The following is a 72,089-nucleotide window of genomic DNA, read 5'->3' on the forward strand; positions in this document are numbered from 1 at the left end:
GATTTTGCTGATCCTGTAATCAGTGAAATTCACCAGGATAGACTATGGAAATTTCACATTCGCTGGGATATGAGCAGGAACCCAGTGTACTTTCATTATTGGAAATATGGGAGAACATGCGACCTGATCAAGGATTGCACACATGACACAAGTTCCACATTATCCTCCCTTCTTTCAGGCACTCCATTAATCTGCAAATTTGATTGACTCAAATGTTTCTCCAACTGTTCCTATTTCACTCAAAGAATTGCAATCTGCTTCTCGTATTGACCAGAATGTACTGAAACACCTTATAATTTATCCTCTGAGCATGAGATAATCTTTTCCAACTCCTCATATCTCTCTATGAAATTAGTTATATGCTCCTCAATCACATCTCTCATCTCTCAAAACTAGCATTAGGGGACTTAATACCTCTTCATTAAAGTCCTCTGTAGGTGGTCCCAGAATAGGAGACTGGCCCTGTGTCACTGTAGCTAGGTTCTGGGTAGTCATGCTGTTGGCCTGCTTTGCCTGCCATATCCATAGGGGCTGCAGATGAACTTGACTGATGAAGCCGGGATGGTGAAGATGATGAATAGGCATCTAAACTGATAATTCCTTCAAATGACAAAACTATTTGGTAGCTTCCCACAGGAGGTGCAGTGCTGTCCATCAGATCTATAGGAAGAGTCCCCTCATTAGCGTGATTGACTGACACCATTAGCTCCCCTGTACACACACCCTACCTGTCTGTCTTGTGTGGCAAGCAGCACCAGAAGGAAGGTTGATAAGGTTACCATGCATTTCTGAAGATTCCTGCATAGAGTCAGCTAAAGAAATCACTTCCGCTGCTGGATCTTTGGGATCTTTAATAGAATGCCTCTTATCCAGAACTGACTCCCTTAGCACTTGGAGTGAATGGAGTCGACCTTGGCCCATATATTACATTGTGCCCCGGGGATGTAACTTGTGGTGGCGCACACCATGTGTTCCACCTGGACACAATGGTATTAGAGAAGGGGCAGCAGATGTTTGTGCCCCCCATTCTGTAATACTGATAGCACTGGCCCATATGTAGAGCCAGGGCTATCTTAGGAGAGAGGGGAACATCCAGAACAACGATTCCGGAACAATGACCGACGTTGTAAACGCAAGCCGGACCACACTTGCATTAACAACAACTCCCTTTTTCCCTGCCTTAACCACACATGTGCTGAACAACTCACATGCGTGGTTAAGGCAGAGAAAAAGGGAGTCAGCATCAGGAGAGGTCAGGTAAGTGGGACTGGGTACTGGTTGGGGTAGTTTTTACGGGTGGGGTAGATCAAGGGCTTGGGGGAGGTCAGCGTAGTTTGTTTTTTAAGGCAGGATGGGGAATCGGGGTAGTTCTGGTTTTTGGGGGTGGGGGAGATCTGGGCAGTTCTGTTTTTAGGGGTGGGAGATGGGGTAGTTTTGTTTTGGGGTGGAGGGGTCAGGGTACTTTTGTTTTTAGAGTGAGGGATCAGGGTTGTATGTTTTTTGGGTTGGGGTGGAGAATTGGTGTAGTTTGTTTTTTGGGGGTGGGAGGTCAGAGAATTGGGGTAGTTTGGTTTTAGGGGTGAGGAGTTGTTGGTTTTTGGGTGTGGAGGATCGCGGTAGTTTGGTTTTTCAGTGGGTGGGGGGTCAGGGTAGTTTGGTTTTTGGAGGTGAGGGATCGGGGTAGTTAGGTTTTTGGGGGTGGGTGGATCGGGGCAGTTTTAATTTTGGGTATGGGAGGGTCCGGTAGTTATTGTTTTTGGGGGTGGGGGACAGGGTAGTTTGTTATTTGGGAGTAGGGGGTGGGAAACTCAGGGTAGTTTGTTTTTTGGGGGTGGGTGGTCGTTGTTTTTTTGGGTGGGGGTCAGGGTAATTTTGTTTTTAGGTGCGGAATAGTTTTATTTTTGGGGATGGGGTTGGTTGTTTCATAGGGCAGGTGGGGGGTTGGAGTAGGATTTAGGGCTCAGGGTGGGTGGGGGTATCAGGGTAGTTGTATTTTTAGGGGGTGTGGGGTGATGGCATGCGAAAAACACACATGCCTTCCACACATGCTTTTACTAGGCATGCCTTTACAACAAAAAATCATTGTAAAGGCATGCGTGGTAAAGGCATTCATGGAAACAACATGGTTGTTGTTCCGACCGTGTTGTTCAGGCATGCGTGGTTGGTGCATGTGTTGTTCCATCATACATTCCTTCAGAGAGTGTTCCCTCATTTGCATGGGGGTATGGCCCCATGCAAATGAGGGAATAACTTTGTGTCTGAATCTGTGCTGTATAGCCAACGTGAGCACAGAGGCAAATATGCCTTTAAGAGGTGCAGTGAAAGTGCGCCACAAAAAAGCCGCCCGCTTTCAGAGCCCCTCCTAAAGGCAGCCCTCTGGAGGAAGAAAGGGGGTCACACGGAACCCCCAGGTATCCCACTGTAGGTTTTGAAGGCACTAACTGCACTTCCCTGCAAGAGGATCTCTATCCCATCTTGATAGTGCAGGTGGCATGCTGCCTGCACTGTGAAACACGGAATGGCTTTGAATCAGCTGCTCCTTGTTTCAATTGAATCTGCTGCCCCCAGACTAGCGTGAGTTTGCAGCTGCCCTGAGGCCTGCACATTCTTCATATTAGGGCCTACTTTCCCTGTTTGAACCTAGCACACCTGTTTGAAGGTGCGCTGTAGCGCATACAGGGAAAGTGCACCATAATGGCATTATGGGCTCTGGTGTGGAACTGGGAATGGTCTTACCCATGCACCTTCATTTTTGCAGAGGGTCACAAAAGGTTGAGGCTATTTTGAATACCACCTCCTGTTGCTCTTTCTTGAACTTTGTGGCTTTGATTTTAGGAGCTTTCACTGGCACAACCTGCATTTCAACGTTATGGAGTAGAGTCTGTGCAGAGGGTGATGTCATATATGGGCCCTCAGAACTGCTGCTCTAAGAGATATACCAGTGGCATCCCGTTCAGCCGCTCCTTCACTTAACGAGGCTGCCTACATCTCCACTTGAGAATATGGGTAAAAACTAGCCTTTAGATAACAGCATCTAAAGTCTTCTACGCCAGGGCCAGGAACAAATACAACACAAATGTGTCCAAATTGTACTTCCCAGAGTACACAAGACTGATGAGCGACCCCATAAAAGGAGCTTCAACTTTTACCTCTCTTTAAACTTTCTGATTGGGAACTGTTTTAGTCTTTTTACAGTTGGCATGGAATGTTTGTCTCAGCTCTGTGCAGAGGGATACTCAGTCGGGCAAGAGGAGCAGAGAGAAAAAGTTCAGGAGGCCAGTGGATCAGCTCAATGCAACAGATATCTATCACCAGTTTAACCAGGTCAGCCAAGCAGACTAGTGGGGACCCATTCCCTTAACGTCCCCTTTGGTTTAGCAGGCAACTGCTGGTAGGGATTCCATAGCCATCTCTCTGCCCTATTACGACCATTGGGAGTCTTCACTTAGGGTGTTACACAAACATGTACATGGGTGGTCTGAAACAATATGGTACACTTTGTCTGCTCAAGGCTTTCACAGCTCAGACTCCATCTGAAGTGATTCCCATAGGAGGGCTAAATGCTGAGGTGAGGGGCGAGTATTATCACAGGTTTGCGGTGCAGGACCTTGGACACACCATTGGCCACATGCTTTCGATAGGAAGCCTCACAACTAGGACCCTGAAGAAATGCTGCACTTGCTCGCACAGCGTAGCAATGTTCATCTTCCCATTGACCTGCAACTGTCATTTCTCATCAGGTCATTGCATAATCTATTTATATGGTATACAGCTGGAGTTAGAAATTACTTTTGCGTTTTCATAAAGCTAAATGTCTGAGCTGAAGGGTCATGATTCAGTTCTATTGGGTGACTGTTGTGTTGTGGGTCTCCATCCCCACACTTCTTCCCTGCAAAGTCTTGGACTTAATGCCTCGTTACCCCAAGTCATGTGCTGAAAGCAAATACTTGGTGATCAGTTTCTATTAGCCTGACTAGGCCAGATATAAATATCAGCGGTAAAGGGCTCAATCACATTTATTAAGGCTCAGTTATAACTGCCAAAAAACAGATCTGACAATTGGTGGCAAGCACTAGATTACAGTTCCAGTGTTCCGAATAGTACTTATCGAGTTCTGCTTTTTTATAAGACTAGCCGGAAAATAAGATAATGAGGTGGGAAAGAGTAGACTTCAACATCCTGACCATAAACCAATCATTGGATTGTAGCTGAACTTTCCACCAGTTTTGCTAATCTGAGAAATAGACTTCTCTAATTGTGGAGTAAGGATACAGAAAGGGTCTCCTGCAGGGTTTTGCTAGCAATGATCTTGAGTCCTTGTACATGTAAACATACTGAAGACCCAGAGCATTCCTTTAGATCATGAGGCCTTGTACATGCAAACATACTGAAGACCCAGAGCAGGGTTCCTTGGTCTGGAAGGATGCACCAAACATGCTTTCCTCTACATGGGAATCATTGAGGTCATTTAGGAGATACCAGGGGTTGCATCTGTGTCCCCTGGCTTGCCCTTTGTGATCCCTGGATGCGCCCCATGACCCCTGGTTTCAGTTCAGCAGCTAGGAACAGAAAGGCCTTGGTGATTAATATTTGCTGAAGAAGAAATGAATGGGATACTGTTTTAAAACGATTTAATAAAGACAGTGATGTTTTCATTTCTTTTTTGTAGTTTGCAGGAGTGTAGTTTTAGATGGAGCATGAGTAAGAGGTGAAACACCCTCTCAATTGACCTTTTCTATCAGGTCACATGCCCTATAAGGGTCGGCCTGGTAAAGTCACTGTTGTGTTTTATTATGGTGAATGTTGCAATGAGCCTGTGATGTGCCAATAAGGCCCAAGAAAGCTGGAACACTATCAAATGTTAAAGTACTTGTTGGTCTCCATTAAGTTAGTCAATAAATAGTTGCCAAATTTACCACAATGTCCTGGCGGGGGAACTGTTCACCTTGTTCCTGGACCAAGTTGGTGCTTGAGAATTAGAACAATTTACTCTGGCATGGTTAAGTTGAGTTCAGGATGTTTGTTGTCCAGCTGACTTCAGCCCACAGCATCCATCATATATTTGTAGTGGCTACATTGCTCAGGGCAGACAGTGAGGCACAGACTCCTTGTAGTTTGATCTTCGAGTCACTTTTAACATTTTTACCTCAGTTTCAGTCCATTGTGTCACCACCTGACTGTCCCGGCTGGTAGCATCAGGACCTTCGCTCTGAGTGCAGAATTCATCCTAAGTAACTTGAGACAGGGTCAGGAGTCCACATCATAAGGTAATTGTTAGACTTTTCATCCTTGGTGTGGTTTTCATTAACTTTTTTCCTCTGTTTCCCAGGTTGTTAATGTGTGATGGACTCTGTTTTTGCTGTTTTTGTTATTCTGGGCACTTTACCACTGTAACCAGTGCTAAAGTGCAAGTGCCCCTATAAAAAATGTGTATATAATTGGTTCATCCATGATTGGCATATTTGATTTACTAGTAAGTGCCTAGTACAGTGCACAAGAGGTGCCCAGGGCCTGTAAACCAAATGCTACTAGTGGGACTGCAGCACTGGTTGTGCCACCCCCATAAGTTGCTCTGTGATCATGTCTCAGACCTGCCACTGCAGTGTCTGTGTGTGCAGTTTTAAACTGTAAGTTCGACTTTGCCAGTGCACCCACTTGCCAGGCCTAAACCTTCCCTTTACATGCAAGACACCCCTAAGGTAGGCCCTAGGTAGCCCCAATGACAGGGTGCAGTGTATGGTTAAGGTAGGACATATAATAATGTGTTTTACATGCCCTGACAGTGAAATCCTGCTAAATTCGTTTTTCACTGTTGCAAGGTCTGTCCCTTTCGTAGGTTAACATGGGTCTACCTTTAAATATGATTAAAGTGGAGATTCCCTTTGGGAGTGGGCAGATATGTGGAGTTTGGGGTCTCTGAGCTCACAATTCAAAAATACATCTTTTAATAAAGGTGATTTTACGATTGTGTGTTTGAAAATGCCACTTTTAGAAATTGAGCATTTTCTTGCTTAAACCTTTTCTGTGACTCTACCTGTTTGTGGATTCCCTGTCTGGGTCAGTTTGACATTTGGGCTGGTTGCACCTCTCACTAGACAGTGACACAAAGGGAGCTGGTCTGCATTTCCTGATGAGCCATCTGTGCTAGGAGGGAGGGGAGGAGTGACTACTCACACCTGAAAGGGCTGTGCCTGCCCTCACACAATAGGCTCCAACCCCCTGGTGTGTGTCTGGGGCCTGGCCTGGGCAAGGCAGGATTTCACAAACAAGAGAGACTTTCCTTTGAAGTAGGCCTACTTCAAAGGGCAAAATGGGTATAAGAAGGGCACCCAAAACCACAGGCTTTAGAACACTTCTGGAAACCAAGAGGAACCTCTGCATGAAGAAGAGCTGAGGATTAAGAGGTGCCCTGCCTGTGACTGTGCTTTGTGGAGCTATCCTGCAGTAGCTGCATCTGCCTGTGCTAGAGGACAAAGACAAAGACTGGACTTTGTGTTGCCTTCCTTCTTGCGAAGAGTTCTCCAAGGGCTTGATTTAGAGCTCGCCTCCTGTTGTTTGAAGTCTCAGGGACAGCAAAGACTTCTCTCTGCCAGCACCTGGAGCCTCTGCTGAAACTCCTACTCTGCCAAGTGGTGCCCATCGAGTTACTGGGACCCTGAAAGGAGAAGCTGGCAGGACAAGTATAAGAAATCTACGCACGGAATGCTGTGTGGGGAAAAGATCGACAGAACTCCGATCTGCGGCTGAAAAATCGACGCGTTGCTGGCATCGTGGCTGAAAATCGACGCTCGCCTGCAACGCGGCCGGAAGATCGAGGCCTGTGGCTGGAAAAACAACACACAGCACCGCTGACGGAGGCTGGTGAGATCGCAACCCACGATGCGTGGTTTTCGGATCATCCTGTAGCAGAATTTCTGCCGCAAACATCGCTGTGCGTGCAAAAACAATGCAAGGCCTGCCCAGACCTGAGAGTGTAGTGCAAATCAACACATCGCTCTCCTATGGAGAGAAGAAACGACACGCGCTGACTCGACTAAAGGAGAAACGACGCACGGTCTCGCTTGTGAGTGATATCGACGCATCGCAAGCCCTTTTTGACGCACGTGAGGGGGTATTTTTGATGCACCTAGGTACATTTCCAAGCTAACAGTGTTAGCGTTGTGTTTAAAATTACATGAAGACTCTTTTTGCATTTTTGTAGATAACTTGAATTGTGTATTGTGGATTTTCGTCGTTTTGGTCTTGTTTTGTTTAGATCAATATTTTCTATTTTCCTAAACCTGTGTTGTGTCATTTTGTAGTGTTTTCAAATACTTTACACCTAGCACTCTGAAGTTAAGCCTACTGCTCGTGCCAAGCTACCAAGGGGGTAAGCAGGGGATACCTGAGGGTGATTCGCTTTTACCCTGACTAGAATGGGGGTCCTTGCTTGGACAGGGGATAACGTGACTGCCAACCAAGGACCCCATCTCTAACAGAAATGATGTGTTGTCTTTGTAGTATTCCTTCATGTCTCAGTATTGCTCTAAAGCTCTGTAAATAATAGGTGTTTATGATGCCCAGTGATGCATAGTTTGGAGAGTTAATGTGCCTAGTCTTGAGTTCTGCATGTTAAAATGGGTTTCAGATTTGTGTTGTTTTAAATTTATTTTTATTGCTCTAATAAACATGATGTTAATATAAATGCAAAGGAAGAGTTTAAAAGTCAGTGCCTCTCTTAATTTATTTAAACTTCTAACACAAACAATGTTTGTCCTCTATCTGTGATACTCTAGTTGATCCCCAATTCCAGGGGTAGTCTTGGAATGTGAGTTCCCCAGTTGTACAGCCATCCTTTCACTTCATTGTACTTGTACTCACTGGGGACGTCTTGACTTCAAAGGGGCATTCATGAACTAAAATGGAGAGAGGGTGGAGAAGAAGGAAAATGTGAAGAGTGGAAGGAAGGTTTAGCTAAGGAAAGGTATACAAGGGAGGATGAAGAAAGAGAATTCAGTGCTTATACTACCATCCTTTTTGGGGAAGTAAGGATGGGGAAGGTGTGGTGTGGGGTGAGTACACTAGAAGAAACCACAGCCCACAAAATATTTCCTTCCTGGAGACCACTCCTAGGTCCTTGAAAATCAGGTATATTGCCTCCTTCTTTGGCTCTTTTTATGTGTTAGGTGGTGTAAGTGTCAGAAATCAGTCCATATGATAAAGAACCCCAGTTAATTTACTATCAAACATGTAATTTAATGCTACTGGAAAAATACAACGTTGTGGTTGAATCCAACAGGCCGTATTTATGGAAGAAAATGGTTTATGTTTGTCTTCCTAATGTGTCTATGGCATGGAGTCCTGAATTCCTACATAGGACAGTTATACACTGCTTAATCACGTATGCCTATGAAAGTGCCAAAATAATCCATTATACTTTCTACAGTATTTTGGTGCTTATTTGTGAGCATACAGTTGTGAAAAAGTGAGGCTGGACAAACTTTTGAGCATACACATATACAAGGAAAAGCACAATTGGCATTTGAGGCAGTATCTGCACATAATGAAGATGTAAGAATTTGAGACTATCTGAGTCTAATGAAGGCATACCTCATATTGGGCTGGACTTGATTAGCAGGGGCTTCTGATGCCTTTGGATTGTTGCCTGAGCATTTTCTACTTTGCCTCGACTCATCTGGTCATCTGAATGTTTATTAGTCTACTTGAGCTAGGGCAGTCAAAGCTGTGTCTGCATACGTGAAGCTGTACTTTGGTACATGATGCCAGTGCTTTGGTGTTTGTACTGTATCATGGATAACTGAGCTAGTCTTGGGAAGTGCAGGCTGTGCCAGAGAATCTGATGGTTGCACCCTGGACCCTTATTTGGAATTATACATGTGAATCTAGTGCTGTGTCTGGGTATTTGGTACTTAACATTATATAACATAATATGCATTTGTAAGGCACAGGTTCACCTTTTGTGCATCTTGCATATTACCCTAATGAATGTTACTAATTTATTGTTCTCAAAGTATGAATCTGCCAAGATTCAGGGCTGTTCCTGAGAGTTGAAGATTGGTGCATGCATATGAGGGCTATCCCTTGGTAGCTGACAGCTGTACGTCTGGTAGTTCTTGCTATTTTTGTTAGCTTCAGGGATGTCACTTCCTGTGATGTGTTTGTGGGTCAGAGGTCCTGAGAAATCAATGTGACATCACTTTCTGTAATATTGTCAGAAGTCACATGACCTGTGATGTCACTTCTGTTACTCCTTTCATTTTGGTGAATGGATGTTCATGATGAAACTACTGTAGGCGTACTAGTTCATAGGCACTTTAAGTCCTATTCACAAAGATAAGCTAGCCTAGTGATGTTAGACGTAAAACTTTACTCATGTACTTTTGAGAAACTTTATAACTTTTGGCTAGCCACCATTTCTGAGTATAAAATTACTCTAAAGTGTAGACGTACATGTCCTCACCCCCTCAGTTTAAGGGTGGAGTTCAAATAATCAAAATTTGAAACCGTAAAGTTACTACAATTAACTTACAACTGTATTTTACATGTGGCGAGACCTCCGCGCTCATGGTGGAACCATCATATTTGTGGCAGTGACCTCTACATGGTAATGAATTGGAGACCTTCATGCTCAGGGCAGAACCTCTGCGCTCAAGGTGGAGATATCTGCATCGTAGTGAATAGGAGACTTCCACATTGAGGTGAATAGGAAAATTAAATATGCCTTAAAGAAATCAGACACATCTGACACACAGTCCTCTATAACCACATAAATACTACCCACACCATAGGGTCTGCTTTTTGTATCGTCATTGTCTGGAGCCTCCAACCTACATCTTCAAGTAGAACCATGCAGACTACTGCTCACTTCAAAAGGAAGAGCCATTTTATTAAGAAAGAGACATACCTTGTAGGATATTTATTTAGTTATTAAATACTACAAACAGCTGCATAGACTGATTCCATTTAACCCCCTCGAGAAAGCTGTCCTCTCCCCCCCATACAGCCCCACCAACTATATAGCCTGTATCTTCCAGTAAAAACCATTCCTGCAGGATCTTAACCATATCTTTCCTTCACTCGTGCTTGCTTTGTTTTTCGCACAACACATATATACCCTTCCTAAATTACCTTCTGCAAGTTGTTTAAAAGATAAAATTGAACAAAATGGAATTTGTCTGTGTACAAATGTGTCTTATTTCCCACTCTTTTCTTATATTTGTCAATAAGATTGATCAGTGTGTTAAATTTGTTACTGTATATCCCAAAGACTAAACATTTATTTCCAAATTAATTCCACTTTCAGCATTTTATGGTTTATAAAGTGGGTTTCATTGAAAAAGGCGTGGGTATATCAATATATAGTATTTGGGCCAAGATCGTAACTTCCATTGGTGCAGCGGGTGCAGTGGCACTTGGGCCTAGAAGCCTGAGAGGCTCACTGAACCCTTACTATTGCTGTACTTCACAGATCAACCATGGTGCGCATTTCCTTCTTTGCACTATGACCAATGACGCACTGGCTAGCATTGATTTTGGCGCCAAGCCAACTTACACTGTGGGCGCTATATAAATGGTCAATATTATTAATATTATTTAACTCCTGCTGCCAGATCGTGATTGGATGGGCAGAGCACAACCATGTCGTTATGGATGAAGTAAAGAGAATGCGAGGAAGGGAGATGTGCGTTTGACGGAAACCAATCTCTGGCTGCTTCTTTCTCTCTTTCTCTCCTAAAGCCTCCCGAAATTTCATAGAGAAGCGTACATTTAACCAATGTACCCGGTTGGACAGTCCTTGTTTCTTTCAGACTGCAGATGGTACAATCAAAATTAGGCCCTCAAACAGCGTTCATGATTCTGTCCTAATTCCAGAGACCATTCAGAGCCCCAAGTCTAAAACCAAATTTCAAAAATTCCCTTCACAAAATTTCTTTCTTAATTCGTGAGTGAGGTAAAAAGTTCACTTCCTTTTTAACTATGAATTCTTTCACGGCTTCTCATTACATTTATTTTTCCTTTAAATGTTTAAAACTTCTCATCTGCCCTCTTGGGTATTAACTTTAGCAAAACTGGCTAGCATTGAACTCCTTTCCAAGTTCTCTCCCACGCATTGCATGCGCTGCCTGTAGCTTCCAGCTGAATATCAACACAGCTCTGACTCTGTCAGCAATGATAAGGGTCTTGTGCGCTGTGTAATCGCTGCAGCCATAGAATGCTGTCTTTTCGCCTCGTGGCAGCTTCATTCCTGTTTATAATTAAAGCAGGATTTCTGTTTTTTGCAGTGCCCTGGGTCAGATGGAAGTAAGTTAATAAGAAATAAAAATATTGCTGCTATCCAAGAACTCCCTGCTATTGTGTGAATGCAGACATATTGATGATAGTTTCCATTTAACTACATAATGTCTTTTACAAACCAAATTAATCCAAATTACATGACTTTTTAAGGAAACGGGATGCAGGAGTGTGCATAGTATTATACATTAGCTGTAGAGATGCGTCTAAAAGTTGAAGCATTTCCATTGACAATATATGCCCCTTCTGATGAATCATTATGAGTTTGGCGATCTCAGGACCGCCATGCTGAGGGTGGCCGTCGAACTGCCAACAGGCTGGTGGAGAAGATCGCCAAATTATGATCATGGCAGTATTCCCAACAGAATACAGCCAAACCACAGCCGGCACAGCCAGTGCAGTCAGGCCGCTACAGTCAACGGTAGCCACCCCAGGCCAGCAGAGACCATGTTTTGTCAGACATATTACGAGACTGCACACCGCCAAGGTTTCAGTCGTGGTCGCACCACCACGGAAACTCTGGCGGAAACCAACAGTTTTAAAGGAGACACTCAAATTCAGGAATTCATACCCGTCCGGAGCCGCAATGGAACATGAGCTACACGTCTTCCCGCTGCTCCTGCTAGCTCAATGGCGATAGAACCAGCGACGACGACAACAGCCAAGAGTACACACACTTAACCGTCACTGTTGCAAAAAGCCAAAGAACCTACGCACACACAACAAACACATCGGGAACGGGTGCCAAGTGTGAAACACAGACGTAAAATGTCATTGACACTTGCACACACACAGCCACATACACACACGCACATTCATAGAACATACACTACAACCATCACACACATGCCTGGAACACACACCATTCCCCAGATACACAGCACCGGCACAGTCACACACAACACCACAAAACTACACAACTACACCACAACCGCAACTCCACAAAAGCACAACACCCACAATACACACCTCCAATTGGCAAATCAAACATACAACACAAAGTAGCAATACCAGAAGATGAACACAACCAATCACACATCCAAACAACGAGGCAGACCCCCATACCCGACAAACCAACATCACAACGGATCTGACATACCAATCCCCACACACACTCACTCACACAGTACAACCACACAAAGGCACACAACACTGCAAATAAGGCATATCTACACTAACACCACACACTACCAACACAATTACATATCCCCATTATACAGATGCCCATCACACAATACACACCCATCATTGCGGGACAAAAGCAAAGCACACAACCACACATTCTGCCCAGATGCAACTGGTAGCACAACCATCACTTACACAAAGTGTACTCACACACAAACAAAAGCAGTCAAGACCAAAAGAGCCCTAATGAAACAAAGGCAGGAAAAAGATGTAACCTTCAAACCAGCAACTGGTTGGCCCAGATATATATGTAATAATTGAATAAGAATACAAACATAAATATATATATACAAAAATAAAGGCCATTGGACAGTCCAAACAAATATGTGCAACATGCACTAATGACACTTTGAAGTGTCCCAACTTGACTCCTGACTGCGATATAACCTCCACAGGAAGGGGCATCAAGCGGGCATGCACCTCAGGGATTGGGGAGGTAGAGGGGGGTTTGGGCTGAGGCTTGGGAGGGGGACCATTGGGCTTGGGTTTGGGAGGGGGGCTTAGGTTGAGGCTTAGAGGAGGGCTGGGAACTCTTCAGAGGGGTCGACATCTTGGTAGGGGAGGGGAATGGGTACTTGCAGGTTGTGGATAGGGGAGGTCTTGGAGGTGGAAGGGCTGGACTTGGGGAGGAACACAGAACATTTGGGGGTCACCCAGGGTAGGATAGGAGTAGGGAAAAGGTTTGACTCAGAGATGAAAAATGTATTTGACACATGGGGACAGGCCTAAGGCCAGATCTCCATCTCTTAATCAGGCAAAATGAGTACTATGTAATTCCAGTAGTCAAATGCCCAACCACCTGGTTTGGCCACTGCCAATATGCGGGACAATGGGGGGGTTCAGGGTCTGTCGGGCACCCTCCCTTATTGGGAGGACATCACCAGCTGTGCCTCCGCAGTCTTCCAGGCCAGGCATCTCGGGTCTTCCCACTGCTTTCTGCAATGGGTGCTCTGCCAGCTGTGGACCCCCAGGGTCCACACTTGCTTGGTGACAGCATCCCAAATCCCCCCCTTCTGATGGGCGCTCACCTGCATGGATGACATGGACAAAAGGGGAAAGCCACAGTCGCAGTCACACACACCTTCACAATAAGCCATCTACATGCATCTATACCTGCACAAGTCCACATGCCAGCAGCAGCATCACACTCAACAGCTATCATACAGGGCTAGGCCATTGTACTCACCTGCTCCTCAGGTGGCCCATATAACTACCATATAGGGGTATGACCTCCTCCACCACCTATTCAAGTTCTTCTGGGTGAAGGCAGAGGCCCTATCACCTGCAGGGCATGGCATGATGGCTCCCAAAGGCAATACACAGCAGCTCATGTCATGGAGGTCTTTCTGGCAACAGTGTCAGGAGTCAAGTGAGCAATACTGCAGTAAATGGCGGTCACAACTGCAACGTACAGGACTGTCACCACCGGCAGTAATCGCCATTGGTCCAAGTCCGCCAAAGGCATCAGTGTTAACCAATGGCAAGTTGCACGTCGGCTGTGACTGTCTACCACCATGACAACTTACGCTGGCGGACTTAGATCACTTCCAACTGTCCACTACAATAGGTAAGCCGCCTGCCATTTTAGGGACATTTCATTGATAAATCTGTTTACTAATCTATGTCATTCACTTACTCCTCAAAAATGCTGTATATCCGTATGTACTACCATTATGTATGTACAACATATTGTCCAAATCATTACAAAGTGAAGGGTTAAGGGAATACACATGGTGTCAAGTATGTTATGCTACTCAGAGGTTCATATCCCTTGGGTAAATACTGTTTGATTACAAAACAAATGTATGAATGGTTGCAGTGTAGCAAAGTATTACACACATACACCCCAACGTTAGTTTCATATGCACAATCTCATTTACATGGTTGCCAATGTGCAGCTGTGAGGGTGAATTCGGAGCATAGCTATGGGCTGTACTGTACATGTCTGAAGTGCTAGGTATCCTCTACAGATGTTAGGTGTGAGGTAATATACAAAGTGTACATGATGTGTGCATACACCAAACCGAATTGTTTTTTCACTTCTCTCAACATAGTAATCCTGCCATGAGGAGAGTGAGCCTACGACCAGTTTATCGTTCAATAGTAGACCTGGACACCATGGAGGAAAGGCATGTCATCCAGACATATTGTCTGAATCATCAGACCAACATGGATCTTTGTACTCGGGTGGAGCCAGATCTGATGCTTGCAATTTACAATCCCCATGGCTTACCTCCCATTATTCAGATCCTGTCAGAGCTACATGTCCTGGCCACAGGCTCCTTTCAGAATACAGTCACCTTAACTTCAGGGATGTCTCAGCCCAGGTTCAGTCTGGTTTTGAAGGATGTACTGTCCGCATTGTTGAAACACCTGGACAGCTACGTCAGGTTTCCCCAATGAGCGGATTAGCCCTATGTGAAAGCAGACGTTTATGAGATGGGACACATTGCTCATGTGGTAGGAGCCATTCATGCCACCCATGTAGCCCTGGTTCCTCCCAGTGCCAATGAACAGTTGTATAGGAACCGGAAGAACTAACACTCAATCAATGTACAGGTGGCGTGTCTGGCAGACCAATACATCTCACAAGTCACAGCCAAGTATGCCGGATCTGTGCATGATTCATACATCATGTGGAACAGAAATGTCCCACATCTAATGGCACTGCTACAAAGAGATCGGGCCTGACTGGTTGGTAAGTTTCCATTGTAGTGCGTGTTTGTGTGTTATGTCTCCTTTCATCACAATCTAGCCAGTCCCAGATACAAAATTTAAGATGTACGACCATGGTGTTCACAGGTGACTCAGGCTATCCTAATCATCCTTGGCTGTTGATACCAGTGAGGTACTCAGCCATGGCAGGGGAATTCTGTTACAGTGAGGCCCACAGGAGGACAAGAAGTGTAATAGAGTGAACATTTGGGCTCCTGAAGGCAAGATTCAGGTGCCTGGACCTATCTGGAGGAGCCCTCCTCTACTCACCACACAAGGTATGCCAAATAATCATTGCCGGCTGCATGCTCCACAATCTAGCCCTCGGACATCATATCCTATTGATAGCAGATGAGGGGGAGGCAGCTGGTCCAGTGGCTGGAAATGCTGAAATGGCAAGTGATGAAGAGTCAGAGGATGAAGTAACAGGTGACTCTAGGGCAGATCTCATCTATCAGTACTATTATGCAGGTATATGAAGTGGACCTTTTGATTTAATGAATGTGCACAACTTGGGTCCTAGCTGTGTTTGTGTTCTGACTTTACTGTCCAAGGTGGAAGTAACTGTATACTGGCATAAGTGAGTGACACTCCAACAGGTATTGGGCCTTGTTGGTGTATGGTTGAAGCACTGGGTTCCTCTGTGATGTTCTTTGTGTGTTCCATGGGATATGAATATGTAGCTAAGGTATGGGTATGTGAAGAGCCAGTACCTGGTGATATTTAGGTCCAATCTGGATGCCCCTGCTTTGTTGGTAGCATACCGTGAGCCTCACTTATATTACCTATATCTGTGCATTGTATGACACCATGACTGACATCCTGATTGTAATCTCTGTCATGTTCTATTTGCAGATTGGAATACTGACTATACTGTTGTGTAGACCTGGATTTCTACCTCGTTGACATCTGTCCTGTGAAATTTCTGTAGTAATGTGTCTCCTTCTAAGGAAGCCACCGTCTGAGGACCATTACACTGGATGTTCAATTCAGGGGGTCATGATCAGGCCACAGTTGACCCTCATTACTATTGTTGATATATCATACAAGGCACATATACAGTAACTGAGTTTAATTGTAATTTATTGTGCATTCCAAAATACTGAAAGTCAAATCTGAAGTACATAAATAAAAAATAAGGTGATGAGTTAAGTCATGGTACATGGAATTCAGAGTAGCTGCTATACCAGTTGGTTACACAGGTCCAGTGCCCTTGTACCATGAGAAGGTGGAGTTTCAGTACAGTCAACAGGGTGACTCATTGACACACAAGGGTGACAAATCAGGAAAGGTTCACTTCCTGCCAGTGGGTTTTGGTCTTGGCATCTGCTCCAGCTGGATGTTTAGGTGGATATCCCTGTTTGCGGGGGGTGCCACAGATGTAGATGGGGCAGATGTTAATTTGCTACTAGAAGGGGACTGATGTTGTGAGGAGAAGGTCATCAGGGTGGAATTGATGTCCTCAGCACCCCTGCATATCCTATCCTTAGTATTTTCAGAGATAGGAGACCTGAGTGGCATTGTCAGCCCCTTGTAGGGGAGAAATGTCTTGCCCCCCTTTCCTTTTCCTCACTCTCCACGTCCCCTTCATTTGCCTTGTCCACTGCCTCAGCATCTGTCCCTTCTTCCACTTTAGCTGCCTCTTGACCTAGCCCTGGCATTACACCAGTAACTGTCTTTGGCCCTGCCTCCTCCAGTACTGTCCCATTGCCCGCTGCCACAGATTTGTACTTTACATGATGTGTGCCACTATGTGGTGCCTCCCATGTGGACCACCACTCCCCCTTACCTTTCAGACCATCCTCCAGTTCCTTTGCTCTATTTGGCCATTTCCTCTATCATCTTTCAGGTTCTTTTCTTTGGTTCCTTTGGCCATTCTTGATGTCTGTAATAGATCAACTGGAGAGGGTGATGCACTGCTGGTGCATCCCCTGCCCTGTTCTGGTGCCTTGCTTACCTCTGCATCACGCACCTCCATTTCTTCCCACTCATCGCTGTCATTATTGTAATCAAGCTCCACTGCATCCTCCTCCACTCTATCACGCATCACCTTCACAATCTCATCATCCAATACCCCAGGCTGTGGCTCCCTTCCATCCACCACATGGAGCCTGACATCCTGTGCATAAGAATACTCCCTCGCTGTAGAGAAGGCCGCCGCTGGCCCCCCTAGTTCTTCGGATCTGCCTCCAGGTGCCATTTTATGCCCTTCTTGCATTGTCACCTTTCTGCCAAACTCACCTATTGGTGTCACCACTCCTGGCCCTACCTGGCTGCACTGGCCATCTATGTTGCTTACACTGCAGGACCCATATGCCGCAGCAGCCTCCTGCTCCTCTCCTCCACCCTCTTGTGGCACCCAGACCCAACAGCCCCCTGTCCCTGCTCATCCCACTGTGTCCCCCTCGGCCCGTAGGCCCTCTATAGGCCCTCTACACTACTCTTCCTCTTCATTTTTCCTATCCAGACCGAAGAGCTGTCTCTGTCCCTACAGATCCTCTCCCATTGGTCTTCTGCTTCTGCCACCAACCTATGCTGCTCCTGTTTTCTTGCCTCAATGTACACCTTTGAACAATCCGTGCCTGTAGCCATTGTTTCCTTTGACACCGGTCTGCCTGAACCTGTCACCTGCATGTGACCTCCCTGCTCACCCAGGCCCCCCCAGATCGGTCAACGTACTCTTTTGGCCCTCTGCCCCCTCTCCTGTATTCCAGATTTCCCATGTGGGCCTACCACTTATGGCCTTTCTTTTGCCATCTGGGGCCTGGCCAGCAGCTGTTTCAGCTCCCCTGACTGACCCGGCGGACAGGCCTAGGGGATGAGCAGCTTCATCTAACAAACCCTGTCCCTGCCCCTCCTCCCATCCACCCACAGCCTCAACAACCTGCAGTCCTTCAAGCTCCCCCCTTCACCAGCCCCAGCTTCCCCAGGGCTGCCCTTTTACACCCCCTGGCAACCCCCGCTGCCTTGCCACTTCCCCGGGGCTTTGCTTGAGGCTGGCGGTGTGAATGCGTGCATCCCTGCCCCAGCCTTCTTTTGAAGCACATGTTTACCATGTGTTGAGAGGCACAAGGCAACCCAAGCCGCCACGCCACTTGCTGCCATTCGTGAAGGATGCATCATCCCCACCCAGGCCTGGTTGAGAACACCAGGGCAGAGAAGGTCTTCCCTGCCTACTTCGCCCAACATGCAGAGCACAGTGCACACCACCTCTGCTTGCGCATTGCCCTCTATAGCAGGGCAGCACCACTACACCTTGCCAAAATCGGCACAATTAGCACCAAAAATTCCTATCCCAAAAAAGTTGTTGCAGTGCAACAACGTCGCCCCAAGGAAGAAGGTGACGCCTCCCCACCTTCATTATTCTATATGAGTGAGGGAATCATTTTTTCTGATGGTTTCTCTTCTGGGTAATTTTCTATTTCCACCTAATCAGGCCCTTCTTTGGTTAATTGTAAAATAGAACCAAGCTTCTGCTTTATACATCAAAACTGAAAATAGATCTTTCAGAATTTCAAGGAACCTCTATCAAACCTGGGAGGAGCAAAGCCAATTTGTTCTTAAAATGGTCATTGATATTTCTGCACATTTGCAACCTTGTCCCTCAACATTCCCTTGCCAGATGGAGTGGCCTTGTGACTATCTGGCTTCATTGCTTCATATATGGCCTGAGCGATGTAGAGCTGCACTCTGTCACCATGACCTCCGGCACCCATCAACATTATGTATTCTGCATGGTAGGGATGAATCAAGATTTGTTTCTAATATAGCACAGATGTGTAACTGTATGTTATTGTCCCTCATCACACTCATCACTTCTGTGGTAAATCCCAGCTTCAAGCAACAAGCACCTGAAAATGCAGAGAATCAGAGAATGCAACTCCTGCTGCCCACCCTAAGTGCAATTAAGGGCATCATCCTCTTGTTTTTACTGTCTCTCATCAAGACATGGACTTCAGGAATACAGATGTCAACTCTAGGGTAGGCTCTAAATAGCCCAGAGGGCAAGGTGAACTGTTAAAAGTTTTGACATGTGATCTTGACTTTTACATGAGCTGATAGTGAACAACTCTTATGTTTTTCACAACTCTAAAGCCAATCCCATAGGATAACATTGGTTCACCTTATTACATGTAATAAGTGATAACTTTCAATTAGTAGTTAGGATTGTCGAGTTTGGTCTTTGAAGGATTGAAATTTAAAACTGGTCTATTAGTAAGGTTGGATTATAAGTCATAATTCTGTAAATACCATCTTATAAAGATTACATTTTCTTGTTGTAACCATTTGGAGCCTGCAGTCTGTTGCCTGGGTCACATGACTTAGTGTAGCTGAGAGTTAGTCTTTGTGTATTTGATCCCAGAGAGTGCTGGCAGAATGGGCAATCTCTGACTGATTAGGAGGGCAAAGATGTTACCTACCACACTTGCACATCATAAAGGTTCTGCCTCAGAAACACTCACAAAGAGTTTCACACTAGTCTTTTTTGCTCCCAGACAAGCTGGGATCAGGGCAGAGAGGCAGGAAACTCCAGACACCTCTGTAGGAGGAAAACTCTGAAAGCTTACCTCACTTCAAGTGGGAACCAGTTATGAGAGTGGATCCTTCAGATCACTTTGGACCTGTGGACTCTGCTAGAAAGAAGGATGCCCAGCTGTGAAGTCTGCTGTGCTGACCCACTTGCTGTCCAAAGACTGCTTTACTTCCCAAAGCCTGCTGTTGCTGCAGCTGGACTCTTCAGATGCTTTAATATGCCCTGATAAATCCAGCCTTCTTGTGTGAACCCAGAACTCCGGAAAATCTGGCCCCCGTTCAAGCCATAGGAACATGACAGGCTTATTTGAAGTCAACCCATCTAGACATAGTTCAGCATCAACTCAGGCCCAACGCAATACTGGTCCTCCTTGACCCCGCAGCATCCCAGGACAAGTCCTTGCAAGCATGAGTGGTACCTTTGATGCCAGTGCAGCTCCACTTTGACACCAGCACAGTGCAATGCATCTCATTCCCTGCACCAAATCATTGCAGCACAATTCTCTGAGAACCCTATTGGCTTTCTCAACGATGTTGCAGTATCCCACATTGCAGTTGACAGTAATCAACGGTCATCGACTCTGCTGCTGCATTACGCATCTCAATGTCCAGACCACAGGGTCTCTTATTAGGGGATTAAACTCAGTCTTGTACCTGGCTCCTGTTCCATCGTGGTCAGCCTGAACGTGGGGATGGACCTGGCTTACTGCAACAAGATAACTGTGGTTGTCACTTTTGATTCTTAGTGTTTGATTTTCACACAACTTTAAAATTGTATTTCTCTAGTTCCACTGATTGGATGTTTGTCAATTTGGTGTCAAATAATTTCTCAAATTGTAAATTGTTGTATATTGGTGCGTTTTTTTCATGTGTTATGTGTTCACTTTATTCCAGTTTGCATGCTGCATAAATACTTTACAAATCACCTTTAAGTTAAGCCTGACAGTTTTTCTACCAAGCTGCCAGAGGTTTGAGTTTGCTTGTGTATTTGGCGTTAGCTTGTGTTTCACTGCAACAACAATTGTGGTTGCTTATTGATTAGGTTTTCACTACCCTCAATCTCAACCGGTAGCCCAATTTCCTACAGTTATTCTTTTGTTTTTATGAGCGATAATGGATAAGGAATATCACTTTCTATTTTATACTGCTCTCCTTCTAGTAACTTGATGAGATAGGAAAAAGTGTATTGTTTATGATTTTCCTGTGTGAAGAGATGGGGAATCATGATAGGAAGATGAAGCACATAGAGTCTTCTTTTTCAGTTATATCTGATGCCAGTTCTCTTTTTCCAGATAAAAAGAGTAGGCATACAAGCAGCAAAAAATATAAGAGAAGATTATAAGGTGTTTGGTGAATGAGACATTTCCCACTTTATATAGAGCCTTTGTGCACAAAAATTATATTTCTCTTAGGATGTTTCTCGAGATAAAAATTCCTCCTATGATCCTAACTATTAGGATTGTAATGAAGAGGCAGCACCGGAATTGAAGAAGGAAAATAGATAGGAAAAGACCTACTTATGAATATTTTGACATAGATATGTGAGAAGATAAGTTATTTCTTTTTGAGAAGAACCTGGCACCTTTTCAGGGACTGTGTCAAAACAATTTTATCACTTGTTGAATTACATATTCATCCTCATGTTATGATTGCATTTTTTAGAGATTGGAAAGATGCAGACAATAAAAACAGCCTTTCTCAAATAATTCAGCACCTTTATCCATGTGTAGCCATGGACATGAAGATAATAGATTAAGTTCTGGCGGATTTTTAGGTGGTATGTTGGTGACGTCTGATAATGTCATTTTGGAAGACCTCAAGCAAAATGGTGGCTTCAAATCTGGCTCATATGTAGCTTTTTGGACTGACATGTATGGGACCAATTCATCCCAGTCTCTGACTTCTGACTTTAATAAATTATTCAAACTGATTTAGCACAGAATTACACATTCATCCTCATGTTTTTGATGTGTGATGTAGAGATTGGAAAGTCCCAGATAAAATCAATCTTCCTCAATTTATTCAGCACCTTTATCCTTTGGTAGACATGGACACAAGGTACTAGATTACTGTTAGAAATGGGGTCTCTGGTTGGCAGTCAGTTTGCACTTTGTCCAAGCAGGGACCCTCACTCTAGTCAGGGTAACGGAGAAACACATCAGGGTAGCCCCCGCTCACCCCCTTGGTAGCTTGGCAGGGGCAGAAAGGCTTAATCCAAGAAGCAATGTGTAAAGTATTTGTACCAACACACACAGTAATACAGTGAAAACACTACAAAGTGGACACTACACCGGTTTAGAAAAATAGGTAATATTTATCTAAACCAAACAACATCAGAATGACAAAAATCCAACATACACAAGTCAAGATATGAATTTTTAATAGAATAAGAGTCTTAATCCATAGAAAACAGTAAGAACACTGGTGTTACACAAAGTACCTGGTTTGCATCAAAAATAAAGCAGCACGGGAGAGCGTGCATCGGAAAAGTCAGTGATGCATCAATTCCTTACTTGCAAGTGAGGCCATGCTTCATTTCCTTCTCCGGTGGTGTAGGCGATGCGTCATTTTTCCCAATTTCCAGATGGGCACCTCAGTTCTGGGCAGGCTTTGTGTCGATTTTTCACGCCCAACGATATTGCATTTGAAATCTGGTTGCACAGTGTCAAGGAACCTCACTGCGTGGGGTGTACATCGTTATCAGCAGCCACTAGCGGATGTTGCGTGTCGTTTCTCTGGCCGTGATCTGTCGATCTTCCAGCCACGATGCAGGCAGAGCATTGATTTCAGTCCTTTTCCACCAGCTTCACCTTTCAGGTGCCAGAGACAGTCTAGGGCACCACTTAACAGGGCAGGAGTCCAGGTGATGGCATAGAGAAGTCTTTGATGTCCCTGAGACTCCAACATCAGGAGGCAAGCTCAGTTCATGCCCTTGGCGATTCTTCACTAGTAGGAAGCCACACAAAAGTCAGTCTTTGTCCTCTCTCATGCATAAGCAGCTACTGCAGGCCAACCCAGCAAAGCACAGTCACAGGCAAAGGGGCAGTACACCTCCTTCAGCTCTGTGGCTCTTCTCCTTGTCTGAAGTTCCTCTGGATCCCAGACATAATCTGATTTTCAGGGGTTTTGGGTCCAATACTTATACCTCTTTCTCCTTTTCAAGTTGGCAAACTTGAAAGGGAAGTTTCTCGTTTGCAAGATCCTGCCTTGCGCAGACCAGGCTCCAGACTCACACCAGGGAGGTGGAGACTGTATTGTGTAATGGCAGGCACAGCCTATTCAGGTGTAAGTGACCACTCCTCCCTTCCAGCCCAGAAGGCTCATCAGGATAGACAGGTTTCACCCCAGCTCCCTTTGTTTAAGCTGTCTAGAGGAGATTCACAAACAGCCCAACTGTCAGTCTGACCCAGACTGGCAAACACAACCAAGCAGAGTGGCAGAATGGTTTAAGCAAGAAAATGACTACTTTCTATAAGTGACATTTTCAAACGAACAATCTAAGAAACAACTTTACTAAAAGAAGCATCTTTAAATTGTGATTTCAGAGACCCCAAACTCCACATTTCTATCTGCTCCCAAAGGGAATATGTACTTTAATAATATTTAAAGGCAACCCTCAGGGTACCCTATGAGAAAGATAAGCCTTGCAACAGTGAAAACTGAATTAAGCAGTATTTCACTGTTAGGGCATGTAAAACACATCAGTTCATGTCACACCTCTACCATACACTGCACCCTGCCTATGGGGCTACATAGGCCCTAACGTTGGGGTGCCTTACATGTGTAAAAAGGGAAGATTTAGGCCTGGCAAGTGGGTACACTTGCTAGGTCAAAATGGCAATTTTAAAACTGCACACCCAAACACTACAGTGGCATGTCTAAGCCATGTTTACAGGGCTACTCTTGTTGGTGGCACAACCAGTGCTGCAGGCCTACTAGTAGCATTTGAGTTACAGGCCATAGGCACCTCTCGTGTACTTTACTAGGGACTTACTAGTAAATCAAATAGGCCAATCGTGGAAAGCCAATGACACATATAATTTACACAGGGAGCACCTACACTTTTGCAGTGCTAAGCATTGGTAAAATGTCCAGAGCGAACAAAACAGCAAAAGCAGAGTCTAGAACACAGAAACAAACTGGGAAGCAGAGGCAAAAAGTTAGGGGAGACCACGCCAAGGATGTCAAGTCTAACAGTTACTTTCTAGTGGATTCCCTTGGTAGTATCTTGGTGATGGCTGATAATGTAATTTCTAAATATCTCAAAGACAAAAGGGAGGCTTCATCATTTGAAAATACAAATATTGTATCCTGACTCACACATAGGTTTACGGACTGAAATTTATGGAGCCAATTCATCCCAATGCCAGATTATTCAAACCAGTGGTGTTTTGTGTCGGTGTTGTTTTTTGCTTGAAAGGATTGAGAGTCAGATTGAATAATTCATAGATGTCTCTTTTGGTGCGTAAATGCTTCACCCTTGGCATGTTGAACTTCCATAGCTATCCATAGTGATCTTTTTCTTAACCCTTTCACTGCTCGGCCTTTTCCCTCCCAGTGCTGAGCCCCTTTGGGGTATTTGGGGTAGTTTGTGCTTAAGCCTCCAAAACATTTTGTCCACATAAGCTTTCCACACCAAATTTCTGTCCTTCTTTTCCAACATTCCAGGGTATTTAACCATACACAGAGTTTGTGTAATCGCCTGGAGGGAACCGAGAAAATAGCCAAAATATAGCTGCATTTTAAAGTTTGTTTAGGAACAATAGAAAACAAGTGCACTGGATAAACATGTTAGCTTTTTATTTAATAAAAATGGCATCAGGAAACAGTTTGATGTGGTAAAGCCGCTATCTTCCCAGCTTTCAGAAAAAAGCAGCGCTGAATAAAAAAACTAATTTGTTTAAAACACAAAGGCAGCCCATTTTTCCCAGTTTTTTATGCTTTTCACCTACTTCCAGTTTGTTGTGCAAACCAGTGTAAAACCCATTGGTGAGTCAGGAAAGCTATATATTTCTGGAAAGTAGACAAAATTCCATATATAACAAGGGGTCATAAGTGTAGATCCTACAAGGTTTTCCCAACAAAATGAACTGTTCAAATAAAGAAATATTTAAAACGAGTAGGAAAAAACAGCCATTTGTGACAATGTTTTCATCTGTAACTTTTGTCACAATGGCTGAGTTACAAAAGCAATGTTGCATTACGTTTTCTAGACCCTTAGAAATGTGGGATACACAGGGTTTGTAGGTTCCCCAAGAACCCAAGGTACCCAGAGCCAACAACTGAGGTACACCATGCAATGGTTTTTCATTGTATACTGAGTAAAAAATAATTCATATGGTGAAATATGTAGAGTGAAAATGGGTATCAAGGTAACCCATGTATTTCTGAAATTGGCACAAGATTTGGAGATTAGGAGCCATGGTTATTTCTACTGAATTTGTGGGTACCCATACAAGCATATCATTTGGAGTTTTTTTTTCAAGATGTCTTCTTTCTAACATGCTGTCTTACATTTGGAAATCACAAATGCAGCAAAATCCAATGTATAATAATAAATATCCTGCTATTTATTCCACCCATGGCACCTCACTTGTGCAGGTAGACCTAGTTCCTGTGACAGGAAATGCCCTAAAGCGCAACATGAACACATCACGTTTCCACTCAAAACTGACTTGCTTTTTTCAAAATGGGTAGCTTTGGATTTTGGGCCCTAGCAAAGCTGACATCTAGGGAAACCTAGCCTACTGGTATATTTTTTAAAAACTAGACACTTAATGGAATGCAGGATGGTGTGGCTTGTGTGGCTCTCACCAGGTTGTCTTGCCCAGAATCCCTTACAAACCCCAAACCTTGACAAAAAAACACACTGTCCTCACATATCTGTGATGGAAAGTTCTGGAATCTGTAAAGAGGCCAAACTTTCTTCCCCCCAGCATTCCCCTAAGTCATCTGCTAAAAATGGTACCTCACTTGCGTGGGTAAGCCTAGTGTCTACAACAGGAAATGGCCCGAGACGCAACATGGTTAAATCACATTTGTCCACTCAAAACTGACCCATGTTTTGCAAAGAGGGTGGCTGTGGATTTTGGGCCCTAGCTCGGCTAACACCAAGGGAAACCCTGCAAATATGATCAAGTTTGGAAAACAAACACCTGGGGAATCCAGGATGGTGTGACTTGTGGGCTCTCACAATCTTGTTTTACCCAGAATTCCTTGCAAACCTACATTTTGACTAAAAACATATTTTCCTCACATTTCTGTGATGGAAAGTTCTGGAATCTGTGAGGATCCATAGCATTCAACTAAGTCTTCTGATAAAATGATACTTCACTTCTGTAGTTAGGCCTAGTGCCCGCAGCAGGAACGGACCCAAAATACAATCTGGAGACATCAACATTTCCTGTCACAAAAGTGATCGGATTTGACAATGGGGATAGCAGCGTTCTATTGGTTGGGGATCAACAGCCATGCAGGGAAACCTACCAAACCCAGACACTTTTGGAAACTAGACACACAAGATAGTCCACAAACTTTTCTTACCCAAAATGGCATTCAAACCCCACACTTTGCCTAACGTTGCACATCTGCCATGCATTGCTGTGATGTAGACCTCTGGAATTAACAGGAATCACACAAATCCTACAACCCAACGTTTTCCTAATTGCCCTAATAAAAATGTTACCTCACTGTGTGCCTGGGCCTAGTGCATGTGACAGGCAAGCATCAAACAAAGGTCAATGTGTCTCTTGCAGAACAACTTTCATTTACCCTGGTTTGTTTTGTGTCTGTGAGGGGGTAGTAGGACAAGTCACACATGTAGGGTAGCATTTTTATCAGGACAAGTGGGAGTATACACAATAGAAATATTCCACTAACAGACTGGAACAGCGTAGACTACTAACACACATTTAATAAATATTAACACTAAAAGGCTTACTTTTCAAACAATTGGAGATTTTGAAATATTCTGTGTATTGCTAGATGTGACAAACCTTTCAGATTAGTGCATTATTATTATTTTATATTATTATGACTATTATGATTATTTGTTAGAAGTGGTATTGTTGGCACTGGGTTGTATTTAGTTATTATTCCAACTGCTATTAACAGACTTTGTCCACAAATGTTTATATCTGAGTATAGATGACTAAAAAGCACTGTGTGCCTTAGTTTGTGGTATGCTAGAATTTGGTCTTGATGTTGCAAACTTTGATGGTAAATTTTCTCTTGTAGCTTCAAACATGCAGAGTTAGTATATTGAATGCTTCTGATTCAAATATTGAGGGGGAGGCTTGGGTTGATGATTTTTCACAGTTGTGTGCTGAGATAGTCGTAGAAGAATTGTTTATTCCAATTACAATCACACCCACCCAGAATGTGGAGTGTAGGGCACATGAGGTGGCACCAAAAAGAATGATGTCCCCGCCCTTGTTTGCCATCTGGCTGACCCTGTGACAGCTGCTGATGTTCTTTCTGTTCTGGATACAATTGCCCCTAATAAAGCCGATGGTTTAGACAAAGGGGGTCATTCTGACCTCGGCGGTAAAAGGCGCTTATCGCCGGTCAGAAGACCGCCATAACACCGCCGCGGCCGCGGAAAGCCGCCACGGTCATTCTGACCCACAACGGCCAAACCTCCAAAAATCCGACCTCCACTGCAGCCCGCCACATCAGCGGGCAGCGATAAACTGGAGATGACCAAACCTCCACCGTCACGCCAACAGAAAAACGCCCATGCCATTAAGACCCACGAATCAACGCGGCGGGCTTTCCAACGCGGTATTCCATTGGCGGTACACACCGCCGCGGTCAAAATACACACACAGCACCAAAACACAGGCACATTGGACAATTACAAATACACACACCTGATACACATACACAACCCACTCCCACACAATCAATCAACTATAAAACACACCCCCACATCACCCACAAACCCCTACGACCACAATTACTGAGAGAAGGAGAGAGAGACACAGCAGACAATCCATAGCAATACACACTGAGGCACACTACACCATCACACACATCACATAGTAGCACAAAGCACCACACACCAACATACTCATCATCACATACACCATCCCACACCTCACCCACACCACCCCATGGCACCCCAAAGGCACCCACGCTTTTCGGACCAAGAACTCCGGGTCATGGTGGAGGAAATCCTAAGAGTGGAACCCCAGCTCTTCGGCTCACAGGTGCAGCACACCAGTATAGCTAGGAAGGCGGAGCTATGGCAGCGGATCGTGGACAGGGTCAACGCGGTGGGACAGCATCCCAGGAATAGGGAGGACATCTGCAAACGATGGAACGACCTACGGGGGAAGGTCCGATCGATGGTCTCCAGGCACAACATCGCGGTCCAGAAGACTGGCGGCGGACCCCCACCCACCCCTCCCGAATTTACATCATGGGAGCAAGAGGTCTTCAACATCCTGCATCCTCAGGGCCTCGCAGGAGTAGCCGGAGGAATGGACTCTGGTAAGTCCAATCTCAACTACTAGATCCCCCCCACCCCACCAGCATGCCAACCCACACCCCCACCCTCACCCCCAACCCCCCAGCACACATCCTCCATGACAATGTCTCACCAGCACAACCCACCCATCCCAACACCAACTCCTGCATGCCAACACAATCCATGGACACCCATCACCCAAGCATGACCACTGCACTTACCCCCCCCCCCACTAACTACCCTCACAACACCTCCCTCAAGGGAATGCCTGCACTGGGGGATGAGGGCACCCATAACACGCACGCTATTGCACACACAGAAACAATAACCAAACTCTCTTACCCCATGCAGGACCCGAACGCCAAAACACCAGCCAGGAGGGTCCAGAAATGTCCATCCCACCCCCGGAACAGGCCCACAGTGAGGACAGCAGCTCTGTCGACACTGAATCTGATGACCAGCCCGGACCATCGGGGACCTCTGGGCAGTCGGTTCCCCTCACCCAGACACAGGCCACACCAGACCCGACCCCCTCTGCCAACACCAGCACAGCTCCCACCCAGCGGGCCCATGCCTCTGTCTCTAGGACACGTCAATCAGCGGTGTGTCTGCCACTACAGGGCACCAAGGCTAACCCAACACCCCAACAACAACAGGGACCTGGGGGCAGTGGGAGCGGGCACACCGTCCAGGAGACAGAGGCCGGGGGAAACCGGGCAGCTCGGAGGGCTGCTGTGCGACAGGGGGGGGAGGAGAGGCCCAGGGAACCCACTCTCCAAGAGGCCCTCACCACCATCATGGGGGCCTACCACCACTCCCAAGAGACGATGGCGACGGTACTGGCCAGGTTCACGGAGATCCAGGCACAGCAGGAGGAACGCTACATGGGGTTCAGGGAGGAGCTGAGAATCATCGGGACCGCAATGGGGACCATCGTCCTGGCCCTCAACAGGATAGAAGACGCGTTGCGGGACCATGTGGCACCACACAGGGCCCCTGTCACTAGCCCGTACCAGGAACAGCCTACCACCTCCGCCGGCGCTAGTGGACAGGAGGCCCCAACACCACGGCAGGCCACCAGAACCCCACCTCCTGCTGAAGAACAACCACCCCGTAAGAGGAGCCTGAGATCCAAAAAAAAGACAGAGTAGGATGTCAAGACCCCCGCCAGCAGGACATACCCCCTGAACTCTTCCCACTGTCCCACATTGCCACCCTGTCCAACCATGAACTGCCTCTGCTCCATCCTTCCACAGGCAAAAGGACAATGCACCTGTGAGACTGAGAACTGGACTCTGCCATGGACATTACTCCACCCCCACCCATCACCCTTATAATCACATGTACCAATATCTAGCCCTGTAAATAAATCACATATTGCACACAAATCAGTTTGGAGTCATGCTGTATTATTAGCAAATGTATTACATATTACATTTCAATATCTGTTCTGTCAATTAGTGATGACAACATACCAATGTCAATACGCTGTAGTTCATGGGCAAACCAAGCAGAAGTCAGGCACTGAGTCATACAGCACTGAGAAGGGAAGGGAAAAACAAAAATTACCCAAAAAGATCTGGTGGGAACTACAGAAAGTACAGATGCAGGAGGCTAGAACCAATTGTGAAATGGCGTGGGTGATTCTTACCTGGGTGTTACTGGAAATACTGTTGTATCACTCTGTCCCTATTGTCTGTGTCGTCCTCTGAGTCTTCCTCCTCTTCACTCTCCACAGGCTCCACGGCTTCTACAACACCACCATCTGGACCATCCTCCTGCAGGAAAGGCACCTGGCGTCGCAAAGCCAGGTTGTAAAGCATACAGCACGCCACGATGATATGGCACACCTTCTTTGGTGACTACATTAGGGATCCACCTGTCATATGCAGGCACCTAAACCTGGCCTTCAGGAAGCCAAAGGTTCGCTCAATCACTCTCCTAGTACTCCCATGGGCCTCATTGTACTGTTCCTCTGCCCTTGTCCGGGGATTCCTCACTGGGGTCAGTAGCCACGGCAGGTTGGGGTAACCAGAGTCACCTATTAGCCACACACGTTGTCTCTGTAGCTGCTCCATCACATAGGGGATGCTGCTATTTCGCATCACATACGCGTCATGCACTGACCCTGGGAACTTGGCATTTACATGGGAGATGTACTGGTCAGCCAAACAGACCACCTGGACATTCATCGAATGATAACTTTTTCTGTTTCGGTACACCTGCTCATCGTCTTTTGGGGGTACCAAAGCCACATGGGTCCCATCAATGGCACCAATGATGTTGGGGATATGTCCAAGGGCATAGAAATCACCCTTCACTGTAGGCAAGTCACCCTCCTCTGGGAAAATGATGTAGCTCCGCATGAGTTTCATCAGGGCAGACAACACTCTGCTCAAAATCTTAGAAAACATAGGCTGAGACATTCCAGATGACATGGCCACTGTGGTCTAGAATGACCCACTGGCCAAAAAATGGAGGACTGACAAAACCTGCACCAGAGGGGGAATCCCTGTGGGTTGGCGGATGGGGGACATCAGGGCTGGCTCCAGCTGGGCACACAGTTCATGGATAGTGGCACGGTCAAGTCTGTATCGAAGTAATATATGGCGTTCTTCCATTGTCGACAGGTCCGCCAGCGGTCGGTACACGCGAGGATTCCTCCTTCTCATCGCAAGTCCCAGCGGACGGTGCCTAGGAAGGACAACATGGAGCACAGAGTCAGCCAAACCACAGGTACGTACAGACAGCTTGCACAGTTAAAGAATGGCAATGGGTTGAAAGGCGTGTATGTGTGGCAATGCAAGGCCTAGGCCTGTGTGTCGCAGTCAAAATTAAGCCATGTAGGCCCTTGAAATGGCGGCTGCCTGACCTGTGAAGTGGGACAATGGGATGTGAGGTCAATGCGCTGGCGGGGCACACCGTGGCGGTAGGCGGTCGAAGACCGCGGCGCAAAGCCGCATTGGTTAACATTGAAGCCTATGGGTTTCAGGAGCCAATGACGAAGTGCGCCGGCGGTCGCGGTACGCACCGCCGCGGTACGCACCGCCGCGGGCGTGACCGCCATTTTCTATCTGCTTAATCACTCGAGACCTGATCATCCACAGGAGAGGACCTATACTGCAAGTGCTGCTGTGACCTCGGTCTGGAAGATACAATGGCTGCTGCGACTGGGGAAAGGGCCCCTGCCTTCACGTCTGAAGAGTTGGAGAAGCTCGTGGATGGGGTCCTCCCCCAGTATGCGCTACTCTACGGTCCTCCAGACCAACAAGTGAGTACACTGGGTGCACATGGAATGGGCTATGCCTGTGTGGATTGGGGTGGATGTAAGTTGGTGGGGTGGGGGGCGAATGAGGAGTGCAACGCCCGACAGATGAGAGCATGTGCCATATGGCAAAGTTGGTGGGGGGGGCCAATCACATCTAACATGCAGGTCATTCATGATTTCCTCCTTTCCACCCTGTACATGTCAAATAGGTCAGCGCCCATCAGAAGATCGAGATTTGGCGTGCCATGGCCAAGGAAGTCCGGAACTTGGGGGTCCACAACAGACGGGGCACCCACTGCCGCAAGAGGTGGGAGGACATCCGCCGCGGAACAAGGAAGACCGCAGAAACACTGCTGGGGATGGCCTCCCAACCTAGGAGGGGTGCCAGTCGCACCATGACCCCCCTGATGTCCCGGATCCTGGCAGTGGCCTACCCTGAATTGGATGGGCGCTTTAAGACATCACAGCAGACACAAGGGGGTGAGTATCAGCACATTCTCCTATCTTTCTGCGCAGTGGAGGCATCTGGGTGGGGGAGGAGGTCTGTGGGTGACATTAGGCCAGGGCGCTTTCTGTAGTGTAGTCCTCTCCCTTAGGCATGGCCCTGTGCCCCCGGCCCCCACCTCGGTAGGGTGACAAGTACAGCCATTGAAGGTCCAGCATCTCCCATGTGCGCGTTTGACGTCTCTTGGCCTGTTGTCTTAGTCAGTAGTACTGAGTAGTGTACCCCGAATGCGCGGCTTAGTGCATTAGGCACCTGTGTCTGTCCTCTCCGCCAACGGTGTTGACATTGCATGCACTCAACCTGGTCTTCTTTTTTCTCCCCCCACCCTTTCTCTTCATCTTCTTGTGCATGTGTGCATTAGCATCATCAGGCGGAGGAGATTTGGCATCGGAGCACGAGGGAGCTGCAGGACACAAGGCCCCGGTGGGCCCAGGAACAGACACCGAGGGCACCAGTGATCCGGAGGGCGAGGGGAGCACCACGACGGGGACCGCTGGTGAGAGCAGCGAAAGCAACACGTCCTCGGATGGGAGCTCCCTAGGGGTGGCGGCAACATCCGTGCCCCCCGCCTCTACAGGTACAGCCGCCACCCAGCGCACCAGCCCCGCCCTCCCAGCAGCCCCTCAGTCTTCGCTCCGTGCCGGTTCGCCCAGGAAGGCGCGCGTCTCCTTCGCCCCAGGCACCTCAGCCCCTGCCCCTGTTGCCCCTGCTGCCCTCAGTGCGGAGCTCATTGACCTGGTAAGGACGCTCATTGTTGGGCAGACGACCCTTTTGAATGCCATCCAGGGTGTGCAAAGGGAGGTGCAACAGAGCAATGCGTACCTGGAGGGCATTCATTCGGGTCAGGCTGCCCATCAACGAGCGTTCACTGCTCTGGCCTCAGCACTGACGGCAGCCATTGTCCCTGTTTCCAGCCTCCCTCTTCTTACTGCCTCCAGCCTTTCTCTGTCTCCTGTTCCTCAGCCTATCCCATCCACACCATCAGACCAGCCTGCACACACCTCAACACCCAAGAGCAGCTCATCCAAACACAAGCACCACAGATCCCACAAACACTCACCCAAGCAACACCCAGATGCAGACATGCCAACAGCCACTGCCACCCCTGTGTCCCCCTCTTCCTCGTCTCCCTCCTCCCTCCCTGTGACGTCTACACTCACACCTGCATGCACCCCAACATCAGCCAGTGCTTCCATCACCACCTCACCCTCCAGTACAGTCCACACTCGTGCAGTCACCACCCCCACTGCCATTTACACGTCCCCTGTGTCCTCTCCCACTGTGTCTGTCACCCCCTCTTCCAAGACACACAAACGCAGGCAGACACCCACCCAACAGCCATCCACCTCACGACAGCCTACAGCACCAGCACCTTCACCCAATGACAGCACACCTGACTCTCCTACAACCACCTCCTCTACCTCCACTTCCATCTCCACTTCTCCTACCCTTTACCTTGGCCCTAAAAAACTTTTCCTGGCTAACCTTAACCTCTTTCCCCCCGATGAGCTCCCCCATCCATCTTCAAAGAGTCCCAAGAGCACCGCAGCCACCACCAGCCCAGCTTCGGGTGTCACTGTTGTGCCTGGGTTCTGGAGCCCACCCTTTCCCAGCAGTGACACATCGATCAGCAGCAAGGACACGTCCAGCCCCCCCCCCGGCAAGAGGACACGCAAAAACAAGGGCCGCCGTGCGAGGACCGACAGGGCTGCCCCCAAGGAGCAATGTGCGGCCACTTCACCACCCACACCATCTAGGGGAGGCAAGGGCCCGAGAGCCCCATCAAAGGAGCGGAAGGGCAGCAGGAGCGCGGAGAAGGTGGACCCCACATGCCACATCCCAGCTGGGAAGGAGGACACTAAGGAGGCCAGGAGTCCGTCCCCGAAGGGTCCAGAAACGTCACGGTCCGAGGGCGACTGAGCAGGGAGTCCAGGCCAGGTCTGGCTCCCTTGACCTGCTGGATGAGCACCGCTGAACAGGGCCCGCGGTGCAGAAGAGCACCGCTGAACAGGGCCCGCCGTGGAGTAGAGCACCGCTGAACAGGGCCCGCGGTGCAGAAGAGCACCGCTGAACAGGGCCCGCCGTGGAGTAGAGCACCGCTGAACAGGGCCCGCGGTGCAGAAGAGCACCGCTGAACAGGGCCCGCCGTGGAGTGGAGCACCTCTGAACAGGGCCCGCGGTGCAGAAGAGCACCGCTGAACAGGGCCCGCCGTGGAGTAGAGCACCGCTGAACAGGGCCCGCGGTGCAGAAGAGCACCGCTGAACAGGGCCCGCCGTGGAGAAGAGCACCGCTGAACAGGGCCCCGCCGTGGAGAAGAGCACCGCTGAACAGGGCCCCGCCATCTCAAGCACCGCTCCGCTGGGCCCCGCCATCTCAAGCACCGCTCCGCTGGGCCCTTCATCTCAAGCACCGCTCCGCTGGGCCCTTCCTCTCAAGCACCGCTCCGCTGGGCCCTTCATCTCAAGCACCGCTCCGCTGGGCCCTTCCTCTCAAGCACCGCTACGCTGGGCCCTTCATCTCAAGCACCGCTCCGCTGGGCCCTTCATCTCAAGCACCGCTCCGCTGGGCCCTTCCTCTCAAGCACCGCTCCGCTGGGCCCTTCATCTCAAGCACCGCTCCACTGGGCACTGCCATCTCAAGCACCGCTCCGCTGGGCCCTTCCTCTCAAGCACCGCTCCGCTGGGCCCTTCCTCTCAAGCACCGCTCCGCTGGGCCCTTCATCTCAAGCACCGCTCCGCTGGGCCCTTCCTCTCAAGCACCGCTGAACAGGGCCCCACCGTGGAGATAGGCACCGCTGAACAGGGCCTGCGGTGCAGAAGAGCACCGCTGAACAGGGCCCCGCCGTGGAGATAGGCACCGCTGAACAGGGCCCGCGGTGAAGAAGAGCACCGCTGAACAGGGCCCGCCGTGGAGAAGAGCACCGCTGAACAGGGCCCGCGGTGCAGAAGAGCACCGCTGAACAGGGCCCGCCGTGGAGAAGAGCACCGCTGAACAGGGCCCCGCCATCTCAAGCACCGCTCCGCTGGGCCCCGCCATCTCAAGCACCGCTCCGCTGGGCCCTTCATCTCAAGCACCGCTCCGCTGGGCCCTTCCTCTCAAGCACCGCTCCGCTGGGCCCTTCATCTCAAGCACCGCTCCGCTGGGCCCTTCCTCTCAAGCACCGCTACGCTGGGCCCTTCATCTCAAGCACCGATCCGCTGGGCCCCGCCATCTCAAGCACCGCTACGCTGGGCCCTTCATCTCAAGCACCGCTCCGCTGGGCCCTTCCTCTCAAGCACCGCTGAACAGGGCTCCGCCGTGGAGATAGGCACCGCTGAACAGGGCCCGCGGTGCAGAAGAGCACCGCTGAACAGGGCCCCGCCGTGGAGATAGGCACCGCTGAACAGGGCCCGCGGTGAAGAAGAGCACCGCTGAACAGGGCCCGCCGTGGAGAAGAGCACCGCTGAACAGGGCCCGCCGTGGAGAAGAGCACCGCTGAACAGGGCCCCGCCGTGGAGAAGAGCACCGCTGAACAGGGCCCCGCCATCTCAAGCACCGCTCCGCTGGGCCCCGCCATCTCAAGCACCGCTCCGCTGGGCCCTTCATCTCAAGCACCGCTCCGCTGGGCCCTTCCTCTCAAGCACCGCTCCGCTGGGCCCTTCATCTCAAGCACCGTTCCGCTGGGCCCTTCCTCTCAAGCACCGCTACGCTGGGTCCTTCATCTCAAGCACCGCTCCGCTGGGCCCCGCCATCTCAAGCACCGCTCCGCTGGGCCCTTCATCTCAAGCACCGCTCCGCTGGGCACCGCCATCTCAAGCACCGCTCCGCTGGGCCCTTCCTCTCAAGCACCGCTACGCTGGGCCCTTCATCTCAAGCACCGCTACGCTGGGCCCTTCATCTCAAGCACCGCTCCGCTGGGCCCTTCCTCTCAAGCACCGCTCCGCTGGGCACCGCCGTCTCAAGCACCGCTCCGCTGGGCCCTTCATCTCAAGCACTGCTCCGCTGGGCTCTTCATCTCAAGCACCGCTCCGCTGGGCCCTTCCTCTCAAGCACTGCTCCGCTGGGCACCGCCGTCTCAAGCACCGCTCCGCTGGGCCCTTCATCTCAAGCACCGCTCCGCTGGGCCCTTCATCTCAAGCACCGCTCCGCTGGGCACCGCCATCTCAAGCACCGCTCCGCTGGGCCCTTCCTCTCAAGCACCGCTCCGCTGGGCACCGCTGTCTCAAGCACCGCTCCGCTGGGCCCTTCATCTCAAGCACCGCTCCGCTGGGCACAGCCATCTCAAGCACCGCTCCGCTGGGCCCTTCATCTCAAGCACCGCTCCGCTGGGCCCTTCCTCTCAAGCACCGCTACACTGGGCACCGCCGTCTCAAGCACCGCTCCGCTGGGCCCTTCATCTCAAGCACCGCTCCGCTGGGCCCTTCCTCTCAAGCACCGCTCCGCTGGGCCCTTCATCTCAAGCACCGCTCCGCTGGGCCCTTCCTCTCAAGCACAGCTACGCTGGGCCCTTCATCTCAAGCACCTGAACAGGGCCCGCGGTGCAGAAGAGCACCGCTGAACAGGGCCCGCCGTGGAGTAGAGCACCGCTGAACAGGGCCCGCGGTGCAGAAGAGCACCGCTGAACAGGGCCCGCCGTGGAGTAGAGCACTGCTGAACAGGGCCCGCGGTGCAGAAGAGCAGCGCTGAACAGGGCCCGCCGTGGAGTAGAGCACCGCTGAACAGGGCCCGCGGTGCAGAAGAGCACCGCTGAACAGGGCCCGCCGTGGAGTAGAGCACCGCTGAACAGGGCCCGCGGTGCAGAAGAGCACGCTGAACAGGGCCCGCCGTGGAGAAGAGCACCGCTGAACAGGGCCACGCCGTGGAGAAGAGCACCGCTGAACAGGGCCCCGCCATCTCAAGCACCGCTCCGCTGGGCCCCGCAATCTCAAGCACCGCTCCGCTGGGCCCTTCAACTCAAGCACCGCTCCGCTGGGCCCTTCCTCTCAAGCACCGCTCCGCTGGGCCCTTCATCTCAAGCACCGCTCCGCTGGGCCCTTCTCTCAAACACCGCTACGCTGGGCCCTTCATCTCAAGCACCGCTCCGCTGGGCCCTTCATCTCAAGCACCGCTCCGCTGGGCCCTTCCTCTCAAGCACCGCTCCGCTGGGCCCTTCATCTCAAGCACCGCTCCGCTGGGCACCGCCATCTCAAGCACCGCTCCGCTGGGCCCTTCCTCTCAAGCACCGCTCCGCTGGGCCTTTCCTCTCAAGCACCGCTCCGCTGGGCCCTTCATCTCAAGCACCGCTCCGCTGGGCACCACCATCTCAAGCACCGCTCCGCTGGGCCCTTCATCTCAAGCACCGCTCCGCTGGGCCCTTCCTCTCAAGCACCGCTCCGCTGGGCCCTTCATCTCAAGCACCGCTCCGCTGGGCCCTTCCTCTCAAGCACCGCTGAACAGGGCCCCACCGTGGAGATAGGCACCGCTGAACAGGGCCCGCGGTGCAGAAGAGCACCGCTGAACAGGGCCCTGCCGTGGAGATAGGCACCGCTGAACAGGGCCCGCGGTGAAGAAGAGCACCGCTGAACAGGGCCCCACCGTGGAGATAGGCACCGCTGAACAGGGCCCGCGGTGCAGAAGAGCACCGCTGAACAGGGCCCCGCCGTGGAGATAGGCACCGCTGAACAGGGCCCGCGGTGAAGAAGAGCACCGCTGAACAGGGCCCGCCGTGGAGAAGAGCACCGCTGAACAGGGCCCGCGGTGCAGAAGAGCACCGCTGAACAGGGCCCGCCGTGGAGAAGAGCACCGCTGAACAGGCCCCGCCATCTCAAGCACCGCTCCGCTGGGCCCCGCCATCTCAAGCACCGCTCCGCTGGGCCCTTCATCTCAAGCACCGCTCCGCTGGGACCTTCCTCTCAAGCACCGCTCCGCTGGGCCCTTCATCTCAAGCACCGCTCCGCTGGGCCCTTCCTCTCAAGCACCGCTACGCTGGGCCCTTCATCTCAAGCACCGCTCCGCTGGGCCCCGCCATCTCAAGCACCGCTACGCTGGGCCCTTCATCTCAAGCACCGCTCCGCTGGGCCCTTCCTCTCAAGCACCGCTGAACAGGGCCCCGCCGTGGAGATAGGCACCGCTGAACAGGGCCCGCGGTGCAGAAGAGCACCGCTGAACAGGGCCCCGCCGTGGAGATAGGCACCGCTGAACAGGGCCCGCGGTGAAGAAGAGCACCGCTGAACAGGGCCCGCCGTGGAGAAGAGCACTGCTGAACAGGGCCCGCCGTGGAGAAGAGCACCGCTGAACAGGGCCCCGCCGTGGAGAAGAGCACCGCTGAACAGGGCCCCGCCATCTCAAGCACCGCTCCGCTGGGCCCCGCCATCTCAAGCACCGCTCCGCTGGGCCCTTCATCTCAAGCACCGCTCCGCTGGGCCCTTCCTCTCAAGCACCGCTCCGCTGGGCCCTTCATCTCAAGCACCGCTCCGCTGGGCCCTTCCTCTCAAGCACCGCTACGCTGGGCCCCTTCATCTCAAGCACCGCTCCGCTGGGCCCCGCCATCTCAAGCACCGCTCCGCTGGGCCCTTCATCTCAAGCACCGCTACGCTGGGCCCTTCATCTCAAGCACCGCTCCGCTGGGCCCTTCCTCTCAAGCACCGCTCCGCTGGGCACCGCCGTCTCAAGCACCGCTCCGCTGGGCCCTTCATCTCAAGCACTGCTCCGCTGGGCCCTTCATCTCAAGCACCGCTCCGCTGGGCCCTTCCTCTCAAGCACTGCTCCGCTGGGCACCGCCGTCTCAAGCACCGCTCCGCTGGGCCCTTCATCTCAAGCACCGCTCCGCTGGGCACCGCCATCTCAAGCACCGCTCCGCTGGGCCCTTCCTCTCAAGCACCGCTCCGCTGGGCACCGCCGTCTCAAGCATCGCTCCGCTGGGCCCTTCATCTCAAGCACCGCTCCGCTGGGCACCGCCATCTCAAGCACCGCTCCGCTGGGCCCTTCATCTCAAGCACCGCTCCGCTGGGCCCTTCCTCTCAAGCACCGCTACACTGGGCACCGCCGTCTCAAGCACCGCTCCGCTGGGCCCTTCATCTCAAGCACTGCTCCGCTGGGCCCTTCCTCTCAAGCACCGCTCCGCTGGGCCCTTCATCTCAAGCACCGCTCCGCTGGGCCCTTCCTCTCAAGCACCGCTACGCTGGGCCCTTCATCTCAACCACCTGAACAGGGCCCGCAGTGCAGAAGAGCACCGCTGAACAGGGCCCGCCGTGGAGTAGAGCACCACTGAACAGGGCCCGCGGTGCAGAAGAGCACCGCTGAACAGGGCCCGCCGTGGAGTAGAGCACTGCCGAACAGGGCCCGCGGTGCAGAAGAGCAGCGCTGAACAGGGCCCGCCGTGGAGTAGAGCACCGCTGAACAGGGCCCGCGGTGCAGAAGAGCACCGCTGAACAGGGCCCGCCGTGGAGTAGAGCACCGCTGAACAGGGCCCGCGGTGCAGAAGAGCACCGCTGAACAGGGCCCGCCGTGGAGAAGAGCACCGCTGAACAGGGCCCCGCCGTGGAGAAGAGCACCGCTGAACAGGGCCCCGCCATCTCAAGCACCGCTCCGCTGGGCCCCGCCATCTCAAGCACCGCTCCGCTGGGCCCTTCATCTCAAGCACCGCTCCGCTGGGCCCTTCCTCTCAAGCACCGCTCCGCTGGGCCCTTCATCTCAAGCACCGCTCCGCTGGGCCCTTCCTCTCAAGCACCTCTACGCTGGGCCCTTCATCTCAAGCACCGCTCCGCTGCGCCCTTCATCTCAAGCACCGCTCCGCTGGGCCCTTCCTCTCAAGCACCGCTCCGCTGGGCCCTTCATCTCAAGCACCGCTCCGCTGGGCACCGCCATCTCAAGCACCGCTCCGCTGGGCCCTTCCTCTCAAGCACCGCTCCGCTGGGCCCTTCCTCTCAAGCACCGCTCCGCTGGGCCCTTCATCTCAAGCACCGCTCCGCTGGGCACCGCCATCTCAAGCACCGCTCCGCTGGGCCCTTCATCTCAAGCACCGCTCCGCTGGGCCCTTCCTCTCAAGCACCGCTCTGCTGGGCCCTTCATCTCAAGCACCGCTCCGCTGGGCCCTTCCTCTCAAGCACCGCTGAACAGGGCTCCACCGTGGAGATAGGCACCGCTGAACAGGGCCCGCGGTGCAGAAGAGCACCGCTGAACAGGGCCCCGCCGTGGAGATAGGCACCGCTGAACAGGGCCCGCGGTGAAGAAGAGCACCGCTGAACAGGGCCCGCCGTGGAGAAGAGCACCGCTGAACAGGGCCCGCGGTGCAGAAGAGCACCGCTGACCAGGGCCCGCCGTGGAGAAGAGCACCGCTGAACAGGGCCCCGCCGTGGAGAAGAGCACCACTGAACAGGGCCCGCCATCTCAAGCACCGCTCCGCTGGGCCCCGCCATCTCAAGCACCGCTCCGCTGGGCCCTTCATCTCAAGCACCGCTCCGCTTGGCCCTTCCTCTCAAGCACCGCTCCGCTGGGCCCTTCATCTCAAGCACCGCTCCGCTGGGCCCTTCCTCTCAAGCACCGCTACGCTGGGCCCTTCATCTCAAGCACCGCTCCGCTGGGCCCCGCCATCTCAAGCACCGCTACGCTGGGCCCTTCATCTCAAGCACCGCTCCGCTGGGCCCCGCCATCTCAAGCACCGCTCCGCTGGGCCCTTCATCTCAAGCACCGCTCCGCTGGGCCCCGCCATCTCAAGCACCGCTACGCTGGGCCCTTCATCTCAAGCACCGCTCCGCTGGGCCCTTCCTCTCAAGCACCGCTGAACAGGGCCCCGCCGTGGAGATAGGCACCGCTGAACAGGGCCCGCGGTGAAGAAGAGCACCGCTGAACAGGGCCCGCCGTGGAGAAGAGCACCGCTGAACAGGGCCCGCTGTGGAGAAGAGCACCGCTGAACAGGGCGCCGCCGTGGAGAAGAGCACCGCTGAACAGGGCCCCTTCATCTCAAGCACCGCTCCGCTGGGCCCCGCCATCTCAAGCACCGCTCCGCTGGGCCCTTCATCTCAAGCACCGCTCCGTTGGGCCCTTCCTCTCAAGCACCGCTCCGCTGGGCCCTTCATCTCAAGCACCGCTCCGCTGGGCCCTTCCTCTCAAGCACCGCTACGCTGGGCCCTTCATCTCAAGCACCGCTCCGCTGGGCCCTGCCATCTCAAGCACCGCTCCGCTGGGCCCTTCATCTCAAGCACCGCTCCGCTGGGCACCGCCATCTCAAGCACCGCTCCGCTGGGCCCTTCCTCTCAAGCACCGCTACGCTGGGCCCTTCATCTCAAGCACCGCTCCGCTGGGCCCTTCCTCTCAAGCACCGCTCCGCTGGGCCCTTCCTCTCAAGCACCGCTCCGCTGGGCACCGCCGTCTCAAGCACCGCTCCGCTGGGCCCTTCATCTCAAGCACCGCTCCGCTGGGCCCTTCATCTCAAGCACCGCTCCGCTGGGCCCTTCCTCTCAAGCACCGCTCCGCTGGGCACCGCCGTCTCAAGCACCGCTCCGCTGGGCCCTTCATCTCAAGCACCGCTCCGCTGGGCACCGCCATCTCAAGCACCGCTCCGCTGGGCCCTTCATCTCAAGCACCGCTCCGCTGGGCCCTTCCTCTCAAGCACCGCTACGCTGGGCACCGCCGTCTCAAGCACCGCTCCGCTGGGCCCTTCATCTCAAGCACCGCTCCGCTGGGCCCTTCCTCTCAAGCACCGCTCCGCTGGGCCCTTCATCTCAAGCACTGCTCCGCTGGGCCCTTCATCTCAAGCACCGCTCCGCTGGGCCCTTCATCTCAAGCACCGCTCTGCTGGGCCCCGCCATCTCAAGCACCGCTACGCTGGGCCCTTCATCTCAAGCACCGCTCCGCTGGGCCCCGCCATCTCAAGCACCGCTCCGCTGGGCCCTTCATCTCAAGCACCGCTCCGCTGGGCCCCGCCATCTCAAGCACCGCTACGCTGGGCCCTTCATCTCAAGCACCGCTCCGCTGGGCCCTTCCTCTCAAGCACCGCTGAACAGGGCCCCGCCGTGGAGATAGGCACCGCTGAACAGGGCCCGCGGTGAAGAAGAGCACCGCTGAACAGGGCCCGCCGTGGAGAAGAGCACCGCTGAACAGGGCCCGCTGTGGAGAAGAGCACCGCTGAACAGGGCGCCGCCGTGGAGAAGAGCACCGCTGAACAGGGCCCCTTCATCTCAAGCACCGCTCCGCTGGGCCCCGCCATCTCAAGCACCGCTCCGCTGGGCCCTTCATCTCAAGCACCGCTCCGCTGGGCCCCGCCATCTCAAGCACCGCTCCGCTGGGCCCTTCCTCTCAAGCACCGCTGAACAGGGCCCCGCCGTGGAGATAGGCACCGCTGAACAGGGCCCGCGGTGAAGAAGAGCACCGCTGAACAGGGCCCGCCGTGGAGAAGAGCACCGCTGAACAGGGCCCGCCGTGGAGAAGAGCACCGCTGAACAGGGCGCCGCCGTGGAGAAGAGCACCGCTGAACAGGGCCCCTTCATCTCAAGCACCGCTCCGCTGGGCCCCGCCATCTCAAGCACCGCTCCGCTGGGCCCTTCATCTCAAGCACCGCTCCGCTGGGCCCTTCCTCTCAAGCACCGCTCTGCTGGGCCCTTCATCTCAAGCACCGCTCCGCTGGGCCCTTCCTCTCAAGCACCGCTAAGCTGGGCCCTTCATCTCAAGCACCGCTCCGCTGGGCCCCGCCATCTCAAGCACCGCTCCGCTGGGCCCTTCATCTCAAGCACCACTCCGCTGGGCACCGCCATCTCAAGCACCGCTCCGCTGGGCCCTTCCTCTCAAGCACCGCTACGCTGGGCCTTTCATCTCAAGCACCGCTCCGCTGGGCCCTTCATCTCAAGCACCGCTCCGCTGGGCCCTTCCTCTCAAGCACCGCTCCGCTGGGCACCGCCGTCTCAAGCACCGCTCCGCTGGGCCCTTCATCTCAAGCACCGCTCCGCTGGGCCCTTCATCTCAAGCACCGCTCCGCTGGGCCCTTCCTCTCAAGCACCGCTCCGCTGGGCACCGCCGTCTCAAGCACCGCTCCGCTGGGCCCTTCATCTCAAGCACCGCTCCGCTGGGCACCGCCATCTCAAGCACCGCTCCGCTGGGCCCTTCATCTCAAGCACCGCTCCGCTGGGCCCTTCCTCTCAAGCACCGCTCCGCTGGGCCCTTCATCTCAAGCGCCGCTCCGCTGGGCCCTTCATCTCAAGCACCGCTCCGCTGGGCCCTTCATCTCAAGCACCGCTCCGCTGGGCCCTTCCTCTCAAGCACCGCTACGCTGGGCCCTTCCTCTCAAGCACAGCTCCGCTGGGCACCGCCATCTCAAGCACCGCTCCGCTGGGCCCTTCATCTCAAGCACCGCTCCGCTGGGCCCTTCCTCTCAAGCACCGCTACGCTGGGCACCGCCGTCTCAAGCACCGCTCCGCTGGGCCCTTCATCTCAAGCACCGCTCCGCTGGGCCCTTCCTCTCAAGCACCGCTCCGCTGGGCCCTTCATCTCAAGCACCGCTCCGCTGGGCCCTTCCTCTCAAGCACCGCTCCGCTGGGCCCTTCATCTCAAGCACCACTCCGCTGGGCCCTTCATCTCAAGCACCGCTCCGCTGGGCCCTTCATCTCAAGCACCGCTCCGCTGGGCCCTTCCTCTCAAGCACCGCTACGCTGGGCCCTTCCTCTCAAGCACCGCTCCGCTGGGCCCTTCCTCTCAAGCACCGCTCCGCTGGGCCCTTCATCTCAAGCACCGCTCCGCTGGGCCCTTCCTCTCAAGCACCGCTACGCTGGGCCCTTCATCTCAAGCACCGCTCCGCTGGGCCCCGCCATCTCAAGCACCGCTACGCTGGGCCCTTCATCTCAAGCACCGCTCCGCTGGGCCCTTCCTCTCAAGCACCGCTGAACAGGGCCCCGCCGTGGAGATAGGCACCGCTGAACAGGGCCCGCGGTGCAGAAGAGCACCGCTGAACAGGGCCCGCCGTGGAGATAGACACCGCTGAACAGGGCCCGCGGTGAAGAAGAGCACCGCTGAACAGGGCCCGCCGTGGAGAAGAGCACCGCTGAACAGGGCCCCGCCGTGGAGAAGAGCACCGCTGAACAGGGCCCCGCCATCTCAAGCACCGCTCCGCTGGGCCCCGCCATCTCAAGCACCGCTCCGCTGGGCCCTTCATCTCAAGCACCGCTCCGCTGGGCCCTTCCTCTCAAGCACCGCTCCGCTGGGCCCTTCATCTCAAGCACCGCTCCGCTGGGCCCTTCCTCTCAAGCACCGCTACGCTGGGCCCTTCATCTCAAGCACCGCTCCGCTGGGCCCCGCCATCTCAAGCACCGCTCCGCTGGGCCCTTCATCTCAAGCACCGCTCCGCTGGGCACCGCCATCTCAAGCACCGCTCCGCTGGGCCCTTCCTCTCAAGCACCGCTACGCTGGGCCCTTCATCTCAAGAACTGCTCCGCTGGGCCCTTCATCTCAAGCACCGCTCCGCTGGGCCCTTCCTCTCAAGCACCGCCCCGCTGGGCACCGCCGTCTCAAGCACCGCTCCGCTGGTCCCTTCATCTCAAGCACCGCTCCGCTGGGCCCTTCATCTCAAGCACCGATCCGCTGGGCCCTTCCTCTCAAGCACCGCTCCGCTGGGCACCGCCGTCTCAAGAACCGCTCCGCTGGGCCCTTCATCTCAAGCACCGCTCCGCTGGGCACCGCCATCTCAAGCACCGCTCCGCTGGGCCCTTCATCTCAAGCACCGCTCCGCTGGGCCCTTCCTCTCAAGCACCGCTACGCTGGGCACCGCCGTCTCAAGCACCGCTCCGCTGGGCCCTTCATCTCAAGCACCGCTCCGCTGGGCCCTTCCTCTCAAGCACCGCTCCGCTGGGCCCTTCATCTCAAGCACCGCTCCGCTGGGCCCTTCCTCTCAAGTACCGCTCCGCTCGGCCCTTCATCTCAAGCACCGCTCCGCTGGGCCCCGCCATATCAAGCACCGCTACGCTGGGCCCTTCATCTCAAGCACCGCTCCGCTGGGCCCTTCCTCTCAAGCACCACTCCGCTGGGCCCTTTATCTCAAGCACCGCTCCGCTGGGCCCTTCATCTCAAGCACCGCTCCGCTGGGCCCTTCATCTCAAGCACCGCTCCGCTGGGCCCTTCCTCTCAAGCACCGCTACGCTGGGCCCTTCCTCTCAAGCACCGCTCCGCTGGGCACCGCCATCTCAAGCACCGCTCCGCTGGGCACCGCCGTCTCAAGCACCGTTTATGGTTCACTGTGCCCACCATGCCTCCTCCTTGACCAGTGGACACTGTCATCCACCTGATGGACTGTGGCTTTGCACTCCCCAGGATGGTCCAGTGGGCAGCCCACCCACTGTAGAGACATTCAGAGACTGTGGCTTTGCACTCCCCAGGATGGTCCAGTGGGCAGCCCACCCACTGTAGAGACATTGAGAGACTGTGGCTTTGCACTCCCCAGGATGGTCCAGTGGGCATGGTGGCTCCTCGTGGATCTGGCGTCATGGACTCATGTGGCTGTGGTGCCCCCCCTTCCCTTCCCCCTGAGGTGCCTGTAGTTTTTACATCTGATGCCCCTGCAGTGTTCTCTCCAAAGGACTCAGGTCTCCTGTGTGGGCTTTGCCCTTATTTCTCAAGACTTTGGCCCACGGACATGCTGAATTCGTAGGATGTGCAGGACTTGGTACTTCAGTTATACACTGATGTGTATGTCATTAGTTTTGTTGTGAATATCTTTCATGGTTGTACGATAATTTTCTGGAGCTTTTTGGTACATAAATATTTATTCCAAATTTGATTATGTCCTAGCATTTTTCAGGGGTGTTTGGGTGGTGTCACTGTGACTTGGTGCTCTGCATTGGTGAGTACATAGTTGGGGGGGGGGTCGCATATGTGTGTGCCCGTAACCTTTCGTCCTCCCCCTCCCGTGTGTCGTAGGTGCAGTACTCACCGTCGTCGTCTGCGCCGGGCTTCGTACTTGTGGTAGATGAGAAGGTAGACGAGAGCAGGTAGGATGTTTAATTCGGGTTCCATGCTGTCCTCCTTCCTCCTGGAGTGCGTAGTGGTGAGCGTTTTCCCATCCGTAGTCTGTTTCCGCCGTGTTTTTATCGGCGGTGCTCCCGCCCCGGAAAAGGTGGCGTATTGGTGAGTTGGAATAGTGTGGGCGGTACATTGTCTGCCGCCTGTCTGTTGGCGGTGACCGCCGCGCTGTTTGTTTGTACCGCCGTGGCGGTCGGAGTGTTAAGGTGGCTGTCTGTGTTGGCGGTTCCCGCCAGGCTCAGAATCCCATTTTTTTTACCGCCAGCCTGTTGGCGGGTTGGCCGCCGCTTTAACACCGACCGCCAGGGTTAGAATCACCCCCAAAGTGCCTGGTGATTTGTTTTAAAAATATGGTGCCCTCATTTTGTATTTTAATCCCATACTGGCTGGTGCTCCCATCCTGCCTACGTGGGCGGGGCCTGAAATAATTCAGATTTTCAAAAAGGGTTGCAGGTCCTCTCCAGCTAATAGACCAATGAGCCTAATAGACTCTTCACAAAAACTTTTCAGCCGAATCCTACTTAATAGAATACGAGATTGGATGGCAGACTTTAATGTCCTCACCCTGTTACAGACAGGATTCTGAGATGGCATTGGGACTATTGACCAAGTCTTTCAACTTCAAATTCTGAATTGGAAGTATGTGACACTGAAGGGCAGCTGGCTTTTTGCAATTTTTGTTGATCTTTGAGCTGCCTTTTACCTTGTACCTATAGAGACCTTATGGTAAGTCTTGGAGGAGATCGAGGTCCTAGCTTGTCTATTAGATATGATTGTCCCATTTCATTTGAACGACTATGCGCAGTCAGGTGTGGCCCTCAGGGCAAGCTAACAGAGCCCCTACCTGTTAACTGGGGTGTAAGGCAAGGTTGTGTGCTGGCCCCCACCCTCTTCTTACTTTATAATAATGATTTAGTTTCCCATCTGGTAAAGTGCAAGGGTGATGTTCCATCCTTTGCAGGGGTTGCAATTCCTGCACTTTTGTTTGCAGATGACACCCTTCTATTGTCTAGGTCACCCACTGACCTTCAGAAACTTTTAGACGGATTTGGGGTCTTTTGCAGACAGACTGGCCTCGAGACAAGTCTTAGCAAAACTAAATATAGGTTTTTTAATCCTTGTTCTGCCTCACGCTAAAATCTGACCCTCAATGGGGTAAGGCGTGAGCAGGTTCAAGTGTTTGATCTTTTGGGTATCACACTGCCAGAGCACTTCAATTGAATACCTCAAGTCTACAAATGCAAGTGTAGGTTGGAACAGTACTGTAGAGGTATTACGAGAGTTCAGAGATCCTCTGCCTTTCAGCCCATTTTACCAGCCCTTGAGATGTATAAGTGCCGGGAGTTGGGAGCTTCTCTGTATGGTGGTGAACTATGGGGCCATCTAGATGTTAAGGCACTCAGGCCATCATTATGTCACTGGCGGTAAATCCCGCTTACCGCCACGCTGATGGCCGCCAACTTACCGCTGCGGTGGCCAACATCCGTTCACCATATTATGATACACACACACACACACACACACACACACCAATCCGACAGAATACAGCAACAGACACAAATCCGCCAGACCAAAGGTCAGTGCAAAAGTGTGGTCCCAAAACCCACACTGATACGCCAACAGAACAACGCCCATCACATTATGACCCATGAATCACCACTGTGGACATTCAACGACGGTAAACCATTGGCAGTACGTACCACAGAGCTCACAATGGAGACCCACAGACAAAACAACACCACATTGGGCAATTCAAACAACACACACCTAACACCCATACACACACCACCCCCTCGCACACACACACCATTATAAAACACACACCCACATTACGCACAATCCCTTATGAATACAAATCATTGGCACAAGACTGACACCAAGACACCTGCGACAACTAGAGCCACACACCACTCCCACCCATACAACCCTCACACACTCCAAATCACACACCCCATTCACAGTACCCAACACACCCTCACCAACACACATCACACAAAACCCATGGCACCACAAAGGCATCCCCGCTTCACTGAGGAGGAGTTAAGGGTCATGGTGGAGGAAATCGTCAGGATAGAGCCAGAGCTATTTGGAGCACAGGTGCAGCAGATATCAAAAGCCAGGAAGATGGAGCTATGATGGAGAATCGTGGACAGGGTCAAACTGTGGGAGAGCACCCAACAAAAAGGGACAACATCAGGAAGAGGTGGAATGACCTACGGGGGAAGGTATGTTCCAGTGCAGCAAGGTACCAGCTTGCTATACAGAGGACTGGCGGTGGACCCCCACCTCCTCCCCCACAACTCACATCATGGGAGGAACAAGTCTTGGGAATACTGCATCCTGAGGGCTTGGCCGGAGTCGGAGGACGACTGGATTCTGGTAAGTCAACTTTCAACAATTATCACCCCCATACCTGTCTGCCATCACATACCCTCACCCTCACTCCCATCACTCCACTCCATCCCACACACTCCACCATCACATCACTCTAATCCCAATGCCAAGCCCTGCATGCTGTACCAATGCATGGACACCCCTCACAGCCCTGCATGGACACTCATCACTAAAGCATGCACAACATAGGGAAACTAACAATCCCACCATACACCAACATACACAAGTAAAAGCTGTCAAGGCAACACCAGCCATAGAGGGGAAGCCAGGGATGTACAATATGTCATACACATGAAGCATAATACATCATTTACATCCCCACAGGTACCCCTGCCAATGTCACAGAAGAGGAGTTGCCATCACTTTCCAGTCCCCCAACAGAAGAGGCCCACAGTGATCATAGTAACTCTGGTCTTCAGGATCTGGACGATCTACCTGGCACATCAGGGACCACTGGACAGCTGGTCCCCAAGCCCAGTCACAGACCACCACAGAGCCTCCCCCATCAGGAACCAACACCACAGCACCCACCCAGCATCCCCAAACCTCTGTCCCCAGGACAAGTCAATCAGCAGTGTGCTCACCTGTACAGGGACCCCAGGCTACACCTCACACACAAGACAATCAGGGACCTGGGGTCAGTGGCAGTGGGCACACATTTCAGGGGACAGAGGCACAGGCCACCAGGGACACTGGGAGGACTGCTGTGCGCCAGGGGGAGTAAAGGAGCAGGGAACTGACTCTCCAGGAGGTGTTCTCTGTGACCCTGGGAGCCTATCAACATTCCCAGGACATAATGGGCCAGATCCTAGAGAACAGGCGGCTGCAGGAGGGACAGTATCAAAGGATCAGGGAGAACTTGCAGGCCATCAACAGCACCCTGATCTCCATAGCAGGGGTGCAGGCAGATATGGCCAACATTATGAGGGAGGGAGTGTCACACCAGCGGGCCCCTGCCATTAGCCAGCCACCTGAACAGCCATCCACTTCCTCTGCCGCTAGGGGTCAGGAGGCCCCGCCACAGGACCAACAGGCCACCAGCACCCCTCCCCCTGCAGAAGGTGAACCACCCCACAAACATTCCCTGCGATCCAGACAGAAGCCAGAGACACTTGCCAAGACCACCGCCAGGAAGTGAGACTCTCCTGATTGTCCCCCTTGTGTCCCACTCTGTAACCTTGTCCACCTTGAACTGCCATTGCTCACCTTCCTATATCCCCTTGTACAATGCACCTGTGCTACGAGCAGCGTGGAACAATACCCTAGACTTTCCTCCATCATCACCCCATCTCATTGCACTGTCCCCTCTATATATTAGCACTACAATAAACACCCTTTGATAAAAATCGACTTTTAGTATGTCTTGTATTTCAAATATGTATTGATTAAAACAGCTACAACCATTGCAAATTAACTGTACACAGAATGAGCAGAGAATTAATTACCTGTAGCTGGCTGTTGTGAACACACCAGGAGTATTTGTCAAATCACCAACATCTCCAAAATGAATATCCAGAGGTAAGTTAGTGGGCAAAGAAGTGGGAAATACCAGCATGCCAATGCCACACAGAATACAACCAAAGTCATTGAAATGTAAAGTTGCACTGTCTCACCTGTGTGTCACTGGAAGTACTGACGGATCAAAGATGTTCTGTTGTCCACATCCTCATCCTCTGCCTCCTCATCCTCAATGTCCACAGGGGCCACTGCTGCCACAGGGGCATCTCCAGTCTCCTCCTCCTGCAGAAAAGGTACATGGCACATGAGGGCCGGGTAGTGCAACATGCAGCATGCCATTACTATCTGGCAGACCTGCTTGGGTGAGTAGCACAGGGATCCTCCACCTGTCAGATGGAGGCACCAGAACCTGGCCTTCAGGAGGCCAAAGGTCCTTTCAAAAAACCTTCTGGTTCACCCATGTGCCTCATTATAACGTTATTCTGCCCTTGTCCTGGCATTCCTCACAGGGGTCAGCAGCCATGATAGGTTTGGGTAACCTGCTAGTATTGAGCGACAACATTTAGCCACACACTATCCTATATGGCCAACACCATAGGCATACACCAACATATACTGGGTGGGAACCAGGGCTCACCTATTAGCCACATCCTGTGCCTCTGTAGTTGGGCTATCACATTTGGGATGCTGCTATTCCTTAGGACAAAGGAATCACGCACCGACCCATGATACTTAGCACTGACGTGGGAGATGTATTGGTCCGCAAAGCACACCATCTGCACATTCATGGAGTGGAAACTCTTATGATTCCTGAACACCTGTTCATTCTGGGGGTGGGGGTGGGGGGACAAATGTAATATGTACTCCATCAATCGCACCAATTATATTGGGGATTTGTCCCATTGCATAGAATCTGGCCTTCACAGTGGCCAAATCCTCAACCTGGAGGAAGTGCAATGTAGCTACACATGTGTTTTATCAGGGCAGACAACACTCTTGTCACAATTGAGAACATTGGATGTGACATTCCGGCTGCCAAGCCCACTGTCACTTGGAAAGAATCAGTTGCCAGGAAATGCAGAACTGATAGCACTTGCACAAGAGGGGGGATCCCAGTGGGATGACGGATAGCAGATATCAGGTCAGGCTCCAATTGGGCACACAGCTCTGTGATTGTGGCCCTGTCCATTCTATAGGTGAAGATAATGTGCCTGTCCTCCAGTGTAGCCAAGTCCACCAGGAGGCTGTGGGTATGTCTCCATCTCCTATTCATCCACAGCAGTAGGTATCTTAGAGAAAAAAAAGTGAGTACGCTGTCACAAAATGAACAATGGAGCCACAACAGCAGTCCGCAATCTGCAGACATGTTATGGGACAGTGTAATTTGTCAAGTATGTGCCTATTTATCCTGTGACATAACATTAATCCATAGGCAGTTCTCACCCCCCTGAAATGGCATCCCCCTGCCCTGTGTGGAGGGACAGGTGGAAGTGAGGTAATGCCCCTGACATTGTGCGCCGTGGCGGTAGGCAGTTGTGAACCGCTGTGCGACTCCTCATTGGTTATAATTGGGCCCTATGAGGTACAGTGGCCAATGGTGATCCACGCCGGCGGTAACAATATGCGCCTCCTTGTTTCCTGACCTTCCCCAGGAGAGGACCTACACTGCATGTGCTGCTGTGACCTGTGTCTGGAATCTACCATGGCCCAAGTGACCAGGGAAAGGACCCCAGCCTTCACTTCTGCGGAGTTGGAATGATTGGTGGATGGGGTCCTATTGCAGTACGGACTGCTGTATGGGTCTCCAGACCAACAGGTGAGTACAGTGTGGGCACGATGCATGTGGCATGAATGCATGGAGTTGTGTGTGAAGGCATCGTGAAAGAGGGTGGGTGGATGTCCTCTTGGTGGTGTAAACATTGTGGGGGTCATTCCAACCCTGGCGGTCGGTGTTAAAGCGGCAGCTAACCCGCCAACAGGCTGGCGGTTAAAAAAATGGAATTCTGACCCTGGTGGAAACCGCCACGGTGGGACAAACAAACAGCGCGGCGGTCACCGGCAACAGACAGGCGGGAGACAATGTACCGCCCACCCTATCACAACCCATCAATACGCCACCTTTTCCGGGGCGGTAGCCCCACCGATAAAAACACGGCGGAAAAAAACATTTCAAACGGAAAACGCTCACCTCCATACACCCCACGAGGAATCTGGACAGCATGGAACCCGAACTACACATCCTACCAGCTATTTTATTCCTGCTCCTCTACCAGGAGCACGAACGCCGGCGCAGAAGACAACGGTGAGTACTGCACCTACGACACAGGGGAGGGGGGAGGAGAAAATATTACGGGGACACACATACGCGACATACCCACCCCCACCCCCACCAACTACAACACACACATCAATGCATAGCAATACATCACTGTTACAACCCCCAAACCCCCCCGAAAGAATGCAAAGACAAAAGGAAATGATCATAAACAGTCGAAAATATTGTATTATTGGCTTATAAAAATATCACACATTTTAAACTAATATATACATAAATATTAAAAGTCCGATAATTTTAGCTGTCATTGTCCGTGGACCACTGGGCCCGAATCACATGGGCAAGGCCCACACAAGATACCTGACACCAACCGAGAGAACACTGCAAGGGCATCAGATAGAAAAACTACAGACACCTCAGGGGGAAGGGAAGGGGGGGCACCTCAGCCACATGAGTACACGATGCCAGATCCACGAGGGGCCTCCATGGCCACTGTCCCATCCTGGGGAGTGCAAAGCCACAGTCTCTCAAGTCCAGACAGTGGGTGGGTTGCCCACTGTATGATCCTGGGGAGTGCAAAGCCACAGTCTCTCAAGTCCAGACAGTGGGTGGGTTGCCCACTGTACCATCCTGGGGAGTGCAAAGCCACAGTCTCTCAAGTCTCTACAGTGGGTGGGTTGCCCACTGTCATATCCTGGGGAGTGCAAAGCCACAGTCTCTCAAGTCTCTACAGTGGGTGAGTTGCCCACTGTGCCATCCTGGGGAGTGCAAAGCCACAGTCTCTCAAGTCTCTACAGTGGGTGGGTTGCCCACTGTACCATCCTGGGGAGTGCAAAGCCACAGTCTCTCAAGTCTCTACAGTGGGTGGGTTGCCCACTGTACCATCCTGGGAGTGCAAAGCCACAGTCTCTCAAGTGGATGGCAGTGTCCACTGGTTCTGGAGGGGGACTGGTGCCCAGAGTGCTTTGTGCAGCCCTGCCCGACACAGATGTGGCACTGACCCTTCCGCCAATGGGCCAGCGGTGCTTGAGACGGCGGTGCCCTGTTCTGCGGTGCTTGAGATGGCGGTGCCCAGTTCAGCGGTGCTTGAGACGGCGGTGCCCTGTTCAGCGGTGCTTGAGACGGCGGTGCCCTGTTCAGCGGTTCTTGAGATGGCTGTGCCCAGTTCAGCGGTGCTTGAGACGGCGGTGCCCTGTTTAGCGGTGCTTGATGGAAAGGGCCCTTTTCAGCGGTGCTTGTTTGGCGGTGCCCAGTTCAGCGGTGCTTGAGACGGCGGTGCCCTGTTCAGCGGTGCTTGAGTGAAAGAGCCCAGTTCAGCGGTGCTTGAGATGGCGGTGCCCAGTTCAGCAGTGCTTGAGACGGCAGTGCCCAGTTCTGCAGTGCTTGAGATGGCGGTGCCCTGTTCAGCGGTGCTTGAGATGGCGGTGCCCAGTTCAGCGGTGCTTGAGACGGCGGTGCCCTGTTCAGCGGTGCTTGAGATGGCTGTGCCCAGTTCAGCGGTCCTTGTTTGAAAGGGCCCTGTTCAGCGGTGCTTGAGTGAAAAGGCCCAGTTCAGCAGTGCTTGAGACGGCGGTGCCCAGTTCAGCGGTGCTTGAGACGGCGGTGCCCTGTTCAGTGGTGCTTGTTTGAAAGCGCCCAGTTCAGCGGTGATTGAGACGGCGGTGCCCTGTTCAGCGGTGCTTGAGTGAAAGGGCCCAGTTCAGCGGTGCTTGAGATGGCGGTGCCCAGTTCAGCAGTGCTTGAGATGGCTGTGCCCAGTTCAGCGGTCCTTGTTTGAAAGGGCCCTGTTCAGCGGTGCTTGAGTGAAAAGGCCCAGTTCAGCGGTGCTTGAGACGGCGGTGCCCAGTTCAGCGGTGCTTGAGACGGCGGTGCCCTGTTCAGTGGTGCTTGTTTGAAAGGGCCCAGTTCAGCGGTGATTGAGACGGCGGTGCCCTGTTCAGCGGTGCTTGAGTGAAAGGGCCCAGTTCAGAGGTGCTTGAGATGGCGGTGCCCAGTTCAGCAGTGCTTGAGATGGCAGTGCCCAGTTCAGAGGTGCTTGAGACGGCGGTGCCCTGTTCAGCGGTGCTTGAGATGGCTGTGCCCAGTTCTGCGGTCCTTGTTTGAAAGGGCCCTGTTTAGCGGTGCTTGAGTGAAAAGGCCCAGTTCAGCGGTGCTTGAGACGGCGGTGCCCAGTTCAGCGGTGCTTGAGACGGCGGTGCCCTGTTCAGTGGTGCTTGTTTGAAAGGGCCCAGTTCAGCGGTGATTGAGACGGCGGTGCCCTGTTCAGCGGTGCTTGAGTGAAAGGGCCCAGTTCAGCGGTGCTTGAGATGGCAGTGCCCAGTTCAGCAGTGCTTGAGACGGCGGTGCCCAGTTCAGCGGTGCTTGAGACGGCGGTGCCCTGTTCAGCGGTGCTTGAGATGGCGGTGCCCAGTTCAGCGGTGCTTGAGACGGCGGTGCCCTGTTCAGCGGTGCTTGAGATGGCTGTGCCCAGTTCAGCGGTGCTTGTTTGAAAGGGCCCTGTTCAGCGGTGCTTGAGTGAAAGGGCCCAGTTCAGCGGTGCTTGAGACGGCGGTGCCCAGTTCAGCGGTGCTTGAGACGGCGGTGCCCTGTTCAGCGGTGCTTGAGATGGCGGTGCCCAGTTCAGCGGTGCTTGTTTGAAAGGGCCCTGTTCAGCGGTGCTTGAGTGAAAGGGCCCAGTTCAGCGGTGCTTGAGATGAGTGTCCAGTGCAGCGGTTCCGGCCCAGGCATGGATGTCACTCGCCACCTGACATGTGGCTGGCGGGGCCTTCCTGCCCATCTGTCCGTTGGCTTGCGGGGCCCTCCTGGGCTGCCGTACCGGGCCTCTGGGTGTCCTCCTGCACAACTGGGAGGGGGCTGGTGGGGCACTCCTGGGCAGCTGGCCTGCTGCCGGACTTGTCGGGCGTGCTGCCCTTCCCACCCTTCCCTGGTCGTCTGTGGCCCTTTCCCACCTTTGGCGGAGTGCCAGGTGGCACCCCACTTCCAGACGGAGCCAGGGTAGGGATTTTGGTCCCTGGTGTCCGTGGCCTCTCGCGCCGGGCACTGCTAATTTTTGGGTGCTTTTCCGGGGGTGGGCTGGCCGTGCCTTGGCTCCTAGCCGGAGTAGTTGCCCTTGAGGGTGGGGGACTCCACAATCCTTGGACAACAGTCCTGATAGGTCCTGGTTTGGTGGTGGCTGAGGTGCTGATTGCAGTCTTATGAGATGGACGGGGTGGGGGAGTTGTAGGAAAGAGGTCAAGTTTGGAAAAGAAAAGCAATTTGGAAAGAGAGGGACGGGTAGGTGTAGTGGGTATGGGAGTGGAGGAAGAAGATGTGGTTGTAGGAGTGTGAAGTCTGGTGTCTTTGGGTGCAGGTGCTTGGGCTGGAGGCTGTCGTGAGGTGGATGGCTGTTGGGTGGGTGGCTGCTTGCGTTTGTGTGGTTTGGAAGAGGGGGTGACAGACACACTGGGAGAGGACAAAGGGGACGTGTAAATGGTAGTGGGGGTGGTGACTGACTGTGTGCGGAGTGTTCGGGTGGGTGTGCTGGTGATGGACGTAGTGGCAGAAGATGTTGTGAATGCAAGTGTGAGTGGAGACGTCACAGGGAGGGAGGAGGGAGACGAGGAGGAGGGGGACACAGTGGAGGCAATGGCTGTTGGTGTGTCTGCATGTGGATGTTGCTTGTGTGAATGCTTGTGTGATGTGTGGTGCTTATGTCTGGATGAGCTTCCCTTGGGTGTTGAGGTGTGTGCAGGCTGGTCTGATGGTGTGTCTGGGATAGGCAGAGGTACTGGGGATTGGGTCTGGGTGGAGGAAGTTGGAGGGGGGAGGCTAGAGACAGGGACAATTGCTGCCATCAGTGCTGAGGCCAGAGCGTTGAACGATCGCTGATGGGCAGCCTGACCCGAATGAATGCCCTCCAGGTATGCATTACTCCGATGCACCTCCCTTTCTACACCCTGGATGGCATTCAAAAGGGTAGACTGCCCAACAATGATGGTCCTCAGGAGGTCAATGACCTCCTCAATGAGGGCAGCAGGGGTGACAGGGGCAGGGCCTGAGGTGCCTGGGGCGAAGGAGATGCCCACCTTCCTGGGTGAGCGGGCACGGGGCAAACGCTGAGGGGCTGCTGGGAGGGCGGTGCTGGTGCGCTGGGTGGTGGCTGTACCTGTTGTTGCGGAGGGCACGGATGTTGCCGCCACCACAATGGAGCTCTCTTCAGAGGACGAGTCGCTGCCACTGACATCAGCACGGGTCCCCGCGTTGGAGCTCCCCTCGCCCTCCGTCCCACTGGTGTACTCAGAGTCCGTTGCATGGCCCTCCAGGGCCATGTGGGATGCAGCTCCCTCGTGCTCCGATGCCACTTCTCCTCCGCCTGATGATGCTAATGCACACATGAACAGGAAGACCACAAAAAAAGGGGGGGGGGGAAATAAAGACATGTTGAGTGCATGGATTACCGCTACCGTTGGCGGACAAGACAGACACAGAATCCCCCTGCACTACGCCGCGCACTTGGGGTCCACTACTCAATCAGTGGGACATGGCCTACAAGCCTATGGACGACAACTGCACACATAGATGACACAGGGCCATGGATACCTGAACTTGGCACCCTACAGAGGTGGGGGGCGGGGGCACAGGGCCATGCCTTACGGAGGGGCCTAGCCTACAGAAATCGCCCTGGCCTAGGGATACCCACAGCCCTCCTCCCCCACCCAGACACCTCCACTGCGCGCAAAGTCACCAGAATGAGAGTGTACTCACCCCCTTGTGTCTGCTGTGATGTCCTCACGCGCCCATCCAAATCGGGGTAGGCCACCGCCAGGATCCGGGACATCAGGGGGGTCAATTGACGACTGGCACCCCTCCCAGGGAGGGAAAAATTGTCATCACCTTCTGCATGCTCGATGTGAGTGGCCCCCCATCCCCAACCTTGCCATGTGGCACATGCTCTCATCTGTCGTCTGATGCATGCCTCAATCGCTCCCCTCCCCACCATCTTTCATCCACCCGACTGAACCCAGGCATTGCCCACAAAGCATGCTCCCAGTGTACTTACCTGTTGGTCTGGAGGACCGTACAGTAGCGCATACTGGGGGAGGACCCCATCCACGAGTTTCTCCAATTCTTCAGAAGTGAAGGCAGGGGCCCTTTCCCCAGTCGCTGCAGCCATTGTCTCTTCCAGACCGAGGTCACAGCAGCACTTGCAGTGTAGGTCCTCTCCTGTGGAAGATCAGGTATCGAGTGATTAAATTGATAGAAAATGGCGGTCACGCCCGCGGCGGTGCGTACCGCGGCGGTGCGTACTGCGACCGCCGGCGCACATCGTCATTGGCTCCTGAAACCCATAGGTTTCAATGTTAACCAATGCGGCTGTGCGCCGCGGTCTTCGAACGCCTACCGCCACGGTGTGCCACGCCAGCGCATTGACCTCACATCCCATTGTCACACTTCACAGGTCAGGCAGCCGCCATTTCAAGGGCCCACATGGCTTAATTTCTACTGCGTCACACATACCTAGGCCTTTCCTAAACACTCATACAAACCATTCAATGCATAGTGAATCGTGTTGTGTGCAAGCTGTGGGAACGTACCTGTGGGTTGATTGACTCTGTGCTCGCTGTTGTCCTTCCTATGCACCGTCCGCTGGGCAATGCGAGGAGATGGAGGAATCTTCCCGTGTACAGACCGCTGGTGGACCTGTCGACAATGGAGAAACGACATGTCATTCTGACATACAGGCTTGACCGAGCCACTATACATGAACTGTGTGCCCAGCTGGAGGCAGACCTGATGTCACCCATCCGCCAACCCACAGGGATCCCCCCTCTAGTGCAGGTGCTGTCAGTACTCCATTTCTTAGCAAGTGGGTCATTTCAAACAACAGTGGCCATATCATCAGGGATGTCTCAACCTATGTTTTCCAAGGTGTTGTCCAGAGTGTTGTCTGCCCTGCTCAAACACATGTGGAGCTACATCGTTTTCCCTGAGGTGGGGGATTTGCCTACAGTGGAGGGTGATTTCTATGCCCTTGGACATATCCCCAACATCATAGGTGCCATTGATGGGACACATGTGGCTTTGGTACCCCCCAGAGAAAGTGAACAGGTGTACAGGAACAGGAAAAGTTATCATTCAATGAATGTACAGATGGTCTGTTTGGCAGACCAGTACATCTCCCATGTTAAAGCCAAGTTCCCTGGCTCTGTGCATGACGCCTACATCCTGCGGAATAGCAGCATCCCGTATGTGATGGGTCATCTCCAGAGGCACCGGGTGTGGCTATTAGGGGACTCTGGTTACCCCAACCTGTCCTGGCTACTGACCCCAGTGAGGAATCCCAGGACCAGGGCAGAGGAACGCTGCAATGAGGCCCATGGGCGGACTAGGAGGGTGATCGAACGCACCTTTGGCCTCCTGAAGGCCAGGTTCAGGTGCCTCCATATGACAGGTGGATCCCTAATGTACTCACCAAAGAAGGTGTGACAGATCATCGTGGCCTGCTGTATGCTTCACAACCTGGCTTTGCGCCGCCAGGTGCCTTTTCTGCAGGAGGATGGTCCAGATGGTGGTGTTGTAGCAGCTGTGGAGCCTGTGGAGAGTGAAGAAGAGGAAGCCGAAGAGGACGACATAGACAACAGGAACACAGTAATAGAGCAATACTTTCAGTGACACACAGGTAAGAGTACACACCGGCATATTACATTTACTTAAAGACTCCTACCTCTCTACTGTCTGACTTTTTCCCCCAGTGTATGGTAACTGTGTTGTGACTTTCCCTTCCGTTTTCAGAGCTGTGGGCCCCACTGCGTGACATCTGCTTAGTTTCCCCATGGACTACAGCTGTGTGACAGCGGTTTGTTGGCATCACAATGTGAAGAAATGTTTTGCCACTGTCATGTCTAATGCATTTGTTAAAATCACAGACAGACTCCAGATTGTTTATTTGCAATAAGTGTGTTTATTCAAGTGCTCTAATTTGGATGGGTGGTTGCAAATCGGTGAGGGGTGATGGTGGAGGATTTTCCATGGCAGAGTCCAGACTATCAGGTTCACAGGTGCATTGTCCAAATGCCTGTGGGAAGTGGAGCAGGGGCAGTTTAAGGTTGGACAGGGTGACAATGTGGGACAGTGGGATGACAATCAGGGCGGTATCCCTTGCTGGCGGGGGTCTTGACATGTTACTCTGTCTTCTTCCTGGATCTCAGGGCCCGCTTGCGGGGTGGTTCTCCTTCTGCAGGGGGTGGGGTTCTGGTGGCCTGTTGGTCTTGTGTCTGGGCCTCCTGTCCACTAGCGCCGGCGGAGGTGGTAGCCAGTTCTTGGTCCATGCTAGTGACAGGGGCCCTTTGAGGTGCCACAGTGTTCCGCAATGTGGTGATTAACTCATTCAGGGCCACTACGATGGTACCCATTGCGGAACTGATGTTTCTGAGTTCCTCCCTGAACCCCATATACTGTTGCTCCTGCAGAAGCTGGATTTCCTGAAACCTGGCCAGGACCGTCGCCATCGTCTCCTGGGAGTGGTGGTATGCTCCCAGGATGGAGGAGAGGGCCTCGTGGAGAGTGGGTTCCCTTGGCCTGTCCCCCCCCTGTCGCACAGCAGCCCTCCCAGTTTCCCTGGGCCACTGCCCCCAGGTCCCTGTTGTTGTTGGGGTGGTGGGTTAACCTGGGTTCCCTGTAGTGGTGGACACACCGCTGATTGACGTGTCCTGGGACAGAGGTATGGGCCCGCTGGGTGGGTGCTGTGCTGGTGTTCCCAGAGGGGGAAAGGTCTGCTGTGGCCTGTGACTGTCTGAGGGGAACCGACTGTCCCGAGGACCCCGATGGACCGGGCTGGTCATCAAGATCCAGGGAGACAGAGCTGCTGTCATCACTGTGGGCCTCTTCTGGGGGTGGAGTGGACATTTGTGGACCCTCCTGCGCTGTGACGTGGCGTTCGGGTCCTGCAGGGGTATAAAAGTATGGTTATTGCTTCTGTGTGTGCCAATGTCGTGCAATGGGTGGATGCCCGTGTACCCCAGTGCTGGCATTCCTTTGTGGGGGCTGTTGTGATGGTGTTTTGGGGGGGGTGATGGGTATGTGCATTGGGCATGCTTTGGTGATGGGTGTCCATGATTTGGGGCCGCATGCAGGGCTAAGTTTTGGGATGGGTGGGTTGTGATGGTGAGACATTTGCAAGGGGTAGTTGTGATGGGGGTGAGGGTGGGGGTATGAGTTGGCATGCAGGTGGGGTGGAGGGGATGAAGTAGTGAAGATGAGACTTACCAGAGTCCATTCCTCCAGATACTCCAGCGAGGCCCTCAGGATGCAGGATGTTCAAGACTTGCTCCTCCCATGTTGTAAATTCGGGGGGAGGAGTTGGGGGTCTGCAGCCAGTCCACTGTACCGTGATGTTGTGCCTTGATACCATGGAACGCACCTTCCCCCGTAGGTCGTTCCACCTCTTCCTGATGTCGTCCCGATTTCTTGGGTGCTGTCCCACAGCGTTGACCCTGTCGACTATTCTGCTTCATAGCTCCATCTTCCTGGCAATGGTGGTGTGCTGCACCTGTGTCCCGAACAGCTGGGGCTCTACTCGTACGATTTCCTCCACCATGACCCTGAGTTCATCATCTGAGAACCTGGGGTGTCTTTGAGGTGCCATGGGGTGGTGTGGATGATGTGTGGGGTGGAGTGTGTAGTGATAGGTGGGGTGCTATTTAGTGGTGTGTTGTGTGAGGTGCGTGGAAGTTCTGTGGGTATTGGTATTGTGTGCCTGTGGATGCTTGGTAGTTGACTGTGGTGTCTTTCTCTGATCTTCGTTCCGAATTTTTGGTCGGAGGGGTTTGTGGGTGATGTGGGTGTGTTTTATATTGTATTGGGTGTGTGGGAGTGGTGTGTGTATGTGTATCAGGTGTGTGTATTTCGAATTGTCCAATGTGGTAGTGTTTTGTACGAGTATGTGTATTTCGACCGCGGCGGTGTGTACCGCCAATAGAATACCGCGGTTGAAAGACCGCCGCGTGGATTCGTGGGTCGTAATGGCATGGGCGTATTTCTGTTGGCGTGACGGTGGAGGTTTGGTCATCGGCAGTTTATCGCTGACCTTTGGTGTGGCGGACTTTTGTGGAGGGCGGTATTTTGGCGGTTTGCCTAGTGTGGGTCTGAATGACCGTGGCGGTTTACCGCGGCGGTGTTATGGCGGTCTTCTGTCTGGCGGTAAGCGCCTTTTACCGCCGAGGTTGGAATGACCCCCTGTGTGTTGGGCTATGTGTGTGCCAGTGGTGATGGAAACGGGTATACTGGGCCATTTGTGTTACTGGCTGGACTGTTTGTCTAATGGTGTTCTCCTGTCTGCTTTGCCTCTATAGGTCAGCGCCCATTAAAAGAAGAGTATATGGCGTGCCATCGCCAAGGAGGTGCAGACCCTGGGGGTCTATGGCAGGCAGAGCACCCACTGTCGAAAATGGTGGGAGGACCTGAGATGCTTTGCATGGCCTCCCAGCGAGGAAGGGGTGCCCGTCGGACCCTGACACAACTGATGGCCCGCATACTGGCGGTTCCCTATTCTGAGCAGGATGGGCGCTTAAGGGCATCACAGCAGCCACAAGTAGGTGAATACAGTGGCCATCATTGAAGCTCAGGGCTGTAGTGGAGGTATCTGGGTGGTGGTTCTATGTCAGTGGGTGCCCCTAGGCCAGACATAGCAGCGTAGGTCCTATTGTGGCTAAGGGTCTGCAGGTGAAATACTGCTTACCTAGCTTGTTATCATTCACTACTGGATCAGGGCTGCGTGGGTCCCAGCTGTGCTGCAGTTGGCGGTGTGTACCCCTCCTCATTCCTTGTTGAGAATCCATTTCACTGGTAGTGCAATGCATAGTGCGTAGGCCTATTCCCTGTGTGTGAGGGTGCTGTGTATGCCAACTATGGTGTTGGTGCAGTCAATGACCCAGTGTATCCTATTTGCCACTTTCTTGTTTTGTCATCCTGTCCTTATGTGCATTAGAATCATCTAGCGGAGGAGCAGAGGCACCGGCGACAGAGGGAGCTGCATCCCACAGAACCCTGGAGGCAGAGTCCACCAACGCTGAGGGCACCAGTGGGATGGAGGGCGAGGGGAGCACCACAGCAGAGACTGGAGGGGACAATACTGACTCTGATATCGCCTCCGATGGGAGCTCCCTGGTGGTGGCAGACACCTCTGTGACCACACCAGCTGCAGGTACACCCATGACCCCCCATACCAGCACCGCCCTCCCAGTAGCCCCTCAGCGAGTTGCCCATGCCCACTCACCCAGGGGGATGGGCATTTATTTCGCCCCAGGCACCTCAGGCCCTGCCCCAGTGAGCCCTGCTGCTCTGAGTGAGGAGGCTATTGAACTCCTGATATCCATCTCTGTAGGGCAGTCAACCATTTTGAATGCCATTTAGGAGTTGGCAGCCCAGATGCAGCAATCTAATGCATTTCTGGAGGACATTCACAGTGGATTGGTGGCCCAACAGAGATAGATTCAGGCTCTGGCCTCCTCTCTGATGGCAGCCATTGTCCCTGTTTCAACCGTCCCCCCTCCAACTTCCACTTCCCAGTCCCATTCTCCTCAACCCCAACCCATCCCAAGCACACAGCCAGAGCATGCACACAAGACAACACCCAGAGTGTCACAGGCAAACACAAGCACCATACTTCATACCACGGGCACTCACACAAACACCATTCATTTGCAGGCACAACAACATCCACTATTTCCACTGTCTCCCCCTCCTCCACTTCCCACCCAGTAATGTCCACACTCACACCTGCATGCACTACATCATCACCAACTACCAGCATCATCATCACACCAGGCAGAACACACAGCTCACTGGCAGACACCTCCACAACATCCATGCACACATCCCCTGTGTCCTCTCCCACCATGTCTGTCCCCCCAAAGTACACAAATGCAAGCACTCAGACACCCAACAGCCACCCACCTCACAACAGCATACAGCCCATGCTCCTGCACCCAAATCCAACAGACAAACACCTCCAACAACCACTCCCTTATCCTCCACTCCCATTTCTCCTCCCTCTTCCCATCCCAATGTCCCTAAAAAAGATTTTCCCTTCCCAGATTGAACTCCTCCTTACCCCTCCACCTCCCGTCCAGCACGTATGGCCAGGGTAGCAAGGACCCAGCCAATACCTTAGCCAAACAGTCCACGGGCCCAGGGGGAGCAGCACCTACTCATGGTGAAAAGGATTCCAGGCCACTAATACTGAAGGGAAAGGAGCCTGCACCAGCCACAAAGAAGGGGAAGGGGCCTGCACCAGCCACAAAGAAGGGGAAGAAGCCTGAACCAACTACAGAGAAGGGGAAGAAGCCTGCACCAGCAGCTGTCATGGAGCCCCCACCACCAGCCATGGTTGTGCAGCAATCAGAGAGTGCAAGGGCTGAGCAGGAGTCTTTCACAGCCACCACCACAATGCAGCCATCGGAGGGTGCAGGGGTTAGCAGGAGCCTCCCACAACCACCACCACAGTGCAGCCATCTGACGGTGCAGGGGCTGAGCAGGAGCCTCCCACAACCACCACCACATTGCAGCCATCTGAGGGTCCAGGGACTGAGCAGGAGCCACCCACAACTACCACAACAGTGCAGCCGTCACCGCCAGCGGACTCCATATAATCCAGCCCCCATGGGCTGCTGTCTGGCCTGCCCCCAGCAGAACCAGTGGGCAAGACACCCACTCGAGAGACAGTGACCTTGCACTCTCCGGAACCATGCATAGGGCATGCTGCCTCCTCCAGAACCAGTGGGCAAGTCACCCACTCGAGAGACTGTGGCCATGCACTCACCAGGACCAAGCACAGGGCATGTTGTCCCCTCCAGAACCAGTGGTCTTGTTTCCGCATCTGGCTGAGGTGCCCCTCCCCTGAGGTGCGTGCCTATTTGCCAACCGATGCTCTGCAGTGTTCTCTTCGTGTTGGGGCAGGATTTGAGTGGGGCCTTGGGCTTTGCCCTGTGGGCCCTGTGAACTATGGACTGGGCAGAGTTCCTTTTTTGTACATTTGTACATATCTGTTGCACTGCCACATCAACTTATTTATTTTGATGTTGATCTTATTACAATCACTTTAGTCAATTCCTGTTGTCCTTTCATTATTCTGCTGGTTATCGGGGGCAAGTTGATTTTCTTGTGCAGCTGGTTGTGTGTCGGGTGTGTTTTGTGCGTGTGTGTGTCACTCTCGTGCTCCTCCCGCACTCCCTTGTGTGCTAGGTGTCTGTACTCACCTTCGTTGTCTTCGCCGGCGTTGGTGTTCCAGGTGGAGCATGACGTAGAATATCATTGGGAAAACTTGCAGTTCTGGTTCCATGGCGGCGTGGTTCTTCCCTGTGTCTCCAATGGTGAGTCCTTTGACTTTTGTGCTCTATTTCTGCCAGCCTTTTGATGGCATTGGTACCGTCCCGGAAAAAGTGGTGGATTGAAGGGGAAAAATATGGTGGGCGGTACTTTGTCTTCTGCCTTGCTGTAGGTGGCTACCGCCATGGTGACTGTTGTTTCCGCCCTGGGGGTCAGTGGGGTACATTGGCAGTCTTTCAGAGATATCACCGCCATGGTCATAATTTGGCGGTAGTTACCGCCAGCCTGTTGGGGGTATCACTGCCACTTTATCACCGACCACCAGGGTCGTAATGAGGGCCTCAATTTAGTTGAAAATTATTTTCTAAGAAGCTTAAATAATCTTCCAGCTAGTACACTTCTGCTTCCACTACGGTTTGACCATACCCTGAGGAAAATGAGTGAAGGACTTTTCTGGAGGTGCTAGGGGAGGCTGGGGCCAACAAGATTTCTTGGTTACGTATTGTTAGAGGCTGTCTAAGCCAGATAGGGCTTCGTAGTCTTTCATTTATTTCCGAAGATTCCACTTCTATCTCCAAGGCAGCCCTAAAAAGAGCTTGTTGGCAATTTGTAGACCAGCGTGATTTGACCCTCTCCAGTCTGGGATCTATTACAGCATCCTTTCTGACTTAAAAATGGGTTATTGATTGGAACCCTTTTTGGACAAGGTTGTGCACCCTTATGCTAGAATGCCGTATACTAAGTTTCACCTTGGGATTCGATCTTTAAATTCCTTCACTGCCACCTGGAAGTGCCCTAATCCTGTTATATCTAGATCCTGCCCCCTCTGCCCAGATGAGGTGAAGGTGGATGAGCATGTTTATTGTTCTGTTCAGTTTACCATGGCTTTACCACTTTGTCACAATCTGGGGTTTAGCGAATATAAAATTGTTTTTAGAATTCTCAGGAGCGACACTAGGAGGTGTACTGTATTCACTATTTCTAGGTTTCTACTGTGTATTTGGAGGTCAAGGGGGAATTAGGTGGCTTCTGGATGATGTATTTTTTATGGTATTTTAAAGCTTTTTATGATATTCGTATTTATGCATATATTTATTGTATGATACATATTTGCAGTTGTTATTTTTGTTTTATGTTCTTTTATGGCCTCGGATTAAATAAAGGTTTCCTCAGTGTATTAGATTCCAAACACGGCTAAGTAGGAACGGTCCGACTAAGTTAACATATTGGATCACTCATAAAAACTGTTGTAATTGTCCATATTTGCAGCATCACTCTTAAGATTGCTGAACTGTTTAATTGCATTTGCTTATCAATCATCCCTTTGTATTAATGAGCAACAAGACACATTCCATGCAAGATGATCTTTGCAGAACTCTGGAATTAACTAAACATTTTTTCATGTCCTTGGCTGATATGTCATAGTCTCTTTATTTTGCAGTGGAATACGCATATCTGAACACTTCAGATCAGAGATTAAAACATCGCAAGGCTCAAATATATCTGTAGTATCTAGGAAATTCTGTATATCTTTATATTTGTTAATAATACAAGAAATGTATGTTTTAAAGACACATTGGATGATAAATCAAAATAAAGAAGGCCTACACAAGCAGCTTTGAATTGTTTTGCAAAAAACACAGTTTATTTAGCTATGCAAATGCAAAATTGGAGAAAATAATTCAAACTCTATGGTCAGCTTTTTGAAGATTTGTCAGTTTTTGAACAAAATTATTTTAAGAACTCTTCCAAAACATTTTTCTGAAAGGCCTAGAACATCACAGTGATTTATTACTATGCGGAGTCAGCCGAAGTATTATGGAGTGAATCATCTTATATGGTAGAAAAGAGCACAGGGTGAAAATGTTTCTTGCTGAATAGTACAATAACATCACCACAGAAGAGATCATAAAGTAGCCACCCTGTTACCACATATTTGCAGTTGCTGGAGAAAAATATACTAAGTGAAAGCAATGTCTTAATTTGATATCGCTATTATGATTTCAGATTACACATTGTACATTTTAGCATATTGCTTCATTTTAATTAAAACAAATTTACAATGATACATCTTCATTTCAAAAACAATTAAAAAGGAACTTTCTAAACTCAAATGTATCCCTAATTGGTGATATGATTACCTTACCTAGACACATTTGAAAGACTTCTTTATCTTGCAGTTGATAAGACGTTTTGACGACTCTGAGCAATGTTTTATCTTTCACATGCCCCTTGCTACAATTGCTAAACATTATTTGCACCAAAGTACTGGAATGACTGAGCCTATAAAATGTTTCGAAACCAATTTACCACTAACATTTCAGTCAACCAAATATGCTTTTGATACGTTAAACATTTTTCATCAATTAAATATTGGCACATTGATTTCCAAACATGTTCTTTATAAACGCTTGCACTGTCAGACTGTTTATGAAAAGTCTCAACTTTGTTTACAAGATTTTTCTTGACTACAAAACAGACACATATGACACAAATTTATATTTGTCACATAGTCGCACACTCTTTTCCTTAATTATTTGCAGGGATTTAATGTGTTTTTATTCTACTGTGTTCTCATAGTCTTAATGTACTTGACAGTAGTGACATAAAAGGTCTTATTTACAAAGATATCAATCAACAAAGCACAGCAACGAAAGTTGCTGCTCTGTGTTTGGAGAAAGCAAGAAAACACCATGGCCCTCATTATGGGTCTGGCGGTAATTACCTCCGAAGGCCGTGCTGGCGCCCGCCAAAAGACCACAGTATTATAGTACAAAAGCACAACCCAACAAAAAACAGCCAAATCCATGACACCGCCAGGGCCCACAACAGCAGAAAGTTGGAGGACAGCAATCCCCCACCGCCACGTCAACAACAGACTGCCCACCGAATTCTGATCCACAAATCAGCATGGCGGTCATACAACGGTGGTCCACCATTGGCGGTATGGACCGCCACAGTGAATAGTGGCACCCACCAACAACAACTGCACACATAGGAGAATACCAAACCCTCACACCTGAGACACATACACACTCGATACACACACCACCATAAAACACACACACACATCCCACCATCCTTTGCAATGCCAAATCAACACCGGCCAACAACTGACGGACACTCACTATGCCCACAGACCATAAACGCAACACACACAAGCACACACCACTCACAATGGCACCCCCTAAGCACCCCTGCTTCACTGACAGGGAGCTGCGGACCATGGTGGACGAAATACTCAGGGTTGAGCCACAGCTGTTTGGGGGACAGGTACAGAAGACATCCATTGCCCAGAAAATGGATCTATGGCAGAGGATTGTGAATAAGGTCAACGCAGTGGGAAACTATCCATGCACAAGGGACGACATAAGGAAGAGTTGGAATGACCTTCAGGGGAAGGCGCGTTCTAATGCATCACAACATTAAATTGCAATACAGAAGACGGCCAGTGGTCCCCTCCACTCCTCCACCCGAAGACAGCAACTGGGAGGAGAAGGTCCTGGCTATCCTGCACCCAGAGGGCCTCACTGGACTCACTGGAGGACTGGACTCTTCTAAGTCACATATACTCCCCTAACATTTGCCACATCTGTAAATCATGTCTCACCCTGCCCCGGTCACTACCACTAAACACCTTATCCTATACACATCCCCCAAACGCCCATACCCTCTGCATACCCACACCTCCCCACCAACCCCCAAGCCATCCCTGTATGCAAAATGACCATCCCCGGCATGTACTGTAGGCTACACCACATTACCCACAATGCACAACCAATCCCTCAATTAAAAATGCATGACACCTATCCCTAAGAGCCCCTGCTTGCAGATTACTGAGGAAGTAAGCAAAGTAAACAGGTGGCATGTGCTTGAAGGGATATGGCAATGAGTGCAGAAGACAGGAGAATCACTTGCCAATGGTAACTACTATTACATTAGACACATACACCGCAACTATTGTACAAAGGGACTCTACTGTCAATGCCACATCCCCCATAGCACTATAACTACATCATCATCCACAAGCCACAATGCCCATACATTGCAGGAATCACAAAACAATATTTGTACTGCCACACAGGTACCCCTGCCCATGCCACCTGGCTGGAGGTGCAAAGAAGTGCCAGTCCACCAGCAAAAGAAGGCCCCAGTGACGACAGTCCCGCTGGATGTCTGGACCAACATGACTACCCTGGCCAATCACACAGCCCTGGACACTCACCCCCCAGAAGCCCCACCCAGGACATCATTGACTCCCCCACCACTCAGCTACTACCATCAGCTGTGGCCCAACGCCCCCACACCTGTGTCACCAGGCCACTGACTGTCTGCCCACCTCTCCAGAGACCGGAGTCACCACCTACCGCCAAGCAGGAAGATGAAGGTCCCAGTGCAAGTAGAACTGGGCGACATGTGCTGGGGACACAGGCGAAGGGGACCAGGGCCACTGGGAGGGTACCAGTGGCCCACGGAGTGGGTCAAGGAGGAACTCTTCTGCCCTTGAGGCCATCTCAGAGGTCCAGGGGGCATACCACCAATCCCAGGACAGAATGGGCCAGATCTTGGCCACGTTGCAGGAGAACCAGATGCTGCAGGTGGCACACCAGCAGGAGGCCATGACGTAATGGAAACAACTGAATGCCAGCATGGCCACCACTGCAGGGGTGCTGCTGAGGATGCCCAGCATCATGCCTGAGTGCTCCACTCATCAGCAGTCCCCTTCCATCAGCCAGGGTACAGCCCAGCCCTCAACCTCAGCAGCAGCCAGTGGAATGGTGGCCCTGCCAAAGCACTCACAGGCCACCAGCACCCCTTCCTCTGCAGCCCAGGAACCCCCTCGCAAACGTAGCCCAGAGACCCAGACATCCCAGTGACACTGTAGCTGAGACCAAGCCCACCGCCAGGAAGTTACTCTGCCCTGAACTGTCTCCCTTGTGTGCCACTGAGACACCTTGTTGACTGTCCACTGCTATATCTGCATTTGCTATGGCCCCATTGACACTGCCCCTGTGCTACCAGCAGCTGTGGACATTGCACTGAGTATATTGTTCACCATCTGCCCACTCCATTGCACTATACAATCCCTATTGTCTAAGTCCTTCAATAAACACTGTTTGAGCACACCAAAAGATGTTGTTATTAATTCAAAATGCCTACTATTGAAAACCATCATTCATAATCAGATATGTACAGAAGCATGTAAATGTAGAAGGGATCCAGTGTACTGAGAGTGGTAGGCTAAGTTCATGACACAGCTTTGGCCAGGAGTGTCCACTAACATCACCTCTTCCACCATGATGCAGCAATAGCAAAGGGGCAGGCAGCACTACAACACTGCAAATAAAATCCTACCCAGGGTAGTTAGATTCACAGTGCAACATTTATATGAGACTCATTGGAAGTAGAGCTGAATCAGCTGATTCCTGGAATCCACATCTTCCCACTCTCCTTCTCCATCACTTTCATCCATCCCCTGGGGTCCCACGGATGACAGTGCTCCATCCTCCACTTTCAGTAATTGAACATGCCTCCTGAGGGCCACATTGTGCAGCATACAGCAGGCTACTATGATCTGAAACACCTTGTTTGGGGAGTAGCACAGCTGGGAAGAGGGGAGAAAGACAGCACATGACAGACAGTCGTACAATGCCAAACGTGTTTAGTCAGGTACCACAGCAAAACTGTCACATGTACACTCACCAACTAGCCAGGCTCTGTCTCCCTGTAGTTGTGCCATGATTTGTGGGACACTGCTGTTCCTCAAAATGTAGGCCTCATGGACTGATCCAGGAAAACCCTGCTGTCACCTGTGAGATATATTGATCTGCAAGACACACCACCTGCACGTTTATGGAATGTAAGTTTTTCCGGTTCCAAAACAATTTCTCAGTGGCTCTGGGGTGTATAAGGGAAAAATGTGTGCCCTCAATGGCACCAATCACATAAGGGATGTTGGCAATTGCATAACAATCGGACTTAACTGTGGTACAATCTGCCTTTTGTGGAAATTTGATGTAACTATGGAGGTGTTGCATCAAGGCAGTTAGGACATTTGCCAAGGTCTTGCTGAACATTGGTTGTGTCACACCGGATACCAAGCCCACAGTCGCCTGAAAGGAACCAGTAGCCAAAAAATGTAGAACAGATAGAACTTGTACTGTTGGAGGGATAGCATAGGGGTTTCATTTGCCAGGCAGTAGAGCAGACTACAATTGGGAACACAGTTCACCAATTGTCGCACGGTTCACACAAAAGCTGATGATAATGTGGCACTCTTCCATGGTAGCCAGGGCAACAAGGGGTCTGTACACTGGTGTAGCCTTCCCTCTCCAAATGGGTTGATGGCTATGGTGGAGAAAAACACAATGATGTGTAGAGGTCAACTGTCTGTATACAGGTATCAAATGCATTCATACACAACTCTGCACACACATTACTGCAGAATTTTGTGGGCAGCCATTGTACACATTACTGACGTGTTGAGATTGGTGTGCCATGGACATATACACCTTTAGGCTTGGATACTACCATGCTATTGGACATTGCATGTGTAACTTCACCATTTTGACTCTCATGGGTATTACTATTCCGCCATGAACACTCCCTGTACTGTGTATACATAAGTTGACTTCGTAAAATGGCAGCTGCCTGTTCCACATGTGGAGGACAGGTAGAAGTGACATAATTTCCGCTGGCTTTAGTCGTCATGGTGGTAGGCGGTCAGAACCACCATGCAACTCCTCATTGGTTAGAATTGGTGTCTATGGGGAACAGGGGCCCATCATGATCAGCGCCAGCGGAGACGGTGCACACCGTGGTGGTCCTCCCTGCCATTTTGTGTAGCCCTTGCCTCTTGACTCCTATACCTCGAGACGGCCACTACTCCACTGCGTGTGCTGCTGTGACCTGCCTCAGGTTGTAGAAATGGCACATGCTACAGGAGAAAGGGCCCCGGCCTTCACCTCAGAGAATTTGGAGAAGCTAGTGGACGGGGTCCTACCTCTGTATGCCAAGCTTTCTGTCGGACCAGGGGACCAGGTGAGTGGCATTATAGCGTCCTAGGAGTCTGTGCCAATGCAGTGGATGCATGTGTGTGTGACTGTTGGATGTCCCAATCAATAGGTGAAGTGTGACAGGACGTATGTTTGTAGGGGCATGATTGGAAGTCATTGTTTGAGGTACAGATACATGTGGTGTTGTACCCCAAGAGTGAATGTGAAAGCTAGACCTACAGTATTTTTTTCTATGTGTTTCCCATGCAGGTTAGCACCCATCAGAAGAAGGGGATGTGGAAAGCCATCGCCAAGGAAGTGCGGACCCTGGGTGTCTATAGCCAGGGGAGCACCCACCCCAAGAAGCATGGGAGGACCTGAGATGCTGGGCCTGGAATACCTCAGAGGCTTAGCTGGGGACGGCTTCTGAACGAAGAAGATGTGCACGTCAGACCCTGACCCTCATAATGGCCTGCATTCTGGAAGTGGCCAATCCGGAGTTGGATGGGCGCTTGAAGACAGCACAGCAGCCACTAGGGGGTGATTTCCACCACTGTTCTGTTTTCACTTTGTGCTGTGTAGCTGGGTGCAATAGGGTGGGTAGCAGGTAGTATCAGGGCCATGGAAAGGTGTGGGCATGCAACTGGCCCCCTGAGTCACTGGGATTGTGCAGTTATCTGGGTATAGGTGGGAATGTGGCCGTGTAATGGGTCCTATGGGTTAGCCTGTAGATCTG

The sequence above is a fragment of the Pleurodeles waltl genome, chromosome 11 (assembly GCF_031143425.1).
Source record: "Pleurodeles waltl isolate 20211129_DDA chromosome 11, aPleWal1.hap1.20221129, whole genome shotgun sequence".
NCBI lineage: Eukaryota > Metazoa > Chordata > Amphibia > Caudata > Salamandridae > Pleurodeles > Pleurodeles waltl.